Source organism: Catharus ustulatus, chromosome 15 (genome assembly GCF_009819885.2).
Source record: "Catharus ustulatus isolate bCatUst1 chromosome 15, bCatUst1.pri.v2, whole genome shotgun sequence".
In the NCBI taxonomy this organism is placed as follows: domain Eukaryota; kingdom Metazoa; phylum Chordata; class Aves; order Passeriformes; family Turdidae; genus Catharus; species Catharus ustulatus.
This window is the reverse complement of record NC_046235.1, coordinates 13,640,503-13,709,340: the sequence shown is the minus strand read 5'-3', so window position 1 is coordinate 13,709,340 and position 68,838 is coordinate 13,640,503. Positions and strand designations below refer to the sequence as shown.

Genomic DNA, 68,838 nt, shown 5'->3' with positions numbered 1-68,838 from the left:
AGGAATCTGCAGGAAGCTTCTGCATCATCTGCCACGGTGAACCCACCGGCTCCAAATGTCTTCTGTGAGCTGCAGACAGCAAGTGGCTCCTTTGGCAGGCTGAGCCCATCCTCACACCCCGAACTGTGATGTTATAAACATGAAATCTCATCAGGGCTGCCAAGGAAAAGGCTCCAAATCACAAATACCTGCCATTACAGTGGATGGCCAAGCAAACAGCTTCTTGCACCAGCACTGCCTTTTAAGTGCTCTCAGTTGGGGTCTGATGCAGCTTCTTTGGGTTTGCTGTTCAAGAGAGAAAACAAATCCATTTTTATTTTAAACAGCAAAATCTTGGTCACTGCCCAGATTCACTGACTCCAGCCCCTTTGGCATGATGAATGTTTTACCAGGGAGTAAGAGAAGTGCTTCTGTTGTGTGGGGAGGGTGGGTGGGTGCCTGGCTCCATCCCTCCCCAGCAGGAGCTCTGTGCATGCTGCTCCCAGCAGCTCTCCAGGCGCTGTGGCGAGCGTCCCCGAACACTTTAGTGCATAATAGGACTGGTTCAATAATCCCATTACAGCCTGTCTTCAGGATGCCAGCACTAATTGGCAGGCACTGGGACCTCCATCCCCAGCTGGAATTTTATTGCTCATCACAATTAACCACAATGCTGAAATCCCTGGGCCACGCTCGTGCCATTAGCTCTGTCTGGAGCCGTGTCCTCGCTGGGCACTTTGGGGGCCCCACTGCACCCAGTCCCCAGCCCCCAGCAGGGAAAGCTCACGGTTATTGCTGCAGCTCATCTGCCTTTCCTTCATGCAGTTTGCAGCTTAATGGGATTTACTCTGCGCATGTGTGGTTGGAGCTGCTCCTGCACGGAGCACTGGCTGTGCCAGCAGAGCTGGGGAGGCCAAGGACGAGCCTGGTGCTTGGCTGGGGAGATGGGATGGGGAGGAACAGCCTGAGCTGGCACTGCCAGTCTGAGGGGCTCTAGGAGGGGCTCTCATCAGGCTTTGCTGGGCTGGTGTCTGTTCTGTCACAGCTCTTGGCCTCAGCACACTGCCCTGCTCAGCACAGCACTTGCCATGGGCTCCCTTTGAGGGCAGGCAGAGGCACAGCTCACCCCTGTGCAATGGGCACATCTGTTAAAGTCTGGGGTTTGGGTTTTTTCCTGATCTAAAGCAGTTTAACAGCAATTGTGGCTCATCGTGGTGGCATGTTTTCATCTGGGATGTGGCACATCTTCTTTTAGGGAGAGAGCTGAGACAAACTCTGACAGTGCAGCTAGTGTTGGGTTTATTTCCTCTTAAGCAATTTAGACTTCAGAGGCTCTATTCCCGCTGGGACACTTGGTGGTGATGAGGAATAAACTCCTGGCCTCTATGTTTGTGCTTCCCACCCTCAGATGTGATTCAGATCCCAGTGTCACAGACTGAGCCTTTGAACCACCCACAGCATATCCTTCAGCTGGAGACTAATTACAAGATGATTCTGGACATGCCAAAACTTTACAAGGCTTCAGAAAGTGATTAGACAAATTCTAGGAAGAAAAAAATCCATCAAGAGCTATTAAGCATCAAGACAAGCTCTGGGGCCCAGATGGGAGGATGCCAGGAAAATGTCCCTCCAGACTGTTCTCTCACTACATCCACTCTTCCAGAACCAGCACTGGGATGTTGGGCTGAAGAGAACCTTTGGTCTGGCCCAGACACACTGATTTTGGCCTCTCCTCTCCTCTCCTCTCCTCTCCTCTCCTCTCCTCTCCTCTCCTCTCCTCTCCTCTCCTCTCCTCTCCTCTCCTCTCCTCTCCTCTCCTCTCCTCTCCTCTCCTCTCCTCTCCTCTCCTCTCCTCTCCTCTCCTCTCCTCTCCTCTCCTCTCCTCTCCTCTCCTCTCCTCTCCTCTCCTCTCCTCTCCTCTCCTCTCCTCTCCTCTCCTCTCCTCTCCTCTCCTCTCCTCTCCTCTGTCTCTGTGCTGTGCAGGGCTCTTTGCCATCAGCTTCTGGAGGTTTTTTTTAATCTAAAGCTGGTATTTGTTGGTGCTGGAGCAGAATGTCAGGCACATCTGGAATGCTACAAAGCCATTGGGATGAGGATCTGTCATGGGGAAAGCGAAGTGTGGCTCTTCAGACAAAAACTTGTTGAAAAGAGGAGACAAAGGAGGCTGGAAGAGACTTCTCTTGTTTTTCACAGCTGAGGCTGGCATGCAGGAGTGACAAAGGCTGGAAGCCCACAGGATGCAGATGGGGAGGGCTGTGCCATCAAGCTGCACCAGCAGCTGCCTGGGGCTGGGCTTCAGCTGCTGCTGGAGAAACCACACCACAGGAATGATGGCTTTTATGTTAGATGTGGGCTACAGAATCAGGTATCCACTGAGCAGCAGCCTCAAGTACATTTTGGTACTCTCTTAAATGCTTTTATGTTGGATAAACCCTGGTTCAATCCTTTTCTCCCAGCTAGAGCTGTTAGTCTAAATAAAACCCTGCCTCCTTCCCTGCTCCAGGCCCCGTTGTCTTGGTTTCAAGCCCATCACTCTGCCCTGCCAGGACCTGGCAGCACAGTGGGATGCTGAGCCCACAGGCAGCCCTGGGAGCCTGCCATGCCCCAGGGGAGGCAGCATCCTGATCCCTGTGGTGTCCAGCTCCTGTGGACCCAGCAGTGCACTCACCAATGTCACCTTTTCCCAAATAACCGAGCCATCCCTGTGTCCATCATCTTTTGGAGGGTGAGATATTGGTCACACAGGTCCCTGCCTCTCCCTGCCCAGCTGGGAGCTGCTGCTGCCTTTGGGCTGCCTGCCCCTGGCATGTCCCACAGGGAGAGGAGAGCTTGGTTTCTGCCTTCTTGTCTGGTTTTGAGCTGTGATTCCAGCACGGAGCTGTGTGCTGGGACAGTATTTCATGCTTGCCAGTGTCGGCTGATAAACCTTTGATTTTCACTTCTGGGAATAATAGCACAGTAATGAATTATATTCACAAGAATAACTGTAATAGTCATAAAACCGCAAATAGAAGAAAATTGTAAATCAGTCACCCCCTTGTAATGTGCTGCTTCATCTGAATCACCCTCCCTGGGCAGATTATCAATTTTATTTGGCTTTTCCATCCTAAACTTTTATTAAGTGGGGTGCCTCATGCGTAAAGATACCAAGCACAGGCCATATGTTCCAGGGATTTATCTGTTTACTTTGCCTTCCTTCCCTCCTCTCACTGCTCCCAGGACCTGCAGGCAGCTGACCTCGGACCATAAAAGACACATGTCCCCAGTGTCACTTTACCTTTATTATGCAAAAAAATAAAATAAGGCAGTCAGTGATGCACAGGCCTTCCTCTGTGCCGTGCAGCATTAGCCAGGCCCTGCAGCATGCTCAGGCTTCCATGTAATTAAAATAGAAAGCCATTAGCATAGCTCCAGGGTAATCAAGGGGACACATCCTCAACCCCAGCGTGTCCTGGGCTGTGGCATGAAGATGCTGCTGCTCCCAGTCCTTGGGACAGTGCTCATCCTGTGGGTAAATGGGACAGTCCCAGGGCTCAGAGAGGGGTGGGAGGCAGCAGGGAAGCATCAGGGCAGGACGGTGACAATTTAGCACTGTGCTGGTGACAATTTGCACCAGTGCTGCTGGGACTGAGCAGATGGAGAGTGTGGCTCTGGAGGCTGAGCCATGGCACCAAGTGCTGTCTGTGTCTCTGCTGTGGCACTCCCTGTGTTTTATCCTGGCCATGGAGGGAGGCAGCAGCAGAAAAAACTTATGGTCCCAAATTTCTTCTCTTGCTTGGTGCTGCATGGTAATTTGTAGCAGTCTTCATCTTCTCCCTTTTTATTTCAGAATATTGAAAAATTTGCTTTCTTTTTTCTCTAAAATCCACCTATTCATGCCTTTGTCCCTGTCTTCCATCAGGAATCCTCCAGTTTCAGTTGTGTTCAAGGGGTGCAAGGATGGCACACAACCAACTTCAAATCAATGCTGATGGAACAGAGGTGAGAGCAGCCCAACGAGCTGGGGAAAGGTGCAAATTCCAGTCAGCAAAACACAGCTGTCGGGTTCAGTGACCCTTTTGGAGGCAAGCTGCATGCTGGAGTGGAGTTTGCTTCAGCTGGATGTGAACCTGCCAGGGCCTGCATGGTATTTCATGGCTTTTGGAAACACCAACTGCAATTTTCCATCATAACACAGCAGGGGAAAAGGGAAAAACCACAGACCGTGTGATTTACGAGATGCTTCTCTTGGATTTCCATCTGTGATCTGAAATTACCAAGCAATGCAGAAACCCCGAATTGTTGCTCCAACTGCTCCCATTGTGGGTGCTTTTGCCATGATTTTCCATGCAGCTCCAGCTTCTCCTTCCCCATGCCCAGCAGCCTCCCGTGCTGGCTCTGGCCCCTTGCCCAGCAGCAGCTTGGTTTTGTGGTTCAGGATGGTCAGAGCATTTTGGGTTGTTACTGATGGCTAATGGAGCTGAAATCATCTGCACCCATCAGGGACTCTTGGTCAGTCTTTTTACAGCTTAGCAGGACCTGGAACATCTGTTGAGTGAAGGATGTGCTGGAGATCAACGTTTTCTGCTTTGGCAAATAGCTCCTTGCAAACTTGGGCTCATTTGGCTGAGCAACAGGGTCTTGGCAAGCACTGGAGCTGTGAGTGTGTGCTAGTGCAGGCACCATCCTGGGCATTGCCTGGCTTTTCATCAGTGCAGGCTCAGGGACGGCCAGAGAGGGGTCAGGGGGTTTTGTCCAGCTCCCCCATTCCTGCTCTCATCACCTCTGCTGAGGAGCTGGGCCAAAGCCAGGCTTGTAATGCGGTTTTCCCAGTCCTCCTGGAGGGGCTTGCATTTTCAGCCTGGAGATATCTCAGATCACCAGCCCTGCTCCTGCTGCTGCTGGATTCATTTGGGCTTTTCCTGTTTGGCCTCATCTAAGGAAACCCAGAGCCTGCCAGACGTGCACCATCAGGAAGGCTCCAGCCCTGCTGTGCAGCTGAAATTGCTCCTGGCTTTGGCATAGCTGGAAAACAGGCTGAGAGCACCTGAGCTGCAGAGGTGGCTGGGCAGGGGTGGGTGGGGACCAGGCAGGGTCACTGTGACTCTGTGCTTCACTCAGCACCCAGCCCCAGGTGTTACCTGCACATCTGTGAGCCTGGAGGCTCTGCAGGGGGAAAGAACTGTCACCAGAGCATGGAGAAAGAAGGTGGGAGTGGGACAGCCTGAAGATATCACAGCATCTGCTGGAGGTGCAGCCCAAGAGTTGCTCCCCAGAGAGGGTCTTGCTTGCATTTTCCAGGTGATGGATTGACATGTGGTCCCAAGTCCTCTGTTTCCAGAGATGCCAGAGGCTGGGGGAGCCCACGATGAGAGCATGAGGGCAGAAAATCCCTTGTGGGATCCCTGCAGGGTGTGTGAGCTGCCCTTGGTCCTCCAAAAAGCACCGTGGGAGTGAGTTGTTGCATGTGCTGCATCACAGCCCTGCAGGGGGTGGGGACAAAAACCTCGTAGGAATTGGATTTTAAAGGCAAGTTCAAAGTTCAAAAATAGCTGTAATGTGAAAAGAAATCTGCTCTTTGCAGCCAATTAGCAAGGCTGTGAAAGCAGCAGGAGCATCTCATGTTTTGACAGCATTAAAAAGGCAACAAAACCAAACAGTGTGGATTGAACATGGCACCCTGAGAGCTGCTCAGAGCCGGGCTGGGGGTGGCTGCAGCAGCACTGCAGGACCCAGGGACCAGCAAGGTCCCAGCCAGGCCACCAGCATCCCTGCCCCACCCCGCCCTGCTGGGCTGCTCTTGGCAGGAGAAAATAACACATTGCTGTTAACTCCATCCAGAGCAGTTTTGCATGCATGTGTTTATTCCAGCTACTCCCCTCTTCATCCTTTTAGGGTTGAAAATTTTCCTGGGTGGAAAGGTCTGGTTTTGGGCTGTCTGAATGCCTGGCTGTGCTGGCATGAACAGATGAGCACGCAGCTGTTTCACTGTCCCAGCAGAGTGAATCAGTGGTCTTTAATTAATTTATTAATGAAATAATAATAATTAGTTTACATTAATTCTTTTAGCAGACTTGGGGAATGACACAGGTCTGGCACAGTATTCAGAGTGTCACCTAGGGAGGACAGAGGAGGAGAACTGCTCCTCAGAGGGGCTTCCCTGTGTGTAGGGTGAGGGATGCTCTGTTGTCCTGAGGATGCAGGAGATGGGTCCTCAGGTGATTTCTTTAGGACCTATGAAACAAAGAGACAGATTTTGCTTCTCTCTGACTAACAAATAGTGAAAGACTCCACGTTTGCTGTCTGAGGCTCACACACACAGAGTCCCTCTGGGACCTGCTCTAATCAAGAACCTCTTGATGCAATCACCTATGGTTTTTTTGTGAAAAGGGGCTGGTCTGATTACCACAGTGCAAGTGTGCCTGTAAATGAGAGGCTCCAAGTGCTTTTTGTCCCAGCTGAGGCAAGAAGAGGCTCTGCAGACACTTTTTGCCCATGGCAGGAATGGGAGCAAGCAGGATCCAAGCCCCCTTTATTTTAGCACCTGAGAAGGGTGGAGACCCCATCCTTGGGCACCTTCCTGCCCCACTGATGAGCTGTGTCCTTCCTTCCTTCCTTCCTTCCTTCCTTCCTTCCTTCCTTCCTTCCTTCCTTCCTTCCTTCCTTCCTTCCTTCCTTCCTTCCTTCCTTCCTTCCTTCCTTCCTTCCTTCCTTCCTTCCTCCCTTCCTCCCTTCCTCCCTTCCTCCCTTCCTCCCTCCCTCCCTCCCTCCCATGAGCAGTGGGATGGGAGGATGCTCTCAGTGTCCCGCTCCCTGCTCTGGGTTTCTGTTCTGGAGGTGAGCACTGGAAAGCAGCTCTCTCCTTCCCTCCCTCTCCCCTCCAAGCCAAAAAAATCTGTGACAGCTTGATTTAGGGCAGGATAATGAGACAATTGTGAGGAGGATGGGTACAGCGGGAGCCGCCGCTTGCCAAATCATTTGGCTTAATTGATCGAATATATTTATGCATCGTTTATTCCTTTAAGGTGACCATAAGCCGCTTCTCCTGCAGCTCTGCAATGAAAAGAGCAGCGCTGGAGTTCACCCAGGCTGAACCCGGTGCGACAGAGGGGTGGGTGGGCAAGGACCTGCTGGGCACCGAGGGCTCGTCTGTGCCAAGCCGAGGGTGGGCGAACTGACCCCGCCTGTCCTGGCACCCAGCGGGCAGGGACACACAGGTGGCATCCGTGTGGCAGGGCTGGTGCCAGCCGGGCTGCGTGCCCTGCCAGGCGGCGAAGGGAAGAGCCCAGCGAGCACACAAGGAATTGCCAGGAAATGTTTTCCCCGTGCAATTAAGGCGCTGTGATCACTAAATACTTCAGTCAGAGCTGGATCTGTTAAGCTACAGAATTAAAAAGGGCAAATCAAATCCCTGCTGGCTTTACCTCCCGCTGCAGGATGCCGGCGGTGGGGATTGCTCTGGGGCGGGCAGGAGAGGGGCACACACCTCATATTCCAACTTCTCCTTCGGATATCGCTGCTCCCGGGTGCTGGGTTCATCCCCTGACCCCATAGTCCCTGCAGCCCTCCTGCTTTGTGCTCGGGCTGGCTCCAGCGGGGGTTCCCTCCCTCTGACACGCGGTGTGTGGAGGAGAGCTGGGTGTGCACAGGAGCGGCTGGGCTGGGCAGCTCCGGAGCTCGGTCCCGGCACAGCGCTCGGCTGCTGCTCCGCGCTCAGAGCAAACCAAGAGCTGCCTCTAGCGGGGCTCCGGGCGAGCAGCTCTGCCCTGGGCACTGCTGCCGGGCTGTGTGCCCCATCCCCCCCTACGGCACGGAGAGGGACCCCACGGCATCCTATCCTATATCCTATCCCATCCCATCCCATCCCATCCCATCCCATCCCATCCCATCCCATCCCATCCCATTATCCCATCCCATCCCATCCCATCCCATCCCATCCCATCCCATCCCATCCCATCCCATCCCATCCCATCCCATCCCATCCCATCCCATCCCATCCCATCCCATCCCCACCTGCCTCTCCCTGTGTTACCCCCATTTCCCTGCTCCCTCCTGCCCCTGCCAGCCCAGATGCTGGCTCTGAGCTCACCTGTGTGTTCTCATATTTGGATTCTGCTTGGCACAGAAAATCCGTGACCCAGCTCCTTTTCAGCTCAGCAAAGGAAAGCCTTCACTGCTGAGATGGGAGCAGCAGCAAAGGTACACCTGGCACTTTGCTGCATCACTCCAAGGACAGTTTGAAGGGAAGAAAAGCACAGGTGCTCCCAGGAAAAGGAGAGAACAGCAGGAATGGCTGGCAAAGGAAAAACACATGGACCATGTGTGCTCCTTTCCAGGGGTGGCTTCACTGTGCACTGGGAAATGTTGAGAATTGTCACCACGCCTGAGGGGTCATGCTCAGCCCCCAGCACTGTCCCCTCACGCCCTGACTGTGTCCTGTACTGCCTGTAAGTGTTGTATACAGGTAAAACCTTTCAAAAGGAAGGCCTGGTAAAATCGTGGCTCAGACCTGTCACTTCAGCTAAGCAGAAGAGGGCTGTGGGAAAGTGACTCAGCTGAGTTTGGGGTAGAAAAACAAGTTATATAACAATTGCATGCTCACATCGTGGTGTATGGTGGTTGGCTGAATAATGTTTGTTATGGTTTAGAACTATGTAGCTGATAACTGGCTAATTGCTTAAAGAGGCTGGGTTTTTGGAAGGAAGCAGCTCTGTTTTGCACCTGCCTGGGGACTCTGTGGATCCTCACCTCACATCTAAGGACACATTCCCAAGCCAGGGGATGCTGGAACATGCTCTGACTGAGAGCTAAGAGATGGGGCAGCTCATGAGTACAAGATCCCCAGCTGCTATTTTGGACTCTTGCAGCCACCAAATTCTGTTTTCTCTTTTTCAAAAATCTCCCTGTGACAAACCTCCACTGACTGTCCCCTTGCTTCACCCAGAGAACAAGCAGGCAGAAAACCTCAGGGTCCTTGTGGAGGGCCAAGTGAGTTCCACCAGCATCCATGGGAAGCAGAGGTTTCTCTCCCACGTGCTGCTGATGCTCTGCACTTCCCCCTTTGTTCAGAGCAAGTCAAATCACAAAATATTTCCTTGATCACACACCCAGGGGTGCTGCTCTATCCTCCTGTCCTTCAGGAATGAGCAACTGGACTGTGAGGCTTCAGAAGAAGGCTGGAAATCCTGGAAACATTGGAATTGAAATGCAGGAAGGAGACAACGAGATGGAGGTGAATTGACAGCTGGGGCTGACAGTCCCAGCCCAAACTCACAGGAGGAAGAGGAGCTGATCTGTGCTCCCTGCTGCCAGTCAAGGAAGGTCACTGTGGCTGAGGCAAGTCAAGAGAGTTGCCATTCTGTATGACCACTAATGGTATTTGCAGCTCTGCTTTTAAAAATGATGATACAGGTAATCAAACTGTCAGGAACAAAGACAGATGGGGAGCTCCTGGAGCCAGTGAGGGATTCCCTGTTCTCAGTCAGCAGCAGCAATTTATATTTCACTTGCACATGCACTCAGAGCAAGGAGCAGAGCAGAAATGCTTTGCAATATCACAGCAGGAAGGAGTACACAGACACTGAATTTGTCTCTGCTTGAGCTTCTAGACCTTTTTATGCTATCTTTAGACATCACCAGGATAATGCAGGAGTTACAAACTTTTGCCAGAAAATATTTTGATGAGCAGAAGTCCCTGATGGGATAAGAACCAGTAACTTCCTGCAGCCATGTGCATCCTGACAAAGAACAACCCCTTTTTCCCTTCCTTGTCCTCCCTCTCAAGGCTTTGATGAGGTTCTGCTAGCAGGAACTGCAGCTCTTTAGGTCTATCTGAGCTACAAGGTTCAAGGTTCCTTCAGAAATACAGTCTGCAATGCCAGTAGTGGAGATGAAGTGCTGTGGAGTGGCATCCTCTCTTGCTGTTCTTTGAGTTCTCCCTTTGTCATGGCTCTGGCACCTCTCCTGTCTTCTGTCTTCAGATGTTGTCTCTTTTTTCCTGTTACCTTTGTGTGGTGTCACACTGGCAGTGGGGACAGCTGGCAGCTGGAGCCATCCAGCACAGGGCCATCTCTGCTGATACCATATCCATGCAGCCCTGTGTTCCAAGGATCGTGTTTGCTTTATTTCTGTGGATTAAAAAAAAAAGCCCCCAAACCCAGTAAGAAAGCAGCCTTGCTCAGAAGAGTTCCAGCAGTTAATTAGTTTCAACATTGCAAGGCCCACTGCCCAGCGGCTAAAAATCATCGTGTTTGAATGGTGAATTAAGTCAGCCAAGCAATAAATCTGAGCAACAAAAAGTCCCTTTAGCTCAGATAAGTTCTCTTTCTCCAAAACACTGAGAAATGGCTTTTTCTGAGAGCCCACAAGGTCATCGAATTAATAAAGCATTTCAAGTAATCTGTGGAAGAGAAGTGACACCCTGCTGCAAGAGATTTGCTGTTAAAGCCAACTCTCTGTAACAGAGTGTGATGCATATAGGATTTCCAAAGCAAACCTGTCCTCTAATTTAGGACAGTTGTCCAAACTCCTTCATGTCTGTTCTAGTCCACTGTCTTCCTCCCTAGTCATTATTTAGGAGAGTTAAGCTTGAAAAAACTCACAAGAAAAAAGAAAAAAGAAAAAAAAAGAAAAATGAAGATGTGGGATTCTCCCATTGACCTCCAAGACACTTTGAATATTTTCATGCACTAAAGTGAAGACACCAAGGAGAGAAAGTGAGTGAAATGCTGAAAATCTATTAAGATAATGGTGGGACAGCCTCATGTGTTTTGCAGAGGCTGCCACCCTGCCCCTACCACATACAGGTACAGAGCTATGATGAGACTGCTGCACCCAGAATACTGGAGCTACTCCTTTAGTATGAACAGCACGGGTGTTGGACATTTCCTGACCCAGCACAGACAGCAAGAAGGTCCAAAGCCCAAGAAGCAACACTCAGACACCCAGGCATTAAATAAACAAAAGAAGTTTGACTTCCAGTTAAATTCTGCCAACTCAGGCTGAACACAGAATGATTTCTCCAGGCAAGGCAGGCACATAAAGCCAAGTATGGCCCCTGCTTTGTGCTGCCCTCCAATTCCTTTCCTGCTTGTTTGGGGTGGCTCTGATTTGGCTGCAGATGTAGCAGCAGTAGGCATGAAAAGGATGAGGTGTGTGATGCATTAAGAGATGCTTTGTGGCAGATATTAGGAAAATCTTTCCAGTAGTCTGGAGAGTTTAGCAGGAGAACAGATTGCCTGGGAGATGCAACATCTCTGCCAGCAGCTGTTTTTAAGCCAGGATGGACATCTGTGGTTTAGAACACATCCTAGGTGGCCTCTCACGCTCCCTTCAAACCCAGGCTGCTCTCAGTGTCCTGATCTTTAAAGGAAGAGAAAGTAGCAAGGGACAGAATTTTCACTTTCAGCTCTTGCAGATGGCCCGTAAGGTCTTAACAAGAGGACAGGGAGCAGGGAAGGCAGGAGGAACTCCAGTCACTTAACTCCAACCCCTTCAGTGGAGTCTGTGTGATGGCAGCCTCTGCCTTGTCCTTAGAGCTGAGTATGTTCCTTTGCTTCCCACTGAAATGGCTTTTTGCACGTCTGTAGAACCATTTAATGTGAAATATATATTTAATAACATGGCAGCACAAAGAGGCACCGAATAGGACAAACGTAAAGAAGAGATGGCAATAACCTCTGCAATATTGTGTCCACTGGGTCCCTTCTTCACAAAATCCTAGCCCAGGTTCCATTTCCCTTGGATTCACTCAGCACAAACCTCTCCAGAGAGTGTCCAGGCACCGAGCTCTGCCCTCGCAGCGCTGCCCCAGCTCAGAATGAGTGTGGTGCTGCAGGCAGCTGAAATCCGAGGGATGCTCATCCCCCTGCAGCACACTGCAGCCTCTGCACACTCATTGCCATGCAGCAGGACCCCCAGATCCCATATGGAGGGTGGCTGCAGATGGATGGACATATGTGGATGCATTCACATCCCCACTGCTGGGAACGTCCCCGAGCAGCCGTAACGCTCGAGTGTGTGGTTTGCGTTTGGGGGCAACAGAGGATTTTTCTTCCATTAAATAAATAAAAGACGTTCAGAGCAACTTGGGATAAAGCCATTCTAATCCTTTTATTCTTTCCAAAAGGAAAATGATTCCATATTCAGGGCACTGTGCAAACAATTAATTAGCCTAACGCCGGTGAAAGGCCTAATTGCTCAGTATTATTGTGCTCATTGGCAGCCAGGCATGACCAAAGAATAGGTACTGTTTTATCAGGGATAAAGAACAACTTCCCAGCTTTTAGGGTTTTTTTGATATTTCAGCATCTAGCAGAATGATTTTTTTTTGAATGATGGTGTAATTCTCACTTCCACATGCAAAAAAGCTGGCAGTATTTGGAGACATCTGAATGAGCTGCTATCGAATTAAAACAAGAGGAGAGGAAAGAGACTCAGCTGGTGTGAAATGACCTGGCTGAAGGGAAGCTGATAAAGCTGTAACTTGCCTGAGTTGAATGACACCTTGGTGTCTCTACCTGGACACTTCACTCACAGAAGTGCTGTTACATTACAAAAAAAATGTATTTTTTAAGGTGTGCACCTAAAATTAAAGTACAATCATCCTTAATGCAGCTCCCTTTTCCAGATGGAAAAGTGCTCTAAATGGATGCAGATGAATTTGTTCACTGTGGACAGGCTCATGAGGGATCAGGTTACAGGAGCTTTAAAAATCTGAATTATTATCATTAATGCATCTCTCATAACAAGGAGATAGAAAGCAGATGCTGACTGAGTATTGACCTAGCCTGAAGAGTATGGGTCCAATAATTCTTCCTTTAGGCAGCTGATTCTCATGGGAAAATCCCCAAATATTCAACTGTAATGCTGAATCTGCCTTGTGCAGAGACTGACAACCAGAAACTCTTCTTTAAAAGCAACGTGGGTGAATTCTGCTCCCATTCATACTTGCACAGCCCCATGGAAGGCTTTTCAGCAAGGTGGATTTTTGGTGTTTGGGGTGAGAAAAAAGAAAAGGTGCTTACAATATACAATAGTACCAGCATGTGAAAAAAGTATGAACAAATAAAAGACATTTGTGGTTGAAGGTCACACACACAATGTGAAACAAAGAAGTAAACAAGGGCCTTCCTGAAACCATTTCAGGTCTGTACCTGTTTGTATATGCAGATGGGAACTGCTGAAGACTTTGAGACAAAAAAAGAAAATACAGATCCAAAGATGTCATAGCAGGAATGGTCCTTCAGATGACTGAGTATCCCAATAACCTCTGCCAGGCTGATTAACAGCATTCTGCTGAGCTCAATACAGGTCCTGCATAACCTTGGAGAGACAGGAACTCCTCACTTGTAAAACAGAAAATTCCAGCAGAGCAAGGTTTTTCTTTTCAATTTATTTTGCAAATCTACCAATTCGTTTTATGAAAGTATGAAATCCTAGGTGGTTACATTAAACAGTTACATTACAATCCAGGTAATACAAATAATCACTATAAAGTTAGTTTTTTAGTTTTAGGTACTCTTGGATAACAAGCAGATTTTATATTTTTTAAAGTAAGTCACAAAGAAGAGATAGAATAGCCTTGTGATTGTCAGAGACTTTAATTTAAAGCAAGGAAACCACTGTAGATTCTCCTCATCCTACACAAAGTTAAGAGAGAAACACTTTCAATGTTAATGTTCAATTAGATTCATCAGCGACATTAAGTGCACACATTTACTCTCAGGGTAACAAGAATAGTTCACAAGTTGTTTGGAAACTGGTGTCAAATTTCATTCTCAGGAAATCACTTTTACCATTTAACATCACCATCGTCCCTGCTTTCACATGCATAAAAATCCTGTAAAATGCACAGAGCTGCAAATCCTCTCTAATTGAATTCAGTGGGAGTAGGATCAGTTCCTACAGAAGGTATTCCTCATATATTGAAATCCTTACAAAATATCCTCTTTCCCAGGAATGAAATTCCTTTAAGGAACAAAATACTATAGTAATTCAGGAAAACTCCCAGCTTTGCTATCCTGCAGTTGACACTGCATTTCTGAGGCCTTCATGCATGGTCACTCCTTCCTCTCAACCAGCAATAGGATGTATGAAGACACCAGCTAACTGTGCTCAGTAAGAACTTAGAGCTATGTAAATAAAGTATGAAAATCAAATCAGTCTCAAAACTGCTCTCCTGACACCCATCTGACACTTCCAGTGTCATTTTGCTGCCTGTAAGCTGCCACTTCTGATGTGACATCTGTCAATCATAACTGCTTCTCAGGAAGCAATTAAACAATTTAGATTTTGTAGTGGCATCTCTCACTGTGTGTGTTTTTAGGGGTAACACATCCATATGTTGCACATCATGCAACAGTTCCACAGAAGCAAGGAGAGCTGTTTATGGGAAATAAGGCAGGTGCAGGTACATTCTGATGGCCTGTGGCACAAAGGAGATTGAAACAGATAATCCTCTCTTGTAGCCTTCACCTCTTGCATCCTGAAGGGTACAAACTCTCAAATCTCTCCTCACACATGCAACAAACCTGCAGAACCCATTGTAGCACAGAAGTGAAGCTAGCAGCTTCCTTCTTCTAAGAGAAATAGATATTTATCCAGAGAGTATATTTTAACACTGATAACCTCAAAGAAATTAAAAGATACCAGACAGGTTACACAAAACCACACAAACTTTTCACCTGGACATAAAGTGCCATCAAACTATGGAAGCAAAAAAAAAAAAAGTCACTGTTGAGGCAGCTGCTCAAGGTGTGTACAGAAGGCTTTATTCCCCTGAAGCAGACAAAGTTTGCTACAGTCTTGAAAACGGCACCAAGCTGGTGGGAATGTTACTGTAATAAAGGCCAGCAATTTCCTTCCTGACTAACACCACTCTTACCTGACAGGCCAAAGGCAACTAGGGTGATTTAACTGGTGGCTGAGTACAGGAATTTCCCCAGAAGGTATTTAAAATAGTAAGAGATGCTGTCATTTCCCTCTCTCTGATATGGTAACTATAATTCCTTCAGCCCCTTCATTCTGAGCATGTATTATTACCACAGACAGCCCCACCCTGCTATTACCACTGTGCCTGCTTGTTTTCCACCTCTACTCATGTAAATGTAATGTCAAATCCTCTTAAGAATCCTGAGCAGCCCTCCAGAATCACTTATTCAACTGACATTTCTGTAATAATAAGGAAAGAAAAAAGAGTTGTGTGAAATTAAATGGCGCTCCTGTTGCCAAGTTGTTAAAATTATATGGCAATATGCTTCCAGTAGTTGTAAGAAATTAATATGTGGAGTGCTTACAAGCTTTGTATCTACTAAATCTCAACAGGATATAAAATGCTATTTAAGTGATAGAACTTACAAATGTTAAAGGAAAAAAAAAAACCAAAACAAAAACAGCACCAAAGAGTGAAAGAAGAAAGTAGATTCTTGTCTGCACTCTGATTCCTGGAGGCTGGATCTCTAGAGCTGAGAAAGGCAGGTGGGAGATCCTTGGTGAAGGACTTGTGTGTGCACATGTGTCAGCAGCTGCAGCTCTCCCTTCTGCCACCTCTGCAGCACACAGGCTGGGCTCTGTCAGTGAGTCCCTCCCCTCCTGCAAACAGCTCAGCCAGCCCCCACTCTCTCTGCCACTGCCTTCTGACAGGGCCAGCCAGAGCAGAGCCACTCAGTGTCACTACTTTTCACCTGCTTTATTATAATGCTGTTCAGGAAGATGTGCCTGAGACACCTGTCTGCAGATGATAAATTCATCTATTAGCTTTGCCACTATGTGATTACTGTCATCCATTTCTCACCACAACATCAAATACAATATAAAACTTCGGATTTTCTATAGTGAGTGAAATCAGCAAAATGAAAAGCCAGGCAGTGGCAGCAGTGCTGCCACTGCTCCATTCTGTGGGACAGGACCAGGGTAAGGCGCTTTGGCAAGCAGCACCAAGTTTAAGCAACAAGCTTTTAGAATGCACACAAGTTTCCTGCAGATGCACAGAAAACTGAAACCTCCTGGTTGTTCTCTAAGCTGCTTTGAAACTACAACAATTCATTTAATCCAGCAGCAGACCCTGTCACTATTCTTTTCCTAAGTACAGTACATTTTGATAGCAACACAGAAGCACATGACACAAAACAGATTTTGTTCAAGCTCACCGTGGTTCTGATGGGCTACACACACCAAGAGGCAACTCAAAAAGAGCACAGAACTCAATTCATCAGGACAACAACACTGACTCAAAGGATTTTCAGCTCAACTTCGTGAAGAAAGAAGGAGCTCACAAAGGAAAAGTTCTTATTGCAAGATGTACTGCTCAGCTTGGTCACTTCTCACACTGATCTGGTATCAAAAGCTACCAAGGAGCCAAGGACAAAGAATTCCTGTTTTGTAACTATTTTAAATATAGCAAGCCTGCTTTAGAAAGAAAAGCCCTGCACAATATTCCTAACGGCCTTTCCTAGCAGACTGGAATTGTTAAATCAACACTGACAGAAAATACCCACTCCAGAACCAGCAATTTGGAAAACTTGTGCACATGGGACTGAGGCAGCTTGTTTGCAGACCCTTGGCTCACCCGAGCTTCCCTCACCCTGTGTGGATGGGCAGGCTCAGCAGGTGCCCTCCTCAGCAGGCACAGAGTGGCAGCTGCCGTGGGACACGGTGTCGATGCTCTGCCCGTGGCACTGGGGGTGGATGGACACCTGCACGGCAATCTCCTGGCCCTGCTCGCTCAGGGAGCCATCGTCCGAGTCGCCGGCCGGGGAATGGCTGCGCTTCATCTCCGCGCCGCCGGGGAACAGCGCGGCCGGGGCCCCGCAGCCGGGGGGCTGCTTGTCCTCCTTGCCCACCTCGTCGGGATCGTCCACCCGCACGGCCTCGAAGATCTCCTCCATGAACGCCCTGCAGTTGAGGATCAGCGGCGGCAGGGGGATGCTCCTGGCGAGCTCCTCGATGTACCGAGCGAACTCCATGGTCTTAAACTGAGTGACTTTGGCCAGCTCGAGCGTTTTGGCAGACGTGATGATGGGGATGCGCTTGGCGATCTCGAAAGCTTTCTGCAGCTTCTCTGCCCCCTCCGTCCGGAAGAACTCATTGATGGCCTTCTCTGTTTTTCGCAGGTGGCTGCTCATCATGCACAGGCGGGTGATGTTCAAAATGAGGGTGATGGCAAAGGCAACGAGGCACACAATCATGTAGTAGATGCTCATGTCCCCTGAGGTGAAGATGACCCTCAGGGTGACTGTGTAGTACAAGGTCTCGTTATGATTAATGCCTGCACACGTGTAGCGGCCCCGGTCAGCAAAGCTGACCTTTGTGATGTTGAGGGAGTTATCAGCAATCCTCCACCGGTCAGCTGCAGAGGGGTTAGAAATGAACAGAGCTCATGAAACAAAAATCCTAGGATAAACATCAACAGGAGTCAAAACTTGGCAGTGAGCAGTCCACTTCTAGCATAGTAACAGTGCACCAAGGACTGAAATGTCCTTTTCATGCTTGACACAGAAAGCCATAAGCCACTTACCCATCTTAATGCTTAATGGTAAATTATTCTGCATGCTTGCTACACTACTTTTACTTCCTTCTCTGCACTTTCCAGGGTGCTTCTGGCCTGCTGGTTCTTTCTGACAGGGATCCTAATTCTTAACTAGGGCTTCTCACCCCATGTTAAAAGACTGTCCTCTATAAAGTCTAATTTTCCATACGTTCAGAGTCAAAAGTCAAGTGACCCATGAAAAAGATCAGTCTGTAAATGGCTCTGTTGGCAAAAGAACCCAGAATTTTCTTGAGACGGTTTTCTGCTGAGCATGCAGTGCTGACATGCAAAACCCAAGTAAAAAGAAATCAATACAAGAAGTTTTATACAGCATTTGCTGTGCATTTATAACTTAGAGGGAAAACTGTTTTCATAACTCATTTCTTCTAATTACTCTGCTTTGAACTGTTTTCATAACTTATTCTTCTAATTACTCTACTTTGAACTAATCTCCAGATGGCATTATAACTACAAAAAGGTTACTGAATACTTAAGGCAGAAAGATGCCTCCAACAAGATCCTATCAATTAGTTCGATGACCTTCATTAATACTAAAAGAGAAAAACCACATGCATCTCTAAAACTTTTTTTTAAATTAAAAACTGCAGGGATAAAACTGTAAGAGCCAATGGCTAGAAAAATACCAGTTCAAAAGGGTTAAATAGCATGAATTCTATCTTTGGCCATTACATATTGTGTTACTTTCCACAGTCTCACTGGTGCATAAACCAAAAAATAAATGTACTAAGTATGTTTTAAAACATATCCTGTAACAAAATTAAAGCACCAACTGCCAGCTCAAAAGATCCCAAGCTGTGGAGAACTGTGTTTAATTCATACATTTGGAAAAATATAATTTAAACCAGAGCAGTAATAAATAAAACCATCAGTCATTATTGGGTAAGATGAAGACTCATTTCTTCTGTATGGACTAGTGGGATGACTCCTGAGCAACATCATTCTGTGGGGCACCAAAGCAGGATGGATGGGCTGCAACAGAAGTACTCAGCTGTAATCCCCATGCAACATTTCAGAGGGCAAAGGAATTTGTTTTGCTCTGTCCTTATCTCCCAATTGTAAAAAAGAGAGGACAGGAACAGAAAATGATAATAAAGTCCCAGAGGTTTTCCAATACTGTTTAAAAGGGGAATAATGATGGATAGAAAACAGCAGGAAAACTTACCTTCATCTTTTTGTTCAAGCAGGTGTCCTCTGGAGTTATACCAAAGGATATGTTCATACTGGCTGATGTTCAGTTTACATTCAATTAAAATACTGGTTCCCTCTTTGGCTATGATATCATGGTGTGCTGGAGAACTTATTAAAGCTTGAGGCACTGCATGAAGTGATGCATTGAAAGACTCAAAAGCAACTGTCCTGTTAAAAGCTACATTTTCCACTGTGAATCCAACTGACAGATCAGCACTAACAGTCAAAATTAACAGGCAATAGCTGAGCTTCATGGAAAGCTAGTGAAAATTCTTCTTTCATTTAATTTGGAGAAATGAGGTCATATGATATTAAGCTGTCTGTATTGCTCTAAGATAGGAGAGGAAGCTCTTGATTTGTTCTGTGATGGAAAATGTCTGGGATCCAAATGCACTTTCAGGACCATCAATATTTGAAGTGGAAACTGGAAGTAAAACTGAAAAAAAAAAAAAAAAAAAGCAATAAGTTTATTAATTAATGACAGCAAGGTTACCATGTATTCAAATTTAATTTCCAGTAAACAGATTTCGATTAGCATAATACAAACTGTCAGCTGAGAGGTTCCAAATCAGAGCTTTGCCAGAACACAGTAATAAAATGAGGGTAAGAAGGCTTTAGCACAACCTCCAGTCCACTAGATGCTCGTCTTCCCAACCAAATAAATAATCTCTGGAACAATAATCATTAAGGGGAAAAAGGTTTTACAAAAAGAACAAATTGTTCAGACTACTCGAAACGCACAATTATCTTTAAAAGTGGATTCTGCATTTGTTACCAGAGAAAAAGTGCTTTCTTAATAGAGGAAGAAAAGAGAGAAGGAGGATGTAATTTCTGCCTCCCTCTCCACCAATATCAAAGTGCTTTTAAGCCCTGGTTCTCTAGAGCCAGTCTTTCATTTACCATCCAGAGAAAAACCAAAGCACACACACACACACACACATATCTGATTTTTAGCATTTTCATCTACTTACTTGATTTTAAGGGCACAATGGGTATTAGATGTTTAAATACTATATAATATGATTTAATTACTTGGGAAAAGTCTCCTGGTTGTTATCTACAGCCAGAAGAGGAAGTCCCTTTCTGAACATCAGGACACTGATGTCTCCATGTACTTCCCTTTTTGCAGTATCTTTTGTTGCTGCTGCATTTTCTAAGTCAACTTCCTATTATTCTTGCTTGTTTTACAATAAGCTCCTGTTGAAAATCTTTTAGTTTATGCCACTTCATCTCAGCAGTCATATATTATTCATTGTCTTCTCTACCTAAACTTCATAGCAGTGTGAAAAATTGTTTTGTCTAGGGACAGATACTCTTCAAATTAATGTGCACAAAAGATATTTTAAGACATTAGGATACAGCCTTTAATTTTCTGTCTTTTGCACACAAGCCAGAATAAAACTTGTAACAAAATGAGATGACACTGATAAGAGACAATCTGTAATCAATTTTCCTGGAAGCCTGATTCAAAAAAATTTCTAATCCAATATGTGTTCCCTGAAGTTATGATTCCATCTAGACTGCTCCAGAGCCTTAAAACACCATTTACAAAGTACAGAAGCTACAAGCTCCAACGTTATCCTAAGAAAGATCTCACTTCATACCACTGACTGTGTGACTTCACATTTATCATCTTTTCTTCTACAGATAACAGATGTTAGTGAAAGGAAATTTCATAAATAACATAAAGGGACCCATTTACTTAATAAATAATGCTGGCACTTTTCATCCTTCTAGAATTTCCAATTAACACATCTAAAGCACTTCTGAAAAATAATGTAACATGCATAAAACCAGGTAATTTCTAGTAATTGTCTTTTGTCAGACACAAACCAAGCATATTCAAAAGGGGGAAATCTGTTGATGCTATCCAGACTGGGAATTTTTTCAGTGAAAGTTAATTTGTCGAAGGTCAAATCAGATTCCAGACTTGACATCAGATGAGAAATGTGTTATCTGACCCATTTCCATTTCTGCTGTGGCTATTGCCAAGACCAGTTTAACAAAGAAGGCAAAGAAGACAGCTGTGTCCAACTCTCCTTCAAGCTTGACTAACCAACCCACTCACTGACTCCTGCAAGAGAAACTGGAAAACAGGCTCCCTACTTGTTTCTCTGTAAACAGCAATCCCTTCATCTGCCTTCTTCTTTTTCTTTTTTTTTAATCACTGGCCCCACTCTGTTTTCTATCACGCCTCTTGTCCTTTCATTTAAGATGAGACTAGTGCAGAGAACTCAATTATACCATTGTGTTGAAGAAGCTACTTTCCCACAGCTAAACAGTTAAAACCATCACCAAAGCCTCTTTCATTCCTGTTTTTCACCAGCTACACTTTAGGGAAAGTGCTACTGAGTCCTGCTGCCTCTGAAGAAGAGCATCCCATCCACAGCAACAGCACAGGTCTGAAAATAAAATTACTATGACTGCTGTTGATCAACAACTGTTTGAGGGTTTTAACCTTCCATTTTTAGACCCCTGGTATTTTCAGAGTGTTTCAGAGCCTGCAAAAAGCTGTTTTAGCAACCTCATGCAGACACACACAGCCAGGCTGTGGACTGGCAGTGGTTTGTGCACCACTGACATTTGGGTTGCTTTAAAGGTCTGTCACAGCTTGTGGTGGCAAGTGAGGTGCTGTGGGCCCAGACCTCCAGCTGACATCACCCTATGACCCAGCTGCCTTCAGCTAAAAATGCACTTTTGCATCCATCAGACTTGACTTCACAGGGCCTGATTCAGTTAAAACCGACAACAGTTCTGCAGCAAACACAAACCCTCATCTTCACCCTTGAATCACAGGCACATAATAACTTCCAGTCCTCTAAAACAATAACCTCCCAACTGATACTTTAGATTTATTAGAGAATAATCCCAGAGCCTCTTACACTTTGCCTGTTCTATTGTCATTTTAAATTATTAAATTTGAATTGTTAAGGCTTCCAAGCGTCTGTGACGTTTCTCCTAAATGACATTAGGAATCTCACTCATTTATTTAACACAAGAAATACTCAGCAACATTTTCCCTCATAAGAATAATTATCTTCAGTAATTGCATATGCTCTCCACTACACTTGCACAGAGCCTGCATAATGCATAAACCATTGGTGATGGGTCATTTAATTTTACTATTAAATTCTTCGAGGTCTGATTTATTAGAAATTGTTTGTCTTTTGGAAAAGCCATTATTGCTAAGCAGACAATGATCTCTCACTGCAGAGTGCTGGGAACAATAAAATGATTTGCAAAATCCATATTCTTCATCCATTGCACTTATGCAAAACAGCTGCTGGAGCTGATAAAGGACCCAAAACGATAAAGCGTGATCAGTGCCAACATCCCAATTCTTCAACAAAGTGTTAAGCTCAATCGAGACGAAATGTGCCAGAATAGAAACTGGCTATCCTGCAGCTGAACCTGAAGCTGAGCTCAACACATTTAACCTTTATTAAACCATAAGTTGTAACAACAAATAGCAGTGGAAAGATAAAAATCTGTGATGCATGTGCTTGTATGAGTCATCCTTGGCTCCGACCCTGAAGAAGTGTATTTGTGTCTAACTTAGAGCACTCTAAGTAGTCCCACTGAGGTCAGTGGAAGCACTGATAGTACTTAAAATTACACACATTTATATGGCACTGCAAAATTGGGGCCCAAGAGGTTGCAAGTTATATGGTTTTACATTCACTGCTTTTAACATCGCTTCATACCTGGAGTAACGTGAGGCAATAAACTGAGACACACCTGACAAAGCACAGGCTGCTGATTTCTTGCAGAAATACCATTTGCAAGCCCCCTCTGACCCTCTGTCAAAGCAGGGAGACGCATTTGGCAGAGCCCTACAGACAGGAACTCTTGGGAAGTTTATGAACACAGACAGCATGGCCTTGACAAGAGCTATTCCAGGTGTTCCAGGGTGCAGGGAGGGTTCAGCGTCTGCTGGGGAATGGCAGCACCAACAGCCCAAAATCCAACCTAAGGGGCAAATCCACAGCACACTCGCTGCCTGAGGCTGCCTGATGGGATTTGTTGCCATCCTGTGCACACCCCTTGGCTGCCTGACACCTCTCACGGGCTAGCTCCCCACGACACGGCACCGGCTGTTCACCAGAACAGGCTTTTTTTGCCCTGTCAGCTAAAAACGATCGGGCACAAAGTTTCAGTTAATGTTTCCCTGTCCTCACAGCCCCGGTATGCTCCAAGTTGGCTTGTGGAGAAGCGCTGGTCCCGCCGGGCTGGTGGCGGCAGGGGGACACACGGCACGGCCACACCGCAGCGAGGGCACCGGGCCACGGGCGGGTGCCACCGGCCCATGGCGTCATGCCAGAAACACAAACACACCCAATATTGTGAGCTGGAAAAAAACCACCAGGATGAGCCAGTCCAGCTCCTGGCCTGCACAGACTGCCCAACAATCCCACGCCGTGCCGGGGAGCGCTGTCCAAACGCCCCTGGAGCTGTGGCAGCCTCGGGGCCGTGCCCATTCCTGGGGGCCCTGGGCAGTGCCCAGCACCCTCTGGGGGAAGAACCTTTCCCAAAATCCAACCTAACCCTGCCTGCCACAGCTCCAGCCGTTCCCTGGATGCTGTCCCTGTCCCACAGAGCAGAGCTCAGAGCTGCCCCTCACCAAGAGCTGCAGACCCCGACAAGCTCTGCCCTCAGTCTCCGTTCTACAGCCTGAGCACACAAGTGACCCCAACCGTTCCTTATGTGCTTCTTCTTGAGGCCTCACCACCTTCGCTGCCGCCCAAACCCTACTGCCCCTATTTCCACGCCAAAACAGCGAGGCGGGACACGGGCCCGCGGCCTCCCCCTCCGCCGCTGCCCCCCGCCCCGACCCTGCCAGGCGAACCTGGCGGTCCCGCCGCTCTCACCGGGACGAGAGCTGCCGGCCCGGCCTGCCCCAGCGCTCCGCCGCCGCCGCCGGCCCCGCCGCCCGGACGCGCTTCCCCGGGCTGAGGCCGCTTCCGGGGCAGCGCCGGGGCCGCTCTGCGCCGGCCTCGCTGCTCTCGGTCCGCCCGGAGCCGCGGGGGCCGCGCCGAGCGCCGACGGTGAGGGCGGCACAGGGCCGGGGCTGTGCGGGGCACGGCCGGCCCCGCGGGGAGACGCGCTCTGGGGCGGCTGTGGGGCAGGCGGCACCGTGCGCGGTGCTGTGGGCACCTGGCGGGCTCCTTGTGAGGTCTGGGGAACTTGGGGAGCCGTATGGGGCAGCCCCGTGTGGGTTGTGGGACTTTGGGGCTCCCCCGGGGAAGCGGAGGGGTGGGGAGGGATGGGGAGGGTGCCGGGGTGACCCGGGCTCGCTGTGGAGGGTCCTGCGCTGATGGGGTGGCGGTGCCCAGCCCGCACCCGGAGCTCTCGCTTTCCTCCGCTTGAGGCCATCGCTTCCCCGTTGTTGTGAAGTTGTGGGGGCCGCTGCCCCAGTCGTATCAGTGAGCGCCTGGCCGGGCACACAGCGTCAGCCCAGGATGGTCCCGGGGGCCCTGCGGTTCTCGGCCCGGCCCTGCCTGGCCCAGCCGGTCCCTTCACTGCCCGAGGGCCCCGAGAGCAGCGTGACAGCCCCGCTCACCATCCCCATCCCCATCCCCGATCCGCCTGCTGGGGGGCTGGAGCTCATCGCAGCTCCCTGCCCTGCAGTGCTCACCCCCAAGTAGAGAAGTGACCCACACCCTGCCTGCTCAGCTCTCTGACAGCTGTCCCCATTTGTCTCCTACACTCCTCAAACCAGCTATCCCAAGCGATTTGTTTTCACTTTTATTTTGGTGGAACACGTAATAGGTTTAATTATCTGAGGCCCTTTTGTACCTTCATTTGTTTCTCAGAGTTAGCAAACTGGTTTTTTTTCCTGTGGAGAGGGTGTGTCAGTTAGGTAGAGCCACGTGTCCCTGTGAGACTTTAAACTTCCAAGTGTGACGTTTCTTTGAGTCAGAAATAAATTGGGTATGTGTGGCAACGTTGTTGTGTTTAATTATTTAAAACATCAATGTGATGCTCTTGAACTAATGTCAAAGTGCGAGGGAGTGTTTATTTTATTTGCTCTGCTTTGTACGGATATTTATAGTCATGTCTGAGGAAGAGAGTGGTGAAAATCTGAAAGATGAAGCTGAAAATGAACAGAAGACAGAGGAACTTGGCTGCTCTGAGAGCAGTGAAGGGAGAGAACAAGGGACTGTGCCTGTGACTCGGAAAAGACCTGAACCCAAGCCCCCAAGCCAGCCTGCTGCCACAGAAAAGCCTGCAGGTGAAACCACCAAGGTATGTTCCTGTGCTTGCTTGGGAAGATGTTACTTCACATTTCATGGCTTTGAGCACAGGAGAGATCCGAGCATAAGCCCCCACTCCTTTCTGAAAATTCACATTGCTGTTCTCTGAAATGAAAAAGCTGCACAAAAATCGCATGTCACAGACTGCTTGTGTTCCTTTCCTCACCGTAATGCCTGCATCAGTCTTCTGTTTTTCTTCATTAAAGGTCTCAGATCCTCCTGCAGTTCAGACAGGGTGGGGCTATTGGGGAAGCTGGGGGAAATCTCTTCTGTCAACTGCGTCTGCTACCGTAGCTACTGTAGGTAAGGCTCTTTCTGGTATTTGATAAATATTTTAATCATGTTTTGTGTCTCAAGCTGGTGCTTTAGAACTTGTTTCTAGAGAAAGGGATTTTTTTAGTTATAGCGGCTGTTATTGGAAAAATGTCAAGGGAATTGTTCAAGTAATGGGAAAAGCTTGTACCAAAAGGTACAGTGAGATTAAGGAGATATGCACAGACAGAATTACTTTCAAGTTTTTAAGGCGTTTATGTAATTTTCACCTGGTACTTTAAAGCAGCATTCTGCCAATATTTACAACTTTATTTAAAAGCTAAGATGTAACCTTGGTTCATTACATTAGTAGGGGAGATGGATAGAAGGTGGTTTTAGTGCTGGTTAAACTGTTTTGAACAGAAGAAATCCAGAATAATAAAAAAGAATATGCAGTTCTAATCCTGTTTCTGTTCTGATTTCTGTCTTCTCTAGGTCAAGGTATTTCAAATGTCATAGAAAAAGCAGAAACAACCCTTGGGATCCCCAGTCCTAGTGAAATCTCAACAGAATCTAAAGATGCTACAAGAGGTCAGTTTTGTACTGCATAAAAACAATCCTGGAATGTTTTTCATAACATAATCAGCCCCAAAATAACATCACCTTACACTGCACCTTGCACCTTGAGACTGATAATAAAGTCATTAAAATAAAACTCTCTTGCCTAGTTCTGTTAGCTCTGGAAAGTAGAGAGGAAAACAACCTGAATTGTAGGCTTGCTCCTAGCTGATATTTGGTGTCTGTTGATTTTCTCCACTCTGTGGCTGACAGGATCTTTTGTTTTTTTTAAATCAGAAAGTTAATTTTCTGCTTTCTGATGCAGGAAGTGAGAATCCTGCTGCCAGTGACGCTGAAGCAGCTGATGATGGCAGCTCCTTCCCTATTGCTGGGGCTCTTGAAGTTTTATCAACCATCTCTACTGCTGTCCAAAGCACAGTGAGTGAGTTGGGAATGCAGCAGAAAATGGGTTCAAGGGAGCTTTGGGGTTTTGGCCTTTCATCTGAAACATTGTCAGAGGAAACTTAATTTTGACATTTGTGGGATTCATGGTGATAAACTCTTCCAGCCTTCAGACAGCCCTCATCCTGAGCCTTGCTTCTAACTGGCACCTAATGTGAAAGATGTCTTGAATTGTAATAGTTCTGTATTGAATGTTGGTACATAACAAAAATGTCCTAACGGTGATTGTGCAGAGCGTGCATTTCTGTGCATGTCACCTCTGTACTGTCATTTCTGCCTTTCCTTTGGAGTACTCAGATAAATGCAGGGTCAGACTCATTCCTGCAGTATTTCCACTGATTTCCACAGAACTAGAGATGAAATCCATTCTCCTCTTCAAAAACACATGTGAAACTAGCCCAATTGGCTTGGAAATCAGCTTGCTCCTGTGACCATGAGAAATGCACTTCAAAGGAAGCTGTTACCCTTAGAAACTGCTTTTGTGATCTGCTGTCTTGTCAATTTGCCTGGGAATCTGAAAGAGCTGCAGATGGAAAGCTGGCTTCTGTTTCTGCTTTTAAGGCTCAAACAAAAGTTAGCAGTCCAAATCCACAGGTCTGATGTTTTCTCATTGGAAGGATGAGAACTGAATACTGTAATGTGCTGAGAACCAGCTTGTTCACAAACGAAGAAAAATTGTATTTCCATCAGATTGCTGCAGCTGTCTGGGTGCTGTAATAAGCTATTGGGTGATAATGTGTTGTGGCTCTTTCCATGTCCTGCTGCTCCCTTTGTGATGATTAGGGTTGAATCTTAGGGTAACAAGGACCAATTTGGCTTTTATGTGAGTGCCCAGTGTAAGATTGCTGATAAAACCCTCCCAATTAAATTTCTTCCATTTCTCTGAGTTTTATGTGCTGTCTTTATCCAACTCTGATTCCTAGGGTAAAAGTGTTATTAGTGGAGGTCTGGATGCCTTGGAATTCATCGGGAAAAAGACAATGGATGTAATAGCTGAGGGAGACCCTGGATTCAAAAAAACAAAGGGCTTGATAAACAGAACCTCTACGTTATCTCAGGTACAGCAGTTCCCTATCAGCACCTCATTGGTTTCTCTCATCTCTTCTCCCTTCTTTTGTGGTCCTGTCATTAAGGAACCGTTTTTGCTATTGAGCCTAAAGCCTTCTCCTTCTGTATTCTCTATCTCCTGGCACTGTCACGAGGCCTCTGCTTTTCTTTTTCAGGTCTTACGAGAGGCAAAGGAGAAAGAAGAGCAGCAGACAGCTACCGAGGTTACCATGGCTACTGAGAAGAAAGCCCATTATGGGTTGCTGTTTGATGAGTTTCAGGGTCTTTCGCATCTGGAGGCCTTAGAGATGCTTTCCAGAGAGAGTGAATCAAAGGTAATGGCCTTGAGCATTTTGCTTTCTATTTTGAGTTCAGCTGAGCAGGTGAAAAAAGATTAGAAATATATGTATATACATGTAAAATCAAGTGCTCAGAACTTGCTGTAAAATGATTACAGAACTTCCCTTTGATCTTTTCATTAGGATCTGGTGTTTACCTTGGGAGCAGCTTGTCCTGCCCTCAGCTCCTAAACCATTCCCTTTACCCCAGGCAGCCTCAGTTCCTTTAGGTCTCCAACTTTGCATGAGTTACTGTCCTCACTGGTTTCTACCTTGGCCTGCATTTTCCATCCTGTTGGATGGATTTATTGATTCTCTCTTTGGCTGTGCTGCCCCTAACCAGGTGAAAGCAGTTCTGAATGCCCTCTCTGGAGAACAGTTGGACACACTTAAGGAGGAAATGGAACAACTCAAAGAAGCATTTTCTTTACCTGAATTCTTTGAAGAAGAAGAGGAAGAAAAGAAGGGTAAGAGAGCCCCAGGTTCAGGGAAGCTGGTCCTCAGTGCAGAACCAGCCAGCCCTGATCAGTAGCAATGGGCATGATGCCAAATTCAAGTTATTCTTTAACTGGATGTTTAATCCTAAAGCCATCTCTGTCCAGGGGCATGACAGCTAGCAGCACCCTTCATCTCTGAGAAGCTGTGCAGCTAATTGTGTAGCAGGAATGATTTTTTGCCAGAGCAGGGTTAGAGCTGTTTGACTTATGGGCACTTCATACAACTGACCCTGAGCCAAGATGCTAATTCAGAAAGTGGGTTTCCTTGACCAGGAAGGGAAAACTCTGAACAGAGTTGTCCAACGTGTGGGAGAGCAAAAAGCCTTTTTATTTGTTTTTTAAATGAGAGTTAGCCACACAGAGCAAAAGATTCAGAGGTACCTTTGCACACAAGAGCCCCGATTCTTGAGAATTACATGGATTTAAATGTAAATTTCTTGCATTGCTTTTACCTAAATGCTCATCAGGGAGGGCTTACACACCTGCACTTGCTATCATTCAACACTTAATGTATCTTTTATATTTGCACATAATGGATCTCACATCTGCTGTGCCATATATAATAGGAGAACCATAGGCTCTAAGTGATATTTCAGACTCTCCAAGGTGATGTGCAAGTTAGTGTGTTATAAAAGACTGCCTATAAAAAAAAAAAAAATTTAAAAAAGGAGTTACCTTAGCTACAAAACCAGAATTGAGAAAGTAAGAACTAACCTTCAGGCACTGATGTCTCCACCTTTGCAGAACTTACTTTAGAAATTGTATTTGAGAGGACTGGTTTGATGCTTTCTTGCCTGAGGTGATGATTCAAAGAGAAGGAAAGGAAACAGTTGACAGACTTGTGCAGAACTAGTTGTGCATTGAAGTTCTGCTTATTCCTGAATCTGTCCTTTGTGTGGATTCTTTAACCTTTCCTGTCCTGTCCTTTAGGAGATGAGGAGTTCACAAAAGAAGTAACAGAGTTGTTTTCAGAATTGCACATCTCTTCCACACCACAAAAAGTGATCACGGTGAGTTATTTTCCATATTCTAAAAGCTGGAGAGTTTCCTCAGAGGAAGGGCTTCTCTTCACCTGCTTTGCTTGTGAAAATATCCAAAAACAAGTCATATTTTAGATCTTTTGGCAATGGTAGGCAAAGGAGATGGGCCTTTAACTTTATGGGGCAGAATCATGTGAGCCTTTAGCCACCACAGTGAAAAAACCTACAGTCATGAACAGAAGGCCTCCTCTTGGTACAGAGCACCTGGTTTTACTGTGTTCAGGAGCTGGTACAAGGAACAATCACCTTTTTTGCCATCATTTCACTACCCTTCAGATCCACCAAGTGGCAGCAGCATTCTGCAGACATGTTTTTAAAGCACCTCTGATAGTTTGGTCTTGTTAGTAAACTCCAGCCCCCTGGTGCTAGAGAAACAACTGCCCTCAACTACATCAGTGCAGCCAAACTTCTGCAAAATCCTGAAGGCACTGGGATCATTTGTCCTGGTTCTTCTCAGTAGTTCAGGAGTGGTAGCTGCTACTTTCCTCTGGAGAGACCCAGTACTCCACTGTCTTGTGCAGGGAGCTTCATTCCAGTCATTAAATATCATGGCACATCTTGCTACAGGTGAGGACATCTGCTCATGAGTGGATAGCACGATTCAACAGCAGCCTTCCTAAAGAAGAAAAAGAAAATGAAGAAAACCAAGAAGTAGAATCCAGAGATGGTGACCAGGATGCTAAGAAATCAGTAGAGGTAACTGAGTAATCAAGGAAAATAATATCTGTCTGCAGAGTGTTTATCTGGCTGCTGAGTTGTAGTTGTGACTCACAGGGTTTATGGGTTTCTATTTCTGTTTGGGTTCTGAGGTCTGAAAGGGCAGGGATGGTATGTTGTGTGATTGACTTGTTTTAAATAATAAAAGCTGCTAGTTTTTGTGTTGAATGCAGAATTTTTGTCACTCTTACAGGATATTCATGCATTTGCCATAAGAAGCCTGGCAGAACTGACAGCCTGCTCCATTGAAATGTTTCACAAAACTGCAGCTTTGGTTCTCTATGGTCAGAAAGAGGAGGTGACAGCCACAGACAGAGCCAAGTCTCTTTCACAGTGAGTGCATCTCTCAGTAAATGGATAGCATATAATTATTGATTAAACTATCTAATAATTCTTTGGAAATCCATGTAATACAGGGCTCTTGAATTCTGCACAGGGGTAAGTTTGAAAATTGAGCAAATTTGTGATAGGTGGCATCATTATCTTCCAACAGAATTCAGCTGTCTCTTTCCAGCTTAAAGACATTTCTTGATAAGAAAGAGGAAATCCTTCTTGAAAGCTTTGTGTAGCCTAGAAGAGTATTTGCCTTAAGCTTGTGCTAGTCAGTAGGCAGAGGTTGAAAACATGACAAAACAGTTGTACCAAATTGATTGCTGATTACCTCTTTGTTAATCATTAGTGTGCTTGGTACATGAGATGGCAGAATTACTGCACAGGAGACACTTGGCATGTGTCTGAAATGTACAGTACTTTCTAATTCAGAAAATGACACTTGCCAGTAATAAAAGGCAAGTTAGGACTGTTCCTTCTGGAATGGATGTGTGTCCTCTGAGTGCTCTTTAAGATCTTCTCCTTTAATTATTTGTTTCCCCATCTTTCCCCTCTCTATTTTATCTGGGAAACTCCTGAATCTTCATACACTGTTGATATCTATTTTGGTTTAATTTAACTTAATAAGCATAGGAACAGGGCATTTATGTTTTAGAGGAATGTTGAAAGAAACTTCATCTTGAGGACTCTGTTTACTTCACTGTTTTCCCTGTTTTGTTCCACAGACTGACAATCATGCTGTGTAAAGAACTGTCAGCTTTCTCTAAAGAGTTCACAACATGCTTAACAACTGTAGGGGTAAGAGTTACACCACAGTTCTTCGAAATGAGATGTGGTTATTTGATAACAGCCTTGGGATCTTTGCCAGGAACTGCTTTTTGGATTTGCATCTTTACATACACAGTTTTTAACTTGGGAACTGATCTTTTAGGCCGGGGATCCTCAAACTGTGGCATCTGAGCTTTTGGGAGCCTGGCACAGAGTGGGGGGTGGGAATTGATGCTCACAGTGCTAAGGAGACAGAGGCAAATACAGTTTGGGAGCCTTTTGTGGGTTTTCCACAACACTTGGGTGTTCTGGAGATGGTATCATCATGTCTGGATTCTCCACTTGTCCCCAGTTCATGTGAAGATGTGATGTGTATTCATACCCGATCTGTGCTGGGCACATGCAGGTTCCTGTTCTTATTTGCATGCCACAAGGCTGCTGAGCTTGTGGCTTAGCTTTCCTCTGGTTAAGGGAGCAGTGGTGGTTTTAAACTTACTGAGGGCTTAGCTTTGTCTTGCTTGAAGAAATGTGATCAAATTTTCAATCAGGATAATATATGTCTGATCTCTGCAGGTCAAAGAGAAAGCAGATGTGCTTAATCCCTTAATCACTGGAGTGTTTTTGGAGGTCAGTTATGCTAACGTTAAAACTTTAAGCTAATACTTTAAAAATAGATGTGGTAGTTCTTCCCACTTTAGGATCCTTATGCATGCCAAGATCTCTAACCCATGGTCTAAAATTGTGCTTACCTGTCTAATAACATGAAAGTTTTGATAAATGTCTGTAGATTTGCACAAGAGATTACTTGCTTAGTGAGGAGTGAGTGTCAGCTCACAGTTATGATGGGTCAGGAGACAGATTAAATTCAGCAGTCTGGATTTTTAGAATTGAAATGTCCAAAGTTAAACCTTAAAAAAGTTCAGAAATTAGCATGCAAGAATCCCAACACTTCTTTACTGTTAAATTGGTTCTCAAGTTTGCAGAGCTCTGAGGTAGCTCTGTGGTAGGAAAGGGGTGTTTCATGTTCATGTGTTCTTCCTTCCTGCCACAGCATGCTGTGCTTCTCTTACAAATAAACACTTTTCTTCTCTTGCTGAGAAGAGTGTCCTGCATTTGGATTGGAACTGATCTCATTTGGCAGTCTTTAAACCATTTGCTTTTTTTGCCTACTGGCATAAAGCCCCTCAAAAACTTGACATAAAATTGATTTCTAGAATGAAGCCTTTAAAATCCAGCAAACACCAGACTCCTCTTTTTTTCTGTGCAATAATCAATGCTGTTTGAAATGAGTATGTGGTGATTGGTAGTGTAGCTATTCATGTTTATATTTTGATTTTTGTTTTCACAGGCTTCAAACAGTGCTTCCTATATCCAAGATGCCTTCCAGCTCTTGTTGCCTGTACTGCAGATCTCTCTTATTGAGGCTAGAACAGAACTATCACAGTAATAAAAATCCTTCTAATTAAGAACTTTTTGACCTTCCCACTTCGTAGTTTCCATGCTGGAGAATGATGTAATGGCTCTTATTAAAGGGAAAAAGATGAACTCTGCTCACTGCTGCTGCAAGAATGGTGATTAAGTGCAGTCTGGCAATGACAGCTCTTACAGCACACTGAGAGATGTGATTAGCATAGTCCAGGCTGGTGGACAACGTGACAGACTTAAAGTGCAGATTGCTCCTCTGTTTCATGGACTGTCTGTGTCTTTTCACTGAAATCTCTCTGCTGTATGTGTTAACAAGCTCTTTGTGTTCACAGTCCAGAGAGCTTCTCCAGTGCTGAAGAGAAGAGTAGCAGCTGGCTAGTTAGAGTTAGCTAAAATCATGGTGTGATTTTTAAGTCAGACATAATTGGGTTCCTGATAGCTCTGCATTCGTGTTGAAGCGAATATTGGATAGGAGGTGGAAGAAAAGGCAAATTTTTGTGATTATGAAACTTGCAGTTCCTAGACTGGGCAGAATTGAGCAGAGAGGATTCCTGATCAAACTGTTATTGCTGAAGAGAAGCTCAGCTTCCTGAAGATGTCTGTACTGACTCAGGGATGTGGGACAGGGATTCTCACCAGGGGGCTGTTTCTCATTCTCTCATGCTGTGCTTGCTTCAGCACAAGCTGGGAAAATGCTGATGTGGCCCTGAGAATGCAGGTACTTGGCTTTATAGCAATAAATGAGAGCTGACTAAAAGGGATTGATTCGTGTTTAGGCACTTTAATGAGAGAATTCAGCAGGAGGATTCCCCTTTTTCAGGGCAGCTTGACATGTCAGCCACAGACTGTTCACAGACTCACATACTGCTTGTCTTCTCTTTCTGTGGAAAAACACTATAATGCAATGCTCCTTCTTGGAAGGTATGTATTAAACTAGGGAGAGAGGCAGCAATTTGGTTCTGTTAGTAGGAGTTCTAATTTGCCTCAGAAGCTGCTCCACGTATGGTATCTGTTTCTTTGTGCCGTGCAAGTTCCCTGCTTTGTTCCTTTATCTTTTGAGCCTGCCCATGGGGAGGCAGCAGCCTCTGTTGGAATCACAAGAGCAGAAATGCACAACTAAAATGGAATTTCAACAAGTCCATAATAGCTAATCAGAGGTGACTGAGTGTCACACCTGCCTCTGCACTTGCTCATTGGTAACAATGATGCTCAAATCCCCTTTTGAAAATCCTCTGGGTTTTAGCAGGTCTTGCACATCTCTGCTATACTGAAGGCTTAGAACATTCCTCTGCTCTGTTGTGCAGTAGAGAAGTGTTTTTTTGTATTAGAATACCTTTTGGCTAATGCTCTAATTTTATATATATGGAAAAAACCCTTCCTTAGTCATGGTTAGACTGATCAGATCTCTAAAGAAAGCTTTTTTTTTTTTTTGGCATCTTAAAACTGGACTTGAAAGGAGTGTGTCTGGAGTAAAAAAACCTGCACTATAATAAAATCTGTATTTTTTTCTTCTTTTGGTTGACAGCATTATTAAATAAAGGATTTGTTTTGACAACCGTTTCAGTTAAAAATTATCAAGGTAGCAGTGGGCACAAATGAAATAAAAGAACTGTGGGGTTTTTTCTCAGCCCTGATTGTGTTTTTGGGTGCAGTTGTGGGACCAGGACAGCTGGGATTTTTCTCATGGCAGGGAGCAGTGCTCTGAACCCAGGCTGGGGAGTGAGAGCTGCCACAGATGAGCTCCCAGTTCCTGTGTCAGTGCAAAAGGCAGCTTTGCTCCTGCCAGCAAGCCAAAATGTACAGGAATGTCAGAAGAGAAGAAATAAAGGTAATGGTGTTTTATGAAGCAGCAGCTGCTTTTTTGCAGATAAATTCTACTGACCTGCAGTGCTTTAGTGTAGAATAGTTTAATAATTAAAGGAATGAGGTGAATTTTTTTAACATGCAGACAGTAATTCCTTCAGTCATGTGCTCACCTGGGTTTTGTTACAGCAGCCGATAATCAAACGTGCACCAGCTTCATTTGTGTGCCAGTGCAAGGACTGCAATAGATAGACACAAAAACAGTTCCACACTTGCTGAAATCTTTCTACACAAAGGATTCATCAGAATTCAGCATCCAGCTGTCTGGAGGTCTTCCTGCTTGGCCTTGCTTCCGTGTGAACCTAATGAGAGCTGACAGTAATTTGAACACTTCTGGTAGTGTTTGGGGAGGTGAGAGGTGGCTGAGAATAGATAAGAGTCAGCTAAGATGCTGGCAGTGACTTGGAGGGGAAAAAAAAATGCCTTCCATGATTGTTTTCTTTCCTTGGGAGCAGTTCTGTTAGTTGCAGCTGTAAAAGCTGCTTCCTGGCAGCTGCTGTGGAAAGGTTTAAAACATAAAAAGGCTTGGGCTTCCCACTGGGTTTTGGGATGTGCTCCCAGGCCTTGCCAAACACCTTCCCAGGGACTCATTTTCCATTACTGGAACACACATGGTCAGTAGCAGCAGAACCTCCAGCAGGATGAGCACTTGTCCTCGTTTGGCAGAAGCAGCAGCTATGCTGCCACTGGTGACCCTGACTAAAGGGACACCTGTCCAGGTCACCCACAGCCCAAATTAAAGGGGCTGACTCAGAGGCAGGAATGGGGGAGCTCATGGCAGGAGGAGGAGGAGAAGCTCTGGCATTTCCTTCCCAGGTGTGTACACTGAATCCAAAATAAAGAGTGCTCTGTGATGATGTGACCTAAACAGAGATGGGTGTTCTGTAGTCAAAGGCTCCTTGGCACAGAAACAGGACAAAAGTGGCTGTACTCTGGTTTCTGGGAGTCTCCTGTAGAGCAGCCCAAGGTTACCATGCACTGGTGTTTTGGGTGCTGTTGGCAGGTTGCTTTCCCTCCTTCAAGGGCAGCTTTGTGCCTGCTGGAGGGTGAGACCAGAGCCTGTGCAGTCTGTGGGTGGGATCTGGAAGTGTCCCTGGCTGTCACTCTGCTGTCCTGCTGCAGGAAGCTGCTGGTGGCTGCAGCCTGGCCTGCTGGTCAGGATGGTCCTGGTTCTGTGGGTGACACTTTGTGTCCCTGTGTCCAGACAGCAGTGGCAGGGCTGTCCCCTGGGCTGCTCTGACTGAGGATGCTGGAGGAGGCATCAGAGGACTGAGAGTCCAGCTGGGACTGGCAGGGAGAAAGCAACGCAGTCACCAGTTAAAAATAAGTTTGGGTTTGATGTTTGTGGGGGAGGATCCTCCTAAGGTGGCAGGAGCTACTCAGAGCCAGGGGTTGGATGCTGTGCTGGTCCCAACACCAAACAGATCCTCCCTGGATGTGTTTTCAGGGTGCTCCATGTGCACATCACCAAGTTCCCTGGCTGCACTGACCTGGAGGCTGTGTCATGCTGGCACAGAGGGGATTGCTGCCAGTGTTTGTCCCAAGACCAAGTGCTGGCAGCAGGAGCTCCCTGAGTGATTTTTGTGTGAGCTGAAGCATCTCTGTAAGAGCACCAGAGCTATTGATTGTGAACTGAGCAGCAACAGGGCTGAGCTGAGCTGAGCTGCTCCAGGGTTTATCTACCTGGACATTAAAACCTATCCCTTATTTCTGACCTAAACCTGCCAATGGGACTCTTGCTCTGGGTTTGGGGCCAGTGCTGGAAGAGGTCTGGGGCAGAAATAGTTGGGTTTTTGGGACAAGTGACTCTCTAGAGCTGCTTGCTCCCTGCATGGGTTACCCAGAGTTAGGTTCACTCTGTCAGAGGGGGCTCCACACACACTGCAATTACTGTAAATGGAAGTCAAATGATTGTGGGAGCCACTTTGCTGTAGAGTTGAAGGCATTCAATGGGACAAATCTTACGGGAGTGCTAATTCCCTTTATTAGGTGGGGAAAACAAATTAGCTGCGTACACAAGCCCTTTCTGACACTATTGTTACTTTTATTATCCTGTACTGGTGCTATTGGAAATGAGGGCATTGCATTAGAGGGAAGGCACATTATGCAAGTGTTTAGACGTGCTGGTAACTGCTCTCTGCTGACAGGTATTTACTTAATGATATGTTGGAGTGAAAGCCAGGACTAGCATGGAGGGAGCTGGGAGTGCTTTGCCTGGACCTCCTGGAGCTGCCTGACAGCTCCCACCCACAGGAGGCATCCCCAAAGACCCTTTTCTGTATTTCTAGCAGGGTCCTGACCATAGCACATTCCCAGATTGTGTCCCCAGTGCTGGTCCTCATGGATGTCTGCAGCCTCAGAGCTGCCCTGACTTGCTTGCCAAAGGTCTTTCTGCTCCTGCCCGTGCTGCAGGCAATAATGCCTCCTGTGGGTAGCAGTGGGATGGTCACGTTTCCGGTGTCATGTGCTGTCCATGACGGATGGCAGAGCCAGTTTTTCTGCTCCAAAAGTGGGACTGGGGAGGAGACCGCAACACTCAAATAGCCGGAGCCCTGGTTGCTGCCAGCCAGGCATTGAGGAGTTCACTTCTTTTTCAGCTCCAGGTAAGGCCCTTCCCTTTCTCCTTTATGCCATCCAGGGAATTTACAGACTTACCTGTGTGTTTTCCAGGCTGGAGAAGCAGAGCAGGACAGCAGGGTGGATGAGGGTGCAGCAGGAGCATCCCTGGGACTGTGGTCTTGGGGATGGCAATGGGGGCCTGAGCTCTGTGGGAAGGACTTCAGTCCCCTGGCTGAGATGGGAGTGGGCTCACCGTGAACCTGTTGTGCCTGGGGGGGTCAGGCCATTCAGGTTCATCTGGAAGGGTCTGAATACACAGGATTGCTCCGTTAGCCGCAGCTCTGATCCAGCTGCACCTCCTGCCTGGCTTGGCTGTGGACAATTGCAGCTGGTCTGTGGGGACCATCAGCTGGGTTTTGCTGGTTTGTCTGCCTGGGCTTTAAGAAACCAGCTCATCTGGGGCAGACAAACCTGCCTGTGCAAAATGTGAAGTAGCTGAGGCTCCAGGGGAACAGGCAAAACTGGATCTGCTGGTCCAGGCTGGGATAGGATGGGAAAAAGCTGAGCACTGGCAGGGATCAGGAGCCAGAACCCACGGCAGGGTCAGCACCCCCCAGACAGGAGCTTGTCAGAGCCCACCCCATCTCTTGGAAATCAGCAGGGTTGGTCCCCAGGGACAGAGGTGGCAGTGCAGGGGGGGTTAAAGGGGTTTAACCACCCACAGAAGCATTTCTTGGTGTGTGTTGGGGCAGAGCTGTCCCTTCCCAGCCCTGGCTGCTGGACTTTGGTCTGGTTGCCCATCTATCTCCTCGTGCAGAGCTTGATGTCCATCTGTGTACCTTCCCTGTCTCTACCTTGTGGCTTCCCTAACTGCTCCCCTCTGGCAGTGAAGTTGGGGGCATCCTCATGGATTTGGGGCTGGGCACACCATGGGAGCTTTGTGAGCAGGACCTGGGGTCAGAGTGTCACCTACACCTCCTCCTACCCCTTCCCAGGGCTGCCTTTTCTTTTGTTAATGTTTGATCATTTTTAATGATTTTAGATTAAAATGTGATTATTTTCAATTAGTAGTTGCACTTCTTAATTACAGAGATGAATTAGATTGCCGTTCATTATTAATTAGATTTTAACTTTGCACTGATTACATCTTCTATCAGTCACTTCCCACACTCCTTTCCTTCCCATCCAAACTCCCTCTCCCCTGATGTCACCCCAAGCCCCACTGCTCCCCTGCAGCATCATGGGGGTTTAAAAACCTGCCTAGAAAATACAAATCAATGTTATCGGCTCAGAGGCTGCAACTGGCTCCTGCAAAAGGGCCAATAATAACAACCAGATGATGTCATTTTGTGGCTAAAAACCATTAAAAGGAGGCATTAATATTCTGCCTCCCTCCATCACTGACTGGAAGAGAAACTATTTCCTAATTACTGCTGCAGCAGGGGTGGATCTGCTCTTCCCAGTGAGCAGAAGGGACCTGATCCCCTCACCCCTGCTGCCCTGTTTGTGTGTGAGAAGGAGTGTTTGACCTGCCCAGGCCATTTCTTAGGCTTTGTTTGGGCCTCCTACTTTTAAAGCAAGCTGTTTCCTTTCCTTTCTTTTAATCTGTCACCTTCTAGGGACCTAATCAGTGCTTGGGAGTTTTCTTACCCTTGCTCTTGGCTTCTTCTCTGCTTGCTGCTGTCTCCATCTCCCTGTCCTTCAGGGAAGGTTTCCTTTCTGCTGGGGAGCCTCCCACCCCTGCTTCTTATTGTTTCTTCCTCATTTAATTTGAAATACTTCTGTAATTTGCAGCTGCTCATGGTGTTGGGTTAAGACATCTCCCTGCACATTTGCCCTGAGGTTTCCCTGCTTCCATCACTCTCCACTTGCTGCTTTCCTGGGCAGAGGGGCCTGCCTGGGTGGGCACAGGGTCTGGTCCTTTTGGTTTTTGTGCAGTCCACAGATTGTTTGATCTCCTTCCCTGCTGTTTTGGGGGGTAGGAACTACACAGGGCCTCTGTGAAAACGGAATGTTTCCATCCCTGAAATTCTCACCTTGAAATTCTCACCTTCCTCCCCTCTCTTATTGCTCCTTCAGGTCCTCTCTGTTCGTAGGTGTGACTGTCTCGTGTCCCAGAGCTCTTTGGCTTTGGTAAAATGTCAACAATCCTGAAATGTGAGTGTTTGGTGTGGGCCCAGGGGCACCTGCAGGATTTGTGCTGGATGCTGCACAGTGGCAATGAACCTCCCTCTGTGCCCTGCTGTAGGGTTTGGACGGGAGGACAAGGACAAAGAGGAGAAGGACAAGAAAGAGGAGAAGGAAGAAAAGGAGGAGGAAAAGACTGAGGGAGAAAAAGAGAAAGAGAAGCAGAAGAGGAGGAAGAAGGAAGAAGAAAAGGTAGGGGAAGGATGGAGCTTTCTGCAGAACCATTTACATCCCAGCTGTGAAGGGAAGCCACACCTGACCCATGGCAAACCCACACCTGTAGTAGATGGAGCTATGCTGTCCCCAAACTAGAAACAGCTGCCTCTTTGCTCCCAACATTCCTAGTTAGCTCTCCCTCCTTTTTCTCTCCAAATGGCATGCTGCCTTGTGTGGACAGCAATGCTGCACTGCACACACTGTGAAATCCTTGCTCTAGGCTCTGGAGGGCTCTGTGGTGCCGTGGCCACACGTGGTTCCACAGCAGCACCTGTGGTGCCAAGCCTGGCTCTAGATACCCACAGGACCAGGAGTCTCTCTGACCTGAAGCTCTGCTTGAACAGCAAAGAGTGTCAGGGTTCCCAGAGATGCTTGTCCCTCTCTTTTTACCCCAGCAGGGAGCTGGGGAAGAGGACAGGAGTGGCAGCAGCTCTGACAGTGACTCAGAGGAGGTAACCTCACCCCTGCTCCATGCTGGGCTCCCCCTTTGCACTACAAACCCAGTGTGGATGCTACCAAACACTTGAGATGGGCTTCCCTCACATGCTGTCCCTTTTCTTTCTGTTCCTGCCCCAGGACCAAGGCATTGCCAAGGATGATGAGAAGGAAGACCAGGATTAATCTTTCCATGCTGGAGCAGCAGTGCATGCCAAGGAGGAGGAGATGGAAACAGCAGCTTGGGCTGGAGGGCAACTGGGCCACTCTTAGCCAAATAAAGATGTTGTGATCTCCAAAGAGAAATGCCCTTTATTCACCCAGTCACACTGCCTGCCCAGCGCTCCCTGTCCCTCTGCAGAAGGAAACACTCAAGGAAAGGCAATAATTGGTGGGGAGCTGCGAGCTGGGTGAGCAGGTTTTGTTCAAGACCATGACAGAGTCTGGAGAGAAATGCAGGGGCTCTGCCTGGCTCTGCATAGCCCCTCCAGCCTTGGCATCACCAACATCTCCCTGCGCCCTCCACGCAGCGTGAGTGGGGACAGACGCCTGGTGCTGTGCTGAGCTTTTAAAACTCATTTTAAATTTATCAAAATCAAACGAAAAGCAGTTACAGGGGAGGGAAAACCCCGGCAAACCTTTCTCTTTTTGCAGCAGGCACCGCGCCTGGTCATCCCCAGCCCCGCCGCAGCCGCCGAGGGCTGGCATCGGGCGCGGCGCCAGGAAAAAAAAAAAAAAAAAAAAGTGGGAAAAATTAGGAAAAATGAGCTGGCACCGCCATCTACCGGGAATGAAACGTCTGGCAGCGGGGCCACGGGTTTCATAATCGCTCGGCTGTTTTGTAAGGCTCCTGCAGCGCTCCGGGGACAGGGAGAGCACTGGGGACAGGGAGAGAGCATCGGGGAAATAGAGAGAGTATTGGGGACAGGGAGAGCACTGGGGACATGGAGAGAGCATCGGGGACAGGGAGAGAGCACTGGGGACAGGGAGAGAGCACTGGGGACAAGAGGAGCATTGGGGACATGGAGAGAGCACTGGGGACAGGGAGAGAGCACTGGGGACAGGGAGAGAGCATTGGGGACATGGAGAGAGCATTAGGGACAGGGAGAGCATTGGGGACAGGGAGAGAGAATTGGGGACAGGGAGAGAGCACTGGGGACAGGGAGAGAGCATTAGGGACATGGAGAGAGCATTGGGGACAGGGAGAGAGCACTGGGGACAGGGAGAGAGCATTGGGGACAGGGAGAGAGCATTGGGGACATGGAGAGAGCACTGGGGACAGGGAGAGAGCATTGGGGACATAGAGAGAGCATTGGGGACAGGGAGAGAGCATTGGGGACATGGAGAGAGCACTGGGGACAGTGAGAGAGCATTGGGGACAGGGAGAGCATTGGGGACAGGGAGAGAACTGAGGACAGGGGTGGCTCTAGGAACAAGGAGGGCTCCAGGGGCAGGGAGTGCTGCAGGGATGCTGGGTGCTGGACCCTGGATGCTGGCAGGACCCTGGGTGCTGGACCCTGGATGCTGGCAGGACCCTGGGTGCTGGATCCTGGATGCTGGCAGGGACCCTGGACCCTGGATGCTGGCAGGACCCTGGATGCTGGCAGGGACCCTGGATGCTGGCAGGGTCCCTGGATGCTGGCAGGACCCTGGATGCTGGCAGGACCCTGGATGCTGGCAGGGTCCAGCCAGCAGCAAAAGGGACCTGGGAGGGGGACACAGGAGCAGCATCCTGACCCACGGCTGCTTCCAGCAGTGCAGCCCAGAAGTCTCACCACCAATAAAAACTTCAATGCAAACTTGAGCATAAGCTCTCCCTGCTGTGTTGCTGCCTTGTTTTGTTTTCCTTATGAAGTCTATTTTAATGAGTATTTTCTTGAGTAACGCAGATTTCAGGCAATCTGAAATTTAAACTGAGATTAAAAGTCAACACCAAGGAGGAGTTTACTTGAAACCACAGAATGTGGCTTTGGATGGTCCTTCCATGGAACAAATGCAGCCAGCTCTTGTATAAGCACAACAAACAGCAGGAAAGATGCTGAGGAATGTTGTCTTAATTATCCAGCACAAAGATTAAAGGGAAAACACGGAGATGGGAAAAACAAACAACCCCAAAGGCTAAACTGGGTTTCAATGAGCTGGTTTGGCTTCAGCAGGGAAGGATTGATTTCTACTGCCTTATTACTTCATGAACCCTTGGGTGCATTAATGCAAAATAATCCTCTATGGGGTTATTTTACATATTTTACTTTTCCCTCTGTGCAAGTGCACAGGACTCTTGCACAAGACACAAACTCCTTCCAAATAGTAGATGGAGTTGCAGAATTTTACAGTCCCCTCAGGCCATGCAACTACAGGATGGGAATATCTTGGAATAAATTCTGTGTTTGGACATGAAAAGGGAAGGCATTGCCTTTGCTTTTTAAGATGAAGGTTGGAAACCTTTCAAGCATGCTGTGCCAGACTCTGAGGTCAAACCTGCCTGTAGATGCTCACTTGGAGCTGGGAGGTGTAGCATCTTACTGGAGTGGGATTCTGCTTTCCAGATGACAGGGATTTAATCTAAAAATTGTCCTCTTTGCCTCGTGCCCCAGCTCCCACGATATCTGTCTGACCCCACAGCCACGTACCCCTTGTCCCCAACCTCAGCATCCTCACGAGCTCAGGGCCAGTGCTGGGTGATGGTGAGCACCAAGCCAGGTGAAATTTTCCTGTTTGCTGCTCCTGTTTTACAGTCCCTGCTTCAGGCCACTGCACCAAGCTCTCTGCAGCCAGATCCCTGTGGCACAAGAGCCAAACACACCCAGGGACTGCCTGTGTGAACACTGAGCTGTCCCCTCTGGCAGCCAAACTTCTCCATCCTGCCTTCTGCACCTTGCCTTGCACACAGCTCCCACCCCTTGTCCTGCCTTCATAGAACTGCCCAAGTTTCCCCAAAAAGTCGTGGAGGTGGTAAACACAATTTCAAGTTCCCTGGTGTCCCTAATTCCTCCTTGCATCTCAGCCCTGGCTCGGAGCCAGGTGACATGAATGGGTGTAGAGCACAAACATTTGTGCCAGCCACGGGGATTAGGGCTCTAAATCACTCAGTGGAGGAGGAAAAAGGCAGGTGGAGCATCTGGCCTTTGGGGATGCTGAGGACCTTGAGTCCCAGCAGTTCAGTAGCTGTCCTGAGGGACACATCCCCAGCAGGAGCTGGGTGTTTGCCCACAGATGTGACAGCCAGCAGCTGTCAGGGCCTGAGCTCTGCCTTCACCAGGGTGCTTTAACCTCCTCCCTGGATTGGAGCATCTGCAAGGGGAACCAGGGGTTCCTCAGCTGGCTGGGAGAGCAGCATGGAGCACAGAGCTGGGCCAAATGCCCATCACACCACGCTCTGGAGGGGCGGAGTGGAAAGGGAGAGCAGCAAGAGGAACTGGCAGCCGTGGAGTTACTTAAGCAAGTCTTGTTTACACAAATTTATATAATAACTCTGGCTGGTCCCTGGGGAGCAGGAGGGGTTGTGATGCCCCTGCTCACAGCATCTGGGGGTGCCTGCAGGAATCCTGCACAGCTTGTGGCTGCCCAGGGCCTCATAGCAGCAGAGATGCCAAGAGAATTTAGGTGTGGAGAAAGAATTGTTTCCTATACCATTTCATGAAGAGATGTCCCCATAAAAAGGCATTTTTCTATAAATGCCAGCAATTTCAGAACAGAAAGGTTGGATCTTTATTTTGTGATAAGACTTTTCATCTTGCATCTAGGGGCTTTATATAATAAAAAATGTCCTATTAGGGAAACAAGGCTCTCTAAAGTAGACATCAAAAAGAAATCTTTCCTCTGTTCCCAACTGACCTTTTCCATGGAAAATTTCAAGCTGCTTTTTCATTCCACTAAAAAATGGAAACAGTTAAAAATCCTGACTTCCCCAGAAAAGCTGATTCCTGCAGCCCTGCTTATGATCTGCTAATCTCTGCAGAGTGCTAGGCAGAGGTTTCCTATGAAACCACTCTTCTATTTTTGAGCTGAATAAGAAGAAAAGCAAAACTCAAATGGAACTGGAGTCATACAAGGGAAGGGTGTTTTGGAAGGTGAAATCCTCCTGCTTCCAGGACAGCACTCAGACTTGCTCCTCTCTGTGCTGCATCCTTCTACAACTTGTCCCTTCATTCTGAATATCTGTCAATTAAGACTCTTTGCTCTGATAATTAGCAGCTAAAAGTTATAGCAGAGCTTTATTCTTGGTATTAATTTTCATGAAAATGATGCTAAGGATGCACATCTTTCCCAGCACCTTTCTTTCCCCTGCAAACCTCTCTAAGATTCTGAATTTGCTTTTTCAGAAGAGCAGAGCAGGCTCTTTACTCCACAAACCTCACTGCAATCCCTTCCTAAAACTCACAGTGGAATGGTGCCAGGCTTCTTGCGAAGGAAAACCTTCAATTTGCTTTGGCAGATCCACCAGGACAGGTTTCTGGGTGACAAATGTTCCGAGCACTAACAACTTGACCTCTTTAAGAGCCGTGACGCCTGTGCGTTACGAAAGGAGGAGCTGGCTTACCCAAACATGATTCACCTGCTGTTCAAAGTGCACCAGAGGTGGAGGCAAGCCAGCCTGTGCAACAGAAAGGCACAGACAGAAATATTTGTCTGCTCCTTGAGCAGGAAGCTCTGCTCAGGCCACCACTGCTGTGAACAGCCCAGGAGCTCACAGGCAGCTGTTTATAACTGTGGTAGGGACACAGCCTGAAATCCAGCCCAGGATGTGCTTAGGGCTTCGTTCTGTCTGGCTGAGGGGAAGGGGAACTGCAGGGAGACCCTGAGAGCCCTCTGCATTTCTCCCCAAGACTTCAAGGTGCTTCATTCTCCACACAGTCAGACACAGCATTTGGATGGAATTTGAATCACTGGCTTTACAAGAGCTCTGTCCTCACCAAGAAGGACATACAGTGGTGATGGAGATGCTGGAGCTGAAGGAATAAGGACCAAGGCAGAGCATGAGGAAGTCAGATCTGGCCTGAGAGCCCAGAGACATCCCTGCAGAGCAGGCTCTGCCAGCTGCAGAGCCACCCACTGCCACTTGCAGCCTCCTCTGGCAAAGCCAAAAGGCAGCGCTGGGTGCCTGCCAGCCCTGCTGGCATCCCTGTCAGGTGTGTGGGAGCTACACAGGAAAAGTGGAAAAAGGAAGAAATGAGGGAGGCGGCACGTACTCGCTTCTTGCTGGGGCCGGGAGCCAAGGCCACGAGGGCTGGTGGTTGAGTGGGGCAGGGCAGCTGGCTGTCAAGGGCCACCACAGCATCACCCACGGGCCAGGCACATGGACACACAGCAGTTTGTGAAGTTGGCAGCTTCTGTCTGACCCTGCAGGAAAGGCTGATTGCAAATCCGCTCTCCCCATCCAGATTAAGAGGGTGATGTGACCTCCAGGTCTGGCCCACTGAAATGCAGCTCCCTCTGGACACCAATCTTCTTGGAAGTGGTGGATCTCGCTGCAGTGTAAAGGTGTCCTCAGGGAGTTTGCTTGTTATGACTTTTTCTCCTTTAATCACTTTGTTATGTTATCCATGGGTTTAGGGGGTGCTGAACAAGCCCTGCTGACTTTGGGCTCCTCCTTGGGCTCTCCTATAGATGGAGGATCTTCAGTTTCAATAGAAATACCAATAAAACAATTTCAAGGCATCACAGCAAGCTGACAGCATCCTGCACCACAGCCCATGTCCTTGTCACACATCCTAGTCTTCCCCAGGGATAATGGAGACAGTTCTGATCTGTTTTTGTATTCTCTCCTCAGGGGTGTGTGGTTTGTACATGACTGCCCATGCTGTGGAAAAAGACATCTCCATCTATTTTATGTGGGATTTGCTTCCAAGACTGAGAGATAATGTTCTGCCAACCTCTTTGCCAAGATGTTTGGCTCCAGACACTAAAATGAGCCAGATACAGATCTGGATTCTCCTGCTGTGACTCTCCAGTTTCCAGGAGTTCAGGCATAAGCCTAGTTACATGAGCAATGAGATAACATTACTTTGCAGCTGTTTGTCCCACCAATCCATGTGAAAGTCAAGTCATTTCTCTAGGAATGATGCTGCCTCAGGCAAAGCCTGCATGAGTCAGAAGGAAAAAATATTAAAGTTTTCTTAATTCCCTGACCTTGTTTACATCTGATCCTCTGTAGTGAGATTCAGGACCTCTCTGAGCACTCAAGCAGCAGAGTTCCTGGACTTGGGAACAATACCATGTAATTTATATGATTGCTTCCTGCACTGTGCCTGCTCAGCACAGCACAGAACTCGAATCCCAAACCTCACAGAGCACTGTGGCAATCTGCCTGCCCCTGCCAAGAGAAAACCAGGCCTGCAACAGCTCCCCTAACTGCACACAGAGACCTGAGAGCAGAGGGGCAGGTCACAAAAGACGAGCTCAGGACAAAGGGTCTCCCACACCACCTGCTTCCAGTTCCTTTTTGCTCCACTTCCCAGGAAAGGCTTTGAACCACACGTGGCAAATGGGGAAACCTGGTGGCTGAATAACATCCTGGATCTAGAAATACTATGATGCAAAGAAAGAAAGAAAAAATTCCAGGAAGCTGATGTGTTTGTTGACAGGCTTGGGCGGGAAGGGGGGATGATGCAAATAACTCCCTGCATGTTACAGGCACGTACTGAGGTGTAAAAATAATTCCTTAGGCCAACTCTCAGGGCTTGCAGACAGCCAGGATCCAGGTGTAGTGCTGCTGGGGCACAAGTGTGTCTGCACAGGTGCTGAGGCTCTTTGCCTGGTTCTTGGACATGCCACTGTGAGCCCAGTGTGCCCCTTGCTGATAGCAGCACTGCCCCTCCTCGGCTGGGATTCTTCCAGGGATCTTCCCAGGATTCTTCTGGGATGCTTTCCCCCTGCTGGTTTAGAAACGGGAGAACTTGTTTCACCCCTGTGCAACAGGATTTTCAGGTCTGATGGTGCTGGAGGAAGCTGGTGGGTAGAGCAGCGTGGAAAAGGGGTCATGACATTCAGGGTGCATGTTGTTCCTGTTCACAGGTGCTTGTGGTGCCTTTGAAGACACCTCAGGAGCGTGCAGGCCTCCTCTCTGAACAAAAAAAGGCAACACTGGGAAGGTGCTGTCACCTCAGAGCCACTCCTTAAACCCTAATGTGTCAAAAACAAGCGTCAATGCTTGCAACAAATATTTATGCACCAAAAATGAGCAAACACAGCTGGTGTGAAATCCCTGATCCCCACGCTGGGCTGTCAGCAGTCTGGACCACATTAATGAGGCTGTGCTGGAGCCCAAGCACAAGTGGACGTGTGGCTGGGAGCCAGAGGAGGAGCTGCAGCAACACCTGGAACTCCTCACCCTGCACTGACCCCGGGACATTTCCCGCCTCTAAACTGAAATAAAAATAAAAATCCTGTTGTGCTTTGCAAATAGTTCCTCCACACAGTGTGATCTGTCCTCTGTTATGCAACACGTGAAGTTCTCATCTGGCCAGCAGAATGGTTAGCATTAAGCATTTAAAGCTTTTTTTTTTTTTTTTTTTTTTTGCAGTTATGTACTGAGTCAGCACAAACAGGGCAGTGACAAGAGAAAGCATTCGGAGTTCTGAACCAGCTCAGCTCTGGACAGACTGAAGAAAACAAAATGTTCTTGCACACTGGTGCTAATGAAGCCTGGTTTGCGATGGCCTCGTGTGTCGTGGTTGATTGATTCCGAGCTGTATTATGCAAAGGCAGATTATAAAGCACGTCTGCTCTGCTTGTGAGGCGCTGGAGAGCCCACACGTGGCTGTGGAGTGAATCAGGTGAGGGAAGGAACGAGGCAGGTCCCAGGTGAACAGCCTGGTGTCTCCCAGAGGAACTGGCTGGGGTGATGGAAGATGCTGTGCTCCTCACCTGAAGCAGCTGCCCCTGGCCAAGGGCTGCTGCTCCCAGGCTGAGCCACACAAACAGGTTATTGTGCACTCTGCTTCAATGTCGGCTGTGGTAACTAAAATCACCCTCATTTTATGGCTCACAAGCCAGGAACGTGCCCTTCTTGAGGGGTAAACTTGAGGCAAAACTGGTGAGGCCTCCCTGGTGGCAATCTTTGTTTTTAGTCAGTAGTCAGGCTTTGGTGGAAAAATGAGCCATGGTGAGAACTAAGCCACGAAAGGAGAGTGTCTGGTGTGAATGAGCTTTGTCCACCTCAGAAATGCCCATGAGAGAACTGCTGGGGGAAGGGATGTCCAAGGTCCTCTGAGGTGGGGGGAGAACTAAAGACTGACCCTGCAGATGGGGACATGGAAAATGTCCCCTGCAGGGCAGAGTCCAATGCACCCAGGGTGACCACTGTCCCTAATGCCAAACTCAGCTTTTCAGGGCAGTGTTACCAAATGTCACCTCAGATTTCTCCAGTCCGGAGGGATCACTTAAAAAGATAACGGAGAAAGCAATAAAGCCTATCAAGCCCACATAAAATGCTTAGTTGTTGAGCTTTTAAAACCACTCATGAGCTGTTTAATGTAATTGCAATAGATTTGGAAACAAAACCTGCTCCACAGCCCAAACCTCCACCAGCCACTCCCTCAGTAGGGCACCAGTTTTACCAGCACTGAAGTCCCTCTGGTGATCTCCCTCCCTGAGCAGCCCTGCCAGTGTGTGCGTGGGTTTGAATTGTTTTTGGGGACACACAAATGAGCCCTTGGGGAATGTGCATCATCCTTACATAAATTCGGATCTACTAAGCTCCAGAGCTGCCAGATTTCAGCTGTTTTTCTCGGCACCTGCTGTGCAAGAGCCGCTGGCTTTTTGCTGTATGACTGTGTGGTGAGGGGATGCATCTCCCTGCACCGAGCCCATCCCGGGGGTCTGAGTGGGAACGGGATTGGTCTTGCAAGGTCTGAATTCTTTCAGTTCTGGGTAAATGGAGCATCTGAGGGAGATGCAGTTTCCCGTATACGCTGGAGGAGTGTCCCTTTGCCTCAAACACGATGGGTTTCCGGGGAGGGCACTGCAAAGAGGCATGTGGTGTAACCCAGCTGGAGCACTGAACAGCCAGCACCCCACTCCCACTCTGGGGAGCCTCAGACAGCTGAGGGACCCCAGGAATCCTGTGCCAGCCACACTGGAGCATCCCACCCTCCTCCCCATCACAGAGCACCCTGTGTCCCCCCGGACTTGTGCCCCAGCCCTGTTCCACATCACCCCGGATACCCCAGGCAGCCTGCACCGTGGGTGGCTCCAAATTGCCCTGGCCGCACTCTGGGGCACCCCGAAACACCCCCAGCACTCTGCGCCTTGGTCCTGCTTCAGGGTGCCCCAGACCCCCGGGACCCCGTGCCCATCTGGGTGCAGAGCTCTCCGGTGCACGGCTGCAGAGCGGCTCGTACCCCGCTCCCCGGCTGCTCCGGAGCCCCCCAGCATCCCGCCTGCCGGGGATGCAGCGATCCCGCATCCCGGCTCGGGGCTCGGCACCCATCCGCACCCCCAGATCCCCCCGCACTCCCCGATCCCCCCGCACCCCCGGATCCCCCCACACTCCGGGTCCCGCCGCCCCTCGCCCGCCGCGGCGCCCCCGGTTCCGCGGGCTCCGTTACGAAACGCGGCCGGGGCGGGGCGGGCGCTGTTGGCCAATGGCGGCCCGGGCAGCCCCGCCACCGGCGCCTGCCCGGGGTCCCTCCGGCGGGACGGGGCGGGCCGGGCCGGCAGCCGCAGCCTCCGCCGGGCCGGCCGGGGCGAGCGGGCACGGCCGGCTTTAGGGACAGCTCCCCCGACCGCTGCCATGAGCGGCCCCTCCAGCCCCAGCTCCCCGGCGCTCGGGGAGAGCCCGTCCGGGCAGCGCCTCGGGCTGGACCTGCTGCGCTGCCCCTGCTGCCGCCTGCTCCTCTGGGAGCCGGTCACCGCGTCCTGCGGTCACTCCTTCTGCAAGCCGTGCCTCGGCGGGGCCGGGCCGTCCCGCTGCCCGCTGTGCCAGGAGCGGCTGGAGCTGCTGGGCATCGCGGAGGCGAGGTGCAGCGTGGTGCTGAGCGGGATCCTGGAGCGATGCGTGCAGCCCGAGCGGCGCCTGGCCGGGCTGGCCCAGCGCGTCCGGGAGCGCCTCGCCCGCGGGGACGCGCGGGAGGCGCTGAGGATGGCGCAGAGAGGGGTCGAGCTGGGTAAGGACCACCGGGCTGGGAGTGCGGATGGTGGGGTGCGGGCTGCCCGAGAGACGTGCCCAGCATGCGCGGCTGGGCTGCTGCAGCTGCGAGTAGCAGTGTGGGTGACAATGTAGGTCACCGTGTCCCTGCAGCTCAGCGCGCTCCGAGCCTGCACGGTCCAGAGCTGGAAGACGTGGGAAGCTGGAGGTGGTGTAAGGCAGGGCTGGTGGGGATGGGGATGGGAAGGAGGAAGGCAGCTCCGGGGCATTTTTTCCATATCTCGAAGTGCTGGGAGCGGTGGGATGCCCGGCAAACCGCGCTGCTCATCCCCTGCCCTGTCCCATCGGCCACGCGCTCCCGGACGGGCAGGAGCAGCGGACGCTCACATCTTGCAGCCCAGGAGTATTTCAGGGTCAGAGGAAAAGCTCTGCCCAGGGGTGGCCATTATGTAAAGTGGTTGGGACCTGTCCAGTCGGGGATGGGCACGTCCATCCCCGGAGCCTGGCGGGGACACAGCCTTGGAGGGGCTCCTGTGCCACCCCACCGTGCAGGTCAGCGCCCAGCCCGGCTCCTTCTCCGGCCAGACATTTATTTGCCTGCAGGGCCAGGATCGGGCCCGGGGGTAGGGCTTGATCTGCTTTAATGTGTGGCTGTAAGTGGATTTCTTGGAAAGTAATACTTAAATAAAAGGGGTTATACAATGTGTCTGGAGCAGGGGGTTGGGGCGGCGGAGGCAGAGTTTCCTTTCTCCGCGGCGTTTCTATGACAGCGCTGAGCTCTCCTCCCGCAGCGCAGGCTCTTATTCATCGCCTGCTGCGAGACAAGTGCCAGAGGTTCAGGGTAAGCCTGGAAACGAAAGGCTGAGCGGACCGGTCGATCCTGGTGTTGGCAGCAGAGAACAGGTCCTTTTATGCAACCTCCAGAGGCATCCGTCTCTCCCTGCACACCCTCCTTCAGAGTAAAGGCACACGCACACTTCCCCAGTACTCATTTGCCAGGCTTTTGCCTGATTGGGGGTGTACAATTACACATTTCTTTAAAAATCCTTTGTTAGTGAAAAGAGGAAACACTGCAAACTCTGTCCTCACTGTTCCCTGCACGTTCTGTTCCCCGAAAGACAGGAAAGTCTGGCTGAGGGCAACAAGGAAATTGCAGTCACAGCCTGAGCTCCAGTGAACCTGTGCTTGCTGGGGCTGCCAGGCTCAGCCACGTGGGTGGTGTTTCAGGATGTGTTTTCCAGCTCCTGCAGCCAGCTTTCAGCTGCACAACTTTTGACAGGCTGCCTTCACTTTGAAACAGAACCACTGATAAATGTTTGACCCATGGGGGTGTTTTATTTGTGGTTCAGTGTGGCGTGATAAGCCAGTTTGCAGTGCCCTGCTCAGCCCAGCCCGTAGAGCAGGTGGAATGATTGGGTGGACATAAACTGTCAACTTTTTATCTTCATTCTTTCTGAGTGAACAACAGAAAAATGCACTGTAATGTGTAGCACAGGAGGCCCTCTGACATGCCTGGAGCACGGAGGCTGGCGGTCTCGGAGGCTGCCAGCTGGCTGATGGCCCTGGTGTGTAATGATATCATAGATCAAAAATAGCTGCAGCTGCAGAGAAATGCAGAAATCATTGCCCTGTTTTACACATCTGAGGTGTTTTTTTTTTTTTGGCCAAATCAGTTGCTTTATTGCTGGGCTGTGCAAATGTTAGAATGGGTTTGCCCACATGGAAAATAAGCCTTTAGACTTTGTACCTGTTTGTTCATCCCTACCTGGGGCTGGAATATTTCATCTCTGGAGGGGTGTTTGTGGGATGGAGTAATGAGCAGCAAGTTCCCATGTTTCCTGACTTGAACCCTAATATTGGCCAATACTGTAAAGGAAAACAAGCTCCCAGGTGTGGCTCTGCTGCACAGCTCAGCATGGCCAGCGCAGCTTTTGGTGCAGGAGTGGCTGTGCCTGGCTCTGCTGCTCTCAGGCTGGGCTGACCCCAGGCAGGGAGCAAAGTCTTGCTGTGCTCCATGCTGGGCACAGGGACAAGGAGGCAATGGCCATGGCAGAGTTTCCTCCCCTGTGATAAGAAGTGCTGGGTGCCTGGGCAGGGTGGCAGCAGAGGCAGGCAGGGAAATGGGCAGATGCTTCCTGCACCCGGCTGTCGTGGAGCTGCCAGTCCTGACCTGCAGTTTGCTGGCAGAGCTGCATCAGCACCGTGTTTGAACTGGGCCAGGAGGAAATGCTGCTGGGTTTGGAAGTGCAGGAGAACATCATCAACAGTGATGTTTCCTGGTGATTGCTGATCAGCTGCCAGCCAGGCCCATGGACCCGGCTTGCCTCTGAGAGAGCTCCTGGCCCTTCAGCAAGGTGATGTTGCCCACACCACATTTGCCACAGCAGCAGTGCCTGCAAATGGTGCCTAATTTATGGTACAAGGCTGGCCTCAGTGCCAGCATCCTGCAGGGATACCACATGTTACCTGTGCTGGACCTACCATCATCCCCCAGGGAGCTGGGAGCCAGTTGGGGGACCTGCATGATGCTGGAGCCCTCCCAAAATGTACAAGGGACAACAAGTCCGCAACCCTCAGCAGCTCTGAGCTGATGTTCAAAGGGCTGGGTGCACAGACCTGATACCTGAGCTGGAACACCAGCACTGCACTGGATGTAGGTCACCTCCATGAGCTGTGATATAACGGGGTGGGTCTGGGCATCTCTGCTTTTCAAACCCACAAACATTACCACACCTGGTTACTCCATGTGTGTGGGCTCTTGGGGTGCTGCTTCCTTGCTCTCCCTGACATCCCCCAACCCAATTCTGCCACTGGCAGTGCTGATAGGAAGGAGGGTCTTTATGTAGTTTTCCAAGGCAGGAAAGAAGAGGATCTCATTGCCTGTTTTTTTGGAAAAGGCAGGAGCATGCAATGCTCAGTGTCATGACTAGCAATGTCTGTGGGACCTGTGCCCCCCAGCACATTAATGTCCCAGCAGTGACATCATGCTGACAAGGAACTTGATCCTCAGTTCTCTTCCTCAGTTTTGGGAAATCTCAGCCTTTTGTCATACTTGGAAACCCCAGGTCGTGTGGTGCAGGCAGATTCTTACACCCCCCTTGGCTTCTCATCAGCCCCAGGAGAGCAGTGACAGCCAGGTGGGTCTGGGAATTCAGGTTTCCAGCACTGCAGTCCTGTTTGGTAACGTGTTATTGTGACTCTGCTGGGTGAGTCACATCCCAGAGCAGAGCCTGCTGTGGCCACAGCCCTGTAGGGACTATGTCTATGGCAGAGCTTTTTTGCTGCATCCCAAAAAGATGGATGAAAGCCCAGATCCCAGCATGGCTGAGCCCTGAGGCAGTGATGGGGCCTCTTGGCTGAGGGTGTTTAGGGAAGTTGGGGGAAAAAGCAAAAGGAAGAACCTCATACAATTTAAAACTGGGTATTTAGGGGAAATAACTTCCTTGCAGAGGCTTACAAAGCCAGTGCCTCCTGATGAAGAGCACTGCAGGCTGTGCTCAGGGACTGTCCCACTGTGGTGGCCTCTCCCCAGCCCCCTCCAGCCCCCGTGCCTCACCAGGGCTCATCTCACAGGTTCCCTCATTTCCCTTTCCAGCCCTGGACTCCAGCTCCCTGCGGCTGTGCCGGGCAGAGGCGTTGGTGGCACTGGGGCAGTATCCACAGGCACTGGAGGACCTGGATGCTGTGTGCAGGGCTGAGCCTGGAGAGCACGAGGTGAGTGAGGCCATCCACATCGACTGGAGCCAAATCCTGCTGCACAGGAGCAGCCTGCCCCTCTCCTCAATTCTCCATTGGATTCATCCTGCTCAGAAATGCACCTGACAGACCCACTGGGTAGCTAATCAAGGTGGCAGGTGCTGTGGTGCTCTCACTGGAGAGGTCTGCACTGTGTCCATCCCTCACTCCTTCTCCAGCTCTCCCTAGGCTTGGCTTTTGCAACTGCTGCACTTTGGAGAGTCCTGGCTTTTTTAGGCAGATCTAATCAGGGGAGCAGTAACATGCCTGGGTGCTTTGGCTTGGGATGGGAGCAGGCAGGAGGCAAAGGGACATTCCCTTGGGGCTGGCAGAGGAGCTGAAAGGCCACATGCTCAGCTGGTCACTGTTTCAGAGTCACCTGTCCTAGTTTGGAGGATTGGTGTCTGCTAAGAAAGGCAGGACCCTTTCATTGAAATGGAGAATGTAAACCCGCTCCCTCCAAATTATTATAAATATGAAATCAAGGGGCTCTCAGGCAAAGATATGGGAATTAGGAATAACAGTTGTTTACTAGGGAAATTAAAATAGAAATACAGCACTACAAACAAACAAACTCCAAACCCTGACACAGACAGAGTACAACCTGACACCCGTCAGGCAGGGTGTTGGCAGCAGTCCCATCCCATGGTGGCTGCATCCTCCTGCAGTGACAGATGTGGCTCAGTTGGAGCAGTGCTCCTGGACAAGGTGCAGTTTTCCTCTGGAGTCCAGTGGAGAAAGGGGCTCCCTTAGTGTCCCAAAACCTCTGTTTTATCTTGGTAAGAAATGTTGGGCTCTTCCCCCTGGCTGGAGCAACTCCCAATGGGATGCAGTAATTTTATCAGTCACACAGTGGGACTCAATGGCCATGAGCAGAAAATGACTGGCTGGAGGAAGGATGGGTTGTGAAAAGATAAAGAACAATGCCCTGCCTGGTTTCAATGGATGGCCATTAGCAGAATATCTGCCGTTGAGATAAGGATCACTGCCCCCACCCTCAACAGATGGTGACAGAACAGATACCTTTTATCACATCCTGTATTGTAACCCAAGACATCACCTCTTGTTTCTTCTGCCCTGCAGGCCTTCTTCAGGAAAGGGAAGGTGCTCCTGCAGATGGGGCAGAGAGCTGAAGCCCTGCTGGCATGGGAACACTGCCTGACACTCAGTCCCCATTTTCAGCCGGCTCGGAGAGAGATGGAGAAGGTGTGTGGGCTCTGCCGTGTTCTGTGCTCTCACAGGGACATGTCCTTGTCCTCTGAAGGACTCAACAGAGTGCTCAGCCAGCACAGAAACCTCCTGCGGTGATGGGAGGGTTCCTTGGGGAAAAAGAGAGAGCCTGGTAGCCCTCCTACTTTCCTCCTAGCATCCCTCACCCCTTTCTTTGTCCTTGCAGATCATGGAAGCTGATGCTCCTCAGCCATGCACAGCTGCACCCCTGGGGGATGCTCACCTGAGCTCAGCTGGTTCCCAGGTCGATGGAGAGAGCCCAGTGCTCCCATCTTCCACACAAGCTGAGGTAAGAGCCTGCAATATCCGAGTCTGCAAGGACACTTAATGTCCCTCTGGGACATCCCAGGTGCCCAGTGATGGGAAAGGACATGTAGCCATGCTTACCTGGTTGTGTGCTGGGATGAGAATCTGCAGGTAGTGGAGGGTGGGAGAGCAGGTACCATCAGGGCTGATGCTGTGGGGACTCAGGAAACAGGAGACTTTCTCTCTCTGTTCATCTCACTACGTTCAGGAAAAAAATGAAAAAAAGAAGTGAGTTTAATTTTTTTTTCATCTAAAAAACACATTTGAGAATAGCTCAGACCACTAGCAGCTGTTAAGGGACGCTTGTATTTTCCTCTTTGCCTTCTATAAACAAACTTAGAAGGTTTGGAGAGAAGAGGGAATTCAGAAAATGGGCTCAGATACACACAAATAGTTGTTTACATGTTTTACCATGTGATGGGTAGCAATGTCTGAAGGCCACTCCTGCTGTCCTGCAGATGCAAGGTGGAATGTACAGCAGCACACCAGGAAACCTCCCAGTGCTGTTGGGCTTGGTGGGACAGATGGGACTGAGCATTCAGAGGGAGAAGAGGGTTTGGGCTCAATTTCATCTTGCTGTGCCTAGGATCAGGAGGGAGAGCTGGCAGATGGCCGAGGGGATGCTGGGTCTGAGCACAGCCAGGACACAGCCACCCTTCGCCAGCCAGGAGAACGGCAGGAACCGGAGACTTGGGCAGAGAGTCAGGGCCAGTGGTTGTTGGGTGAGTGTCATCAATGTTGTGTCATACAAAATCCTTGTTTGAAATTCATTTTGGCACCAAAAAGTTGGTGTTTGCACTGTGTCCAGCTCAACAAATGAATACCCCAGGGGCACATGATGGGGCAGCTCTGGCCAGGACATTCACTGCTTCTCATGCACGTGAGGAGGATCCACCTGATTCCTGTGTTGAGCTGGTGAACATGCTCCAAACCTTTGGCTCCAGCTTGGTGACGAGTTCTTGCTGAAGCCAGCCATCACTTGTTCCCTGTGTGGAGTCAGGGAGAGCCTTTCTTTGGTTCCCATGGGTTTAGATGGGTTTTGGTTTGGATTAAATTTCCATGTGTGGGACAGGACATGCCATGAGCTGGGGAAGCAGCACCTCCATCAGCATTAACTTGTCATCAGTGTCCAGCCAGGTGGCTGCCACATTCCTGAGTTTCATAAAGCTGTGATGGCTCATGGCAGGTCTCCAGAGACTTCCATCCTGGAGCTTTTTGGGACACTTTTCTGCCCAGTGCCTCAGTTTCCCTGCCTGCAAGAGGAAATACCACCTTTCTCTACCAAGTACCATGAGACTCACCAACACATGAGCTATGGATGAACACAGATGGGTTAATAGAGGGGTTTATGTCGCATTTCCTAGTGGTTTTGTTTTTCTTTGCCACTTCCAAAGCGCTTTGTGGGGCAGTTATGCCTCAGAACGAGGTCAGAAAGCAAAAATTAATTTTCTGTATTGAAATGGGGGATTTTTTTCTCTTTTACCTCTAGGTAACAAGGAGGAAACAGCAGCAGCAAAGTGTACCCAGCCATGCCTCGGGGAGTCACTGAGCATATCTGACTTGGAGTGCTCCCTCTGCATACGGTGAGTTCTGCAGGAGAGCTTTGAGGATGAACAATTGGCGCCTGATAGGTTTTCTTTACTTGGTGTGCATCTTTATTCACATCTTAATAAAAGCTCAGTCCTGAGAACTGCTGAGATGTAGGTTTTGGTACAGATAAGAGGGGAAGGCAGGACACCCTGCCAGGCTGCAGGAGCTCAGATCACCCTGTCTCAGGGTGCAGCATCACTGGGGCTGTATCCCTTGGGACAGAGATGTGGAGGTGGGGTGTTTAGTGGGGTCAAAGACCAAAAGCAGTGGTTGCCCTTTGTACCTGCTGGGACAGGAAGGTGTTGCCCAGAGAAATTCCCTCCATGATGGGGATATTGCAGACCTAGAGGGGAGCATTTCTGAGCTCTTTGCCTGGTGCAGGTGGAAAGGGGAACAGGGCAGAGCTTGTGTTTGTCTGCTGGCTCAGGGCTGGGGAGGGACTGCCACAGGGCATGCTGGAACCAGGCTGTTATTCCTGGTGTGTCCCAGGCTGTGGAGCAGTTGTGCAAGTGGCTCCTGGCAGAGAGCTGGGTGGGTGTTGCACTGCCAGACGTGCGAGTCGGCCAAGGTCCTGCATGGCAGCTTTTTCCAGGTCTGTGCATGGGGGAGAGAGATTGAGGCTGCATCTGATCTGAATTATGTGAATTTGGATCTCTTCTGAAAGAAGAAAACAGTGTTTAGGAGGAGTCAGGGCTTTCTCAAGACCTTAATTTAATTTTTAATCCTGGGGCTACCTGTGAGCAGTTTGAGTACTTGCTGCTGGCTCTGCTCCTGGAGCAGGGGGAAGGAGGAGCTTTCCTGTCACTGCCCTTTGGATTGCACACCACTGGGGGTGTCTGGGGAGCCTGGCAGGACCAAGGGGTGCCATGTGTGTACTCATGGGGTCTGCTGGGACTCCATGGAGACTCTGCAGAGCTCAGGCCTGGAGCAGTTCTCATCTTACCTCATCGTGCCAGCCCAGCAGTCTGAGCCCAGACTTGCTAATTAAAGTGTCTCTCTGCCAGGCTGATCTGTGCTGCTTTCCCTTTGTTGCTCTCTGCAATCCACTGACTCTGATCATCCTTTGCAGGATGTTCTTTGAGCCGGTGACAACGCCCTGTGGTCACACCTTCTGCAAGGAGTGCCTGGAGCGCTGCCTGGACCACCGGCCCAACTGCCCCCTGTGCAAACAGAGCCTGAGAGAGGTGAGGGAAAAAGCCCTGCAGGATGGAGCCTGAGGGAGCTGCTCAGCTGCTGGCTGTGTGCCCAGGGCTGGGGTGGGAAGGTGCACTGCTCTTATCTTAGCAGCTCCCTGGCATGGTGGTGTCAGCTCCACTCTCATGGGAGTGACCAGACAGTTGATAATTAAGACCAAGAGATTCATTTCCACAAGATGCCAGAGTGATTTAGTGAGATTGTAAACAGGAGAAGAGAGAAAGAGAGAGAGAAGCAAATGCTAATTGCTTTAAAAAATGGAAATGGATGGAAAACCTGCTAGCCTGGAGATTTGATTTAATCTTTAATGAAAAGGGATTGGGATGAGACCATCAGGGAAATTAGGTTGTCATACAAGGACTGCATCACTGTCAGAGACAGGACGTTGTGTTGGACGGGCCCTGGCTCTGAGCTGTGTCTGGAGGTCTCGGTGGAGCTGACATCTCATCCTGCTCAATGGCTCAACACCCCCTGATAGGTTTTATCCTTGACTTTCTCTGGTCTAAAATTACCTTCGGTTCCAATAAAAGTGAGCACAATTCACAGTCCAGCAGGACCTCAGGGCTTCCTCTCTGCTCTTCTCCAACCTATTTTTGGGTCTAATTCCTTTCAGTACCTGAAGGCTGGGAGGTACAGCCCCACGGTGCTGCTGCAGGACATCATGCTGGCCACCTTCCCCACACAGCTGGCTGAGCGCCGGGAGCTGCACCGGGCGGAGATGGCAGAGCTCTCCAAGTAAGCAGGGACTGCTCCTGTGTGTGTGTGTGTGCACACATGGGGACTGGGAGGGGCTCTGAGAGGGCTGTCCTCACCTCATACCAGTGCTCTGGCTTAGTTCTGCTAAAGTGATGCCTGTCCCAGCTCCAGGACCACACTGCAGTGCTGTGTGGGTGGGGACATGCCCCATGAGGCACCTGGGGGTGAGGGACCAGCTTTGCAAGATGCTGTTTTGTGGGCAGAATTGTCCTTGGTCTCTTGGTGAGCCAAGTGGAAACTTTACAGAAGTCATAGAATTCAAAGAATCCACAGAATTCACAGAATGACTGTGTTGGAAGAGACCTTCAAGATCAACCCATGCCCTAACACCTCAACTAGACCATGGCACCGAGTGCCACATCCAGTCTTTTTTTAAACACATCCAGAGATGGTGACTCCACCACCTCCCCAGGCAGACCATTCTAGTAATTTATCACTCTTTCAGTGAAAAATTTTTCCTAATATCCAACCTAATTTTCCCTTGCTACAACTTCAGACTGTATCCTCTCGTTCTCTTTAGTGTTGCTCTGTGCTGGAGCGTCACTTCTTGTGGTTCAGGACACACCTGGTTTGGGGGAGCAGCTGATGCAGGGCCATTGGGATGGGATTAGCTTGGAGAGGCATCACAGTGGTTTCTCCTTGTGTCCCTCAGCCTGACCAAGAACATCCCCATCTTTGTGTGCACGATGTCCTTCCCTGGCATCCCCTGCCCTCTGCACGTCTTCGAGCCTCGGTACCGCCTGATGATCCGGCGGTGCCAGGAGAGCGGCACCAGGAGGTTTGGCATGTGCATATATGAGAATGGGAAAAGGTGAGCTCCTGGGCAAGCTTCCCCCTGCCCCAGCTGATTTACCCCTCTCTGCCCCAGCCCCAAGTGTCTAAAATACTGAGTAGTTCAGAGAGATTTTCTATCAGTGCCATCTTGGAGCAGGGAGGTGGTGCATTCCCCACAGAGTGAAATGGGATCCAGGAATGAGCCCAGCACTGGAGCTGCACAGAGCTGTCAAATACAATACAATACAATGTCTCTCATCTCCACAGTTCTCTGGCTGTGACCTCCAGCTCCTCTTAGTGAGAACTAGGAGGAGACTTGATTGAATCCCTCAATTTGCCCCCACGCAGACATCTTTTTCCCTGCTTTGGAGACAGTACCTTTAGGAGAAGCAGCTCTCTTGCCACCCATCAGCCCAGCTCAGCCCTGTGTCTGTCCCTGTGTCCCTGCAGCTGCTCTCTTGCCATCTATCAGCCCAGCTCAGCCCTGTGTCTGTCCCTGTGTCCTGCAGCTTTGCTGACTATGGCTGCATGCTGGAGATCCGTCAGGTGGAGCTGCTGGCAGACGGGAGGTCCTTGGTGGACACCATCGGCCGGCAGCGGTTCCGGGTGCTGAGCCGCGGCCACAGGGACGGCTACCACACTGCTGACATCGAGTACCTGGAGGACAGGAAGGTGAGGGCAGGGCTGGGCAGAACCCTGGGCTGCAGAGGGACAGAACCTCCCTGCAGACACCTGTGTCCCTCTTGGCTCTGTGCAGGTGTCCGGGGAGGAGCTGCAGGAGCTGCAGAGCCTGCACGAGAGCACCTATCGCCTGGCCCAGCGGTTCTGTGAGCACGGAGACCTCACCTCCAGACACATCCTGATGCAGCATGGACCACTGCCTGAGAAGGAAGAGGACATCCAGGTAATGCTCAGAGGGAAGGGATGCACCAAGAGAGCCTCTGAAGCAGCTCTGTTCCTGCACTAACCACCCTGCTTCCTTCTTCAGCTTCCACCAGGATGAACAAAACAAATCAAGTTTTTCACCCCTGTTACAGCATTTCTCATTCAGAGAGTTGGCAGGCCTTGTCTTGTAAACTGCTTGGTTTCTTTATGGTTTCTTTATGGTAAATTGTTCTTGGAAACTGAGCACTGAGTTCTAAAACCTTTCCCAGAGTCTTTTCCTAAATGAGAACTGAACTCTGTGTGTTTGAAAACACTTTGGGAAAAAGAAACCAAACAAATTGGCAAAGAAGTGAATCCTGCAGCTCCTTGAGTCTGCAGTTTCTTTCTCACTGTGATCCTTTGAGACAGCCATAGCTGGGCAGAGGCGAGGAGCTAAGAGGACAGAGTCCAATTTGCTTATTATACTGCTCTGACAAATTCAGATCATGTAGGAGGAAAAAAATCCCAAAATTTAATTTTCACTCCTTTAAGAAAGTATTTCCTCTCTAGATCATTACAAATATACTCTTGCTGGCTTGTCCCAGGCTAAGGCTGTCCTGGCCAGCAGTCACGTTAATGATGTGCTCAGGAATTACAAATCAACTCACCCTCCTTCAGCTGAATCGAGTTTTTCCTTCTTAGTTTGGCTCAGGTTATAAAAAAGCCACTTTAGAAAAACAGTGCCCAAACAGCTGTGCCTGCCTGGCCTGCACCTCACACCTTCAAGTGATGGCCAATATCCCAAAACAGCCCATGCAGGATTTGGCCTGTGTTTACTAAAAGCACCGGCTTAAACAGGGAAGTACACAAGTTATTTCATTGTCTCTTTAGTACAGACTTTTTACCAGCTACATCTGCATCTGGAGGCTCTCTGGGGAATGCTTGTCTGGAAATTAAATTAGTTTGTCCAGCAGTTTTGAGCTCGGATGACAAAAGGGCTGTTCAAGATGAGTGCTTTGGCCGCCGCTGTCCTGACAAGAACAGCTGTTTGCCACCCCTGCATTCATTCACCTCGCGGCTCCTGACGTGGGGGTCTCTCCTGTGTCCTCTCCAGGCTTCAGCAGACGGCCCCACATGGTGCTGGTGGCTCATCTCCATCCTGCCCCTGGACCCCTCCTTCCAGCTGAGCCTGTTCTCCTGCACGTCTCTGCGCGCCCGCCTGTCGCAGCTGCAGCACATCCTGAGCGCGCTGCTGCAGCAGCCGCCGCCGCGCCACCTCCTGCCCGAGCGCGGCCCCCGCGGCCGTGTCTGACCCGCCCGGGCTCACCTCCACCCTGCCTTTCTCTCTGTGTGCTGCTCCATGTTGGTGTGTGGTTTGAGCCCCCCTCCAGTCCCCCAAAGAGTGAGCTCAGCCGTGAGCTGGGCGCGCTGTGCCGTCTGTGCCACCTCTGGGAGTGCCTGTGCTGGGCCACCAAAGGGGGTACGGGCTGCAGGGCTGGGCTGTGCCTCCACTGCCAAAATCTGCCAAAATCACTCACTGAGGGGCTTCTGCAATGAGGAGGATTCTCCTTAGGGCAGGGGACTGAGTGCAGGTATTGCCTCAGTTTTGGTTCTTCCACTTTGGAAGACAGCTTAGGAGTTTTGGTAGATGATCCTGATTCACACAGGAAATTTAGAGGTTGGGGAAGCAGAGAGGTTTCCAATGGCTTCCCCCAGCCTTGGGAGCTGACAGCTCTGCCACTGCTTACAGCTTTGATTAGTTTGTGTTTGAACCAGAAGAAAGGTTAAATTAACCAATCTGAAGCTCTCTCTTGCTCCCAGCCACCTCCACGGCCACATGGTGAGGAGATGGTTCTCTGTGAATGCTCTCAGGTCCAGCCATCCCCCTCTCCCTGCTCTGCTCGGTGCTGTGCTGTGTTTGCTCAGCAGACCCTTCCCCAGGACGCTGCCAGCCACTCCCCTCACTGCTCCAAAGCTGTGAAGTGCCTGGGAAGGGGGATTTTGTCAGCTTTGGTGCTTTTGCTCCTACCCAAAGGCTGCTGTTCCCAACCCTGGCTGTGTTCAGGTTACAGGGTCAGCCCTGGGAGCTGGCAGGAGCTGATAGCACAAGGGAGTTAAGTCTGGGAGTTTTGTTGTGAGACTTTCTGCTCCCTGACGAATGCAATTTTCCTGTTCTGTGTTTCTTGTGAACTTTCTGCTTCCTCAGGAGAAAATCAGGATCTCAGCTGAGGCTGGACCCTTGCACTTGGGACCCAGAATAGTTCAGGATCCCCCAAAAGAGCACAGTGAAGTCAAAGGGACCCAAATCTCTGGAAAGGCAGCGAGGGGTAGGATCAGTGACCAAGTGAGCCATGTGTCAGGGGAGTGAGTCTGCTTGTCTCTAGACACAGGGCAAAGACTCTGGACAGACCAGGTCTCTATGGAAATCCTGAAGATTTGGGATTTTTGCCTTTCATCCATAATTTCAGTGGCTTTGGGTTCAATTCTAGGAATGACATCCACTTAGTTGGATTAGACATTGCTTCTGGAATTTTATCCCAGCATTTCTCAAAGGCTCCACACCTCTTCAGAGAGCTGTTGGATGTGTGTGTGGGAGAGAAAATCAGGGCAGTGATCCTGACTGCATGTGTGGCTGGGCAGAGCCTGGGGTGGGAGACTGGGCATAACTCCAGAGCTGTCCCTGCTCAGAGACACCACCTTTCCCTGTCCTTCTGTCTCCAGGAGTGAGAAATCCCTGTCCCTCCTCTCCATCAAAGTGCCTCCCTGGAGTGACAGTCAGGAACCGAGGGTTTGCTCCCCAGGAACCTCTGCAAGCACAGGGCAGCTGAGCACAGCTCAGAGCTGGGTTTGCTCCCCAGGAACCTCTGCAAGCACAGGGCAGCTGAGCACAGCTCAGAGCTGGGTTTGCTCCCCAGGAACCTCTGCAAGCACAGGGCAGCTGAGCACAGCTCAGAGCTGGGTTTGCTCCTCCAGCTTTGAGCCATGGTGCTGGCCCAGGAGCACCACAATTCCCAAGGAGCCATATCCCTGGGATGTCACATTGGCATGGGCTGGGGTGGGTGATGAAGGGATGCTTTGCAGGCCCAGGCAGGTGACAGGATGACACTGCAGCTTGGGAAGTGCCTTTCTTTTCCCCAGGGTCAGTGTGGGCTCACCCAGTGACATCCCCACCCCAAGCCACTCACCCACCCCCTAAGTTGCCATTTCCCCAGGGTTGAGGGGTCCCTGTGGGTCCCTTTAGCAAGGGTTTGGCATGGGGGGCATTCAGGGAGAAGTGTGGCTCTGCACCATGTCACACTGGGAGGAGCCAGGGACCAGAGCCTGAGTCCCTGGCTGCTTTGGGAAGGGATCTGTGCAAATTGCTCCAGTTTGCTTGGAGCACCTTTGTGGTTTTTATTACTCTCTTTGCTCTTGGAATTACATTTTCTTTCAGATCATTGAAATAAAGACCTTTGTTGTTGTTGTTGTTGTTTTGTTGCTGGTGTTTAACTTTTAGCTGCTCATTAATAAAAGTTCTTGGGCATCCCCTGGGAGATTTGGGGACACATGGAGAGGTGACACCCTGGCCTTCAGACAGCAAGGTAGGCACAGTGACCACAGTGACCACAGTGACCACAGTGACCACAGTGACCACAGTCCAAGGGCAGATGGCAACAAGGGGAAGAAATAAAATGGTTTTGCTCACAGAATGTGTGTGAAACAAGACAGGAGGGATGTGCTCCTGCCTGTCACTGCAGCTGAAGGCTTTGGGGAAGGATGGGATGGGAGGTCAGTCCAGCAGAGATGCTGACCAATGTGGGATGACTCTGAAGGCAATGACCCCAAATGCTGTGGCCAGAATCTGTCCCTGTCCTACCTTTGCAGCCATGGGCAGAGGGCTGGGAGCTGGGAGTAGGTTGGCTTTCAGCAGTGGCATTAGGGATGAGAGATGATCCAGGGAGATGTGCATGGGGTCTAAAATGGGAGGGTGGTCCTGGATGGAAGCTGATGTCCTGCTGGGACAGCTCTCACCTGGCTCTAGCTCCCATCTCACCTCTCCCCTCTGCTTCCCAAAGGTGCCATCCAGAACCAAGGGCAAGAAGGGAACTGCCCAGCTGTGCTGTCACCATTCCTGGGAACGTGGAACAGCTGCAGCACAGAGGGACAGGGCTCAAGTGCTCTGGGATGGCAGAAACCCTAAACAGACCCATGCTCCAGAGCAGTGTCCCTGCTATCCCATTAATAACTGCCTTCCATGAGGAATTACACCTTGAATTCCTCCCTAGCAATGCCCTACAGAAGCAGCTGTGCCCTGGTGAAGCCCAGCTGTGAGCTGTGGCTGGTGCCAGCCTTTTTTGGTGGCTCTGGCAGCCCAGCCTTGTGCCTGACCTGTGGCTGGGGAGTGCCTGGGATCCTGGAGCTGGTGAGGATGCCTTTGCCGTGTTGCCCTGCTCCCACTAGATGTCAGGAAGAGGCTGAGTGCGGGCGAGGAGGAAGGCACAGCAGAAGGGATGTGCAGCATCGACTGTTGCCAGAGCCTTGGTTTTTCTCAAAATCAGCCCTACTCCCAGCCCTGGCCCCAGCTGGGCTTTCCTGAGCTCTCCATCAGCACAGGAGAGCTGGGCACCTGTGCAGGTCACTTTGAGTCCACCTCCAGCTCCCCAGGCACACAGGGGCTGTGCTGCAGGTTCCTCTCCCTGCTCCAGCCAGTTTGCTCTCTTGGGACTGGAGCAGGGCACTGGGGCATTTGGGGTGTTCTGCTCCCCATCATCAGTGCCCAGCCAGAAAGGACCTGGGGCACTGGTCAGCAGCCAGCTGAACATGAGCCAGCAGTGTGCCCTGGCATCCTGGCCTGGATCAGGAATGGTGCGGCCAGCAGGAGCAGGGAGGTCATTCTTGCCCTGCACTCAGCACTGGTGAGGCCACACCTCGAGTGCTGTGTCCAGTTCTGGCCCCTCAGTTTAGGAAGGACGTTGAGACGCTTGAGCACATCCAGAGGGGTTTGGAACACAAGCCCTATGAGGAACAGCTGAGGGAGCTGGGGTTGTTCAGCCTAGAGGTGACTCAGGGGTGACCCCATCACTCTCTACAATTCCTGAAAGCTGGTTGTAGTCAGGTAGGGCTTGGTCTCTTTCTCCAGGCAGCACTGACAGAACCAGAGGACACAGCCCCAAGCTGTGCCAAGGGAAATACAGGTTGGATATTAGGAAAAAGTTTTTCACAGAAAGAAGGATGGGATTGTCTGCCTGGGGAGGTGGTGGAGTCACCATCCCTGGATGTGTTTCAAAAAAGACTGGATGTGGCACTTGGTGCGATTGTTTAATTGAGGTGTTAGGGCATGGGTTGGACTTGGTGATCTTGAAGGTCTTGTCCCACCCAGCCATTCTGTGAGGAGCTGAATTCCTCTCCTGTGCATCCCAACAACACCTAGTAATGATTTCTGGCCTTCATGTAACACCACTCTGGATTTTACAGGCAGGAGCTGGGGTGGGAAGAGGAAATGTGCTGCTCACCCAACATGTCCCTGGCAGTCACTCTCCAAATGGGATCTCTTCCCACCCACCCAGCCTCCCTTTGTGGATGCTGGGATTATCCTGCACCTGTTTTTATATCTGTGGGGAGGTGTAAACCAATGCTAGCCCTGACCCCACTTCCATCACCCCAAAATGTGACCTTCTCCCCAACAGCACCATTTCCTCCCTTCCTGTTCAACACCTTCAAATTGAGACATGGGTGACAACTTCCCTCACCTAACAGTGTGGGCAGGCAATTAGATAAAGAGGTAAATAATTAATACAGCAGGTGTCAGACTGTGCCTCATCTTTCTTTAACAAATGGTGCATTTCCAAACTAATTAGACCAGCCGGTACTTGAGAGAGCAGAAAATCAACACAAGATTGTTCGAGCTAAGATTCTCTTCTCTAGCAATGCTACATTAGTGCTGGAAGAGGAGCACAGTACATGTTAAAGTTAATGAACATGGGAAGAAAAAGGAAAAAAACAGCACCTGATTTTTTCCACCCTTTAGCAGTACCAGTTGGTGCAATGAAAGATGGGTTGTATTGTTCCTGCTTTTTCAGAAGAAAAAGAAAGCAGAGGAAAGCAATGAAGACAGATGTGCCATCTCTTTCAAAAAACTCACCCACGGGATGTATTCAAAGCTGGGAAATGACAAGTGATGAAAAAAAAATGACTCAAAGTCACTGCTGAAGCCGTTGGAGTGGGACCTGTCTATTCACCTGGAGAAACATCAAATATCCTTAGTTAGAAGGGATCCACCAGGAACATCGAATCCAGCTCCTGTCCCTGCACAGGACAACCCCAAAAATCACACCAGGACAATGGGATCTCACAATGGTGCTGTCCCTTCCTCTGGCCAGGCTGCAGGAGGGGGTGAAATCCACCCCTGTCCTGCACAGAGCAGAGCGTGGTGGCCACGGGCTTGTGTGAAGAGACCGAGTGACAGAGGGACAAATGGCTTTGTCTCCTGTGCAGTGGCACTTTGGAGGGGCTGCCCTGGCATTCCCTGGCTGTGCTGCTCGTGGGAACTGTGCAAAGCCAAGCCCTGATCCGAGCAGGAGATGTGGGATGATGCATCAGGTGGAGCTGCCTTGGTATGACGGCTGGTAATTCTCACCATTAATAAACAGCTTTACGCTGACAGCCTTTTTCCAAAGCCTTTTCCAAACCATTCAGCTCCCTCACACCAGCAATGCAACTGGGAAGCTCTGGATTTGGGACAGTAACAAGGGGCTGTCTCCCAGCCCTCCCACAGCAGATCCAGGGCACCTTTCAGCCCCTGGGGAGCACCTGGAGGGGGGATTAACCCCTGAAATTCTGCACACAGCCACATCCATCACAAGTGCCCACTGGGGATTTGGGCTCTCCCTGCTGATTCCTGATTTCACAAAACCCTTTGAGCCCAGGGAAAACATTAACAGGACTGATTAAATATCGAGGAAATGGGAAACTTGTTAAAAGTGTGGAACTTATATAAATACAGCATTATTAAAATAAAGTGTGACTTTTAGCAAGGACAGCTCTCTCAGCTGGGCCGTGTTTACCTTAATTGTTTCCCTCCATTAATTACGGTCTGAGAGGAAGACTTGTGCAAATTTAAATAAATTAATCAAATTTGTTTAGAGTTTTGTGTGTCTGGCTTATGGGGATTGCAATTAAACTGGTATGTTTGGTGTATTAAATTACATTGCCTAGATCTATTCTTCCCTTTTCAAGCACCATAAACGTGAAAAGGCAGAAGTCAGTGACAATTAGAAGGTAAACAGGCGGTGTGAGTGATGGTTATTTTAGCTCCTGTGCCTCAAGAATTTCACTCTTTGCAAGTATTGAGGCTCATTCTGTAATAAACAGATCCCAGCTCTGTGCAATGAAAGATAAAGGGGAGATGGTGGAGCAGAGACCAGGGCACATCCAAGCTCTGCCCTGGCAGTGGGAACAGTGACGTGGGTGGGAGTTCAGCCCAATTCTCCAGGAAAATCAGGCTCTGTGACTCAGCAGCCTTGTGTGTGTTCCTGCTCGTTCCCACCAGCAGTGCCCAGTACCACCCACGTTTGACACAGGGGAAGAGGCTTCCAGATATATCGAGGTCCTGGCAAGTCTGTGAATATGAGAAATTAAATGGATAAAAAAAATGCATCTTCCTGTGGGGATGGGAAGGGGATGCTCAGCCCTTGTTAGATATCAGAGAATCTACAGTCTTTTTTTAAAAAATGGGTATTAAAGAGAAAACCTCACTTCAGTGGTCTCATCCATGACTCAATCTTCTCTGGTTTTGCCCAGAGCAGGCTGAGTGAGAGCTTGCTCCAAGACCCTCTAGCCCCATGGAGAAGTGCAGCCAAACTTCATGAGGGATTCCAGCACAGACCAAAGAGAATGGTGCAGTTTCCTCTCTATCTGAGAAGAGGAAAAAGAAAAAAATAAAATCCAATTTTCGGTTGGTGGAGCTGTGCTGCCCACCCAAGGTGACTCCTGGGGGACCATTCCTGCAGCACTGACTGAGGCAGAGGGGCCAGGCAGGAGGTCAGGAGGGTGTCCCAGAGCTGTGGGGGCACACAGAGACCCAGGGAACTGCTCCTGAGAGACATGGCCAGGGTGTAAGGTGCTTCACACCCTGCCCTGCCTGGTGACTCATTTATGAAACCCCAGAGGATTCAAAACTCACTCCTGTCACTTCCCTGCCATCCCTCTCCCTCCACTGCTGCCCTGAGCCATGCTCAGTGCAGAAGACTCGCTGCTGTTTGTGTTCCAGTAAAACCCATCCATCCTGCCCCAAGAGGAGCAGATTCCTGTGGGAAGCATCTCTGTGCAGAACAGCCCTGCACTGTTCTCACCTGCTCCCAGTGCACTGCCCTGCTGGGAGGGCAGGAGGACACAGCCTCCTCCCTGACCACAAACAGAGGGTGAGCAGGGGTGCCAGGGCCCAGCAGGGTCTGGCAGAAATGTTCCCTGCAAGCAGACCTCTTCACCTGGCCACTGCCTGGCCCCAGTGATGTATGGAGTGGCTGGGCTGCAATAGGATTTGTACCCAGAATATTGGCTGGATGATAAAGGAGTCTGTCTGTGGTGATAATTGCACCATAAATAGCTCTGGGTTCGGCAGTGAAGAGTGAGGCATTAGAAAAACCTCACCCTCTGGATTCCTCCCACTTCCTTCCATCTTC

The 68,838-nt window shown here is 49.4% G+C and overlaps 3 protein-coding genes and 1 long non-coding RNA gene across 6 annotated transcripts; 3 read left to right on the top strand and 1 right to left on the bottom strand.

Moving 5' to 3' along the window:
• Positions 1-13,332: 13,332 nt before the first annotated feature.
• Positions 13,333-23,622, bottom strand: MFAP3 (microfibril associated protein 3). Of its 2 annotated transcripts, none has more exons than XM_033073418.1 (3): positions 23,563-23,622; positions 18,669-19,130; positions 13,333-17,305 (listed from the first exon to the last, which is right to left on the bottom strand). In XM_033073418.1, exons 2-3 carry the CDS (start codon positions 18,946-18,948, stop codon positions 16,560-16,562), a joined length of 1,026 nt encoding a protein of 341 aa, XP_032929309.1. In that variant the 5' UTR covers positions 18,949-19,130; positions 23,563-23,622; the 3' UTR covers positions 13,333-16,559. The 2 variants fall into 2 exon arrangements, with proteins under 2 accessions (XP_032929309.1, XP_032929310.1); XM_033073419.2 differs by having other exon boundaries at positions 23,541-23,602.
• A 47-nt stretch (positions 23,623-23,669) lies between these two features.
• On the top strand, positions 23,670-33,896 carry FAM114A2 (family with sequence similarity 114 member A2). 2 transcript variants are annotated; one of them, XM_033073431.1, is made up of 14 exons: positions 23,670-23,739; positions 24,747-24,940; positions 25,155-25,251; positions 25,696-25,791; positions 26,084-26,196; positions 27,144-27,278; positions 27,444-27,602; positions 27,949-28,072; positions 29,033-29,112; positions 29,710-29,838; positions 30,053-30,192; positions 30,915-30,987; positions 31,531-31,584; positions 32,306-33,896. In XM_033073431.1, exons 2-14 carry the CDS (start codon positions 24,749-24,751, stop codon positions 32,402-32,404), a joined length of 1,491 nt encoding a protein of 496 aa, XP_032929322.1. In that variant the 5' UTR covers positions 23,670-23,739; positions 24,747-24,748; the 3' UTR covers positions 32,405-33,896. The 2 variants fall into 2 exon arrangements, with proteins under 2 accessions (XP_032929322.1, XP_032929323.1); XM_033073432.1 differs by having other exon boundaries at positions 23,689-23,739; positions 24,732-24,940.
• A 2,798-nt stretch (positions 33,897-36,694) lies between these two features.
• On the top strand, positions 36,695-39,108 carry LOC117003148. Its single transcript, XR_004419473.1, has 3 exons — positions 36,695-36,848; positions 38,884-38,961; positions 39,053-39,108. It is a non-coding gene; the product is annotated as an uncharacterized LOC117003148 (long non-coding RNA).
• A 10,207-nt stretch (positions 39,109-49,315) lies between these two features.
• LOC117003438 (LON peptidase N-terminal domain and RING finger protein 1-like) lies at positions 49,316-61,953 on the top strand. The gene is made up of 12 exons (XM_033073370.1): positions 49,316-49,748; positions 53,325-53,443; positions 54,548-54,670; positions 54,861-54,983; positions 55,587-55,722; positions 56,490-56,583; positions 57,660-57,774; positions 58,398-58,519; positions 59,193-59,351; positions 59,824-59,986; positions 60,072-60,218; positions 61,293-61,953. Exons 1-12 carry the CDS (start codon positions 49,376-49,378, stop codon positions 61,488-61,490), a joined length of 1,872 nt encoding a protein of 623 aa, XP_032929261.1. The 5' UTR covers positions 49,316-49,375; the 3' UTR covers positions 61,491-61,953.
• Positions 61,954-68,838: the final 6,885 nt, after the last annotated feature.

Excerpts from the sequence above, each read along its gene's own strand:
- MFAP3 (XM_033073418.1), bottom strand. The coding sequence starts at position 18,948 with ATGAAGCTCAGCTATTGCCTGTTAATTTTGACTGTTAGTGCTGATCTG. Across the intron at positions 17,306-18,668 it reads GCTTGAACAAAAAGATGAAG|CTGACCGGTGGAGGATTGCT; the intron begins GTAAGTTTTCCT and ends ACCCCTCTGCAG.
- FAM114A2 (XM_033073431.1), top strand. The coding sequence starts at position 24,749 with ATGTCTGAGGAAGAGAGTGGTGAAAATCTGAAAGATGAAGCTGAAAAT. Across the intron at positions 25,252-25,695 it reads TGCTACCGTAGCTACTGTAG|GTCAAGGTATTTCAAATGTC; the intron begins GTAAGGCTCTTT and ends TGTCTTCTCTAG. Across the intron at positions 28,073-29,032 it reads AGAAGAGGAAGAAAAGAAGG|GAGATGAGGAGTTCACAAAA; the intron begins GTAAGAGAGCCC and ends CCTGTCCTTTAG.
- LOC117003438 (XM_033073370.1), top strand. The coding sequence starts at position 49,376 with ATGAGCGGCCCCTCCAGCCCCAGCTCCCCGGCGCTCGGGGAGAGCCCG. Across the intron at positions 54,984-55,586 it reads CATCTTCCACACAAGCTGAG|GATCAGGAGGGAGAGCTGGC; the intron begins GTAAGAGCCTGC and ends TGCTGTGCCTAG. Across the intron at positions 59,987-60,071 it reads AGTACCTGGAGGACAGGAAG|GTGTCCGGGGAGGAGCTGCA; the intron begins GTGAGGGCAGGG and ends GGCTCTGTGCAG.